The following is a 70,206-nucleotide window of genomic DNA, read 5'->3' as shown; positions in this document are numbered from 1 at the left end:
CGTCTGCCCAGGGCCTCCCCCACATTGGGCCTTTCCTGCCCTGGGCTCCTCCCGACAGGCTAGGGGGCATTCAGGGTCAGCAGGGAGGTCAGAGCAGCCGTGTGGTCCAGTCCTCCTCCGTGGGGCCCTCTCATGGCCCCAGGGGCAGTACGAGCCCCTGCAGTGGGTGGCCTGGCGCATCTGTGGTCGAGGGTCAAGGCCACAGAGAACAGGAACCAGGGAGTTCCTGGCCCCACAGCTCCCTCTCCAGGTTGATGAGGGTGCTGGGTCCCAGGGCATGACGGCCTTCTAAGAGGATGACCTTCCCCAAACACCCAGAAATGGCTTCAGTGACCTCGGTGCAGCTGTCCCCTCAGCCCCCCATCCCCCTCCTGCCCCCGCCACAGCCAGGATGGCAGTTAGGAGTGGATGGGTGGGGGGAGCTGCCCTCCCAGGGCAAGCCAGCCCCAGGCACCTGCGAGAAGCAAGCACAAAGTTAGGGGGACGCTACGGTGGTTTTGCCCTACCTGGGGAGAGGGAACGCAGAGTTGGGGCCACAGCTGCCCCTTTAGGCAGGTTCAGGGCCTGCACATGCCCCTACAGACCCCCAGCATCATGGTCGTCAGCGGCAGGGGGAGCCCTGGGCCAGAGCGAGGGAACCACTGTGTGCCAGGAGGCTCTGACCGCCATCGGTGGTCCCCCTGGAGCACCCGGCCTGGGAGCTGCCCCAGGCCACCTGCACAACGAAGCTCCCCTGGCTCCCCCCACCCCTGCTGGGAGCATCTCAGAGGCCCCTTCTTCCCACGGACTTCATCAGGGCCTAGAGTGGACTCACACTGGCATCCAGGCCCACCAGGTAGCTGTCCAGACGGGTCAGCCAGGGCCCTGGCTTTGCTGCTCGGGGGGGCAAGGAGAGCCAGCAGCTTTCTCCCAACCCTGAGCGGCCCGGTGCCTGTGATGACCCAGCCGCCGATCAGAGAGGTGCCCCCGGGAGGGCCCTCGATCCCAGTTTGCAGAGGTGCTGGTGAGGAGGTGGTGGCCCAAAGCTCGGGAGCCTTCCTGGTGTTGGCCCGGGTGGCCTGCACATGCATCTATCTTTGGAGGACTGCACTGGTCCCCTGCCTGGCTCCCTGATGCCCTTGGTGTTCCTGGGTAACCTCTGGTACTGGCAGGGTCCAGCCCCCTGCCCACCCGGAGTTAGGTCTGGAGGCCTGGGGGACACAGGGCTGGGGAAGCCAAGTGAAACCCCAGCTCACAGGGCCTTGTTATGACAGTGACCCCATTACTCCTAGGCTGGCTTTCCAGCAGGGTGCTGGCCGGCCGGGCTGGAGCCGGGAGGAGGGGGGTTCATTGTGGGGACACCCTCTAGTTCTGTGAGCTCCGGAGAACAGGATCACTCTGTGTCCAGAGAGCATGTGATGTGATCAGTGTCTCTGGGGAAGAGACAGGCATTGTCATTCTAGAACTTGCTGGGGACAGCTCTCTGCAGCAGGGCACTGGGGCCCCTGGGGAGAACTCCCTGCGGGGCAGCCACGGTGGGGACACTTGGGGACACCCAGCCCAGCCAGGTGGAGCGACAAGACAGCCGTAGGCCTGCAAGTCCACCAGCTCTGAATGTGGCCTCTGACGGGAACCTCCGCGAGCCATGCCCCCGCCCCCGGCCCCAGTGACTCACACTGGTGGCGCCTGGTGCCGCAGGGCCCAGAGAGGGCTGCGTGCTCCGGCGGCCAGGCCCCCACATGCGACCCGGGCAGGGCATGAATGGGAGACGGGAGTGCCTTGGATGGCCCAGGACAAACAAACAGGGCCTCAGCCAGGGCACGCGGGGTTCTCTGTGCGGGGCAGCAGCTCTGGGGACCGTGTGGCCTGGGCCGGTTTGCTCAGAGGCTGACTGCTCCGGGAGCAGAACCCACCGCCTGCTGCTGGACTTGAGGAAGCCCCGCGTCCACCAGGTCCCCAGACCCTACTGTGAGGTCACAGCCGGGGCTGTGCCCTTCCAGACTGTGGGTCACCAGTCAGCACATCCCGTGTCATGGGCCCGCGAGCCCCCATGCCTGCCGTCGGACCCCAGCTATGTAGTTCGCCTGGGTCTCCGGGTGGCTTCTCCCACATAGGGCCCAGGTGTGGGGCGTGGGGGCCGGGACTGCAGAACCCCAGCAGCGGTGTCCGGGCGCCTGGTGGCCCGCAGCCTCTCGCTGTCGCTGCTTTGGTCCTGGTGGCCGGCCGGCGGGCGTGCGGGGGGCCTCACGGCAGCTCTCCCCGGCGGCCGGCTCACAGTGGGGCTCGCCGCTGGCATCTTCCCGCACAAAGTGGCTCGGAATTCGCACTGGGTTTTCCTGCTGCTGAGCCTGAAGGGGTGTCTTTTTCTGGTGTGTGTGTACATGTTTCCCCCTGGTCTGTGGCTGGCCTTGGAACGAAGGACATGGTTTTCAAAAATTTTGACGAATTCCAATTCCTTTTTTCTTTTATGGACTGTTTTGGTGGTATTTCTCAGAAATCTCTGCCTCCCCCAAGGTCAGAGTTGTTCTCTGAGGTACTCAGGGAAGCGTAGTTTAGGATCTAGGATGAACCCGGGGCTAGTGGCTGCGAGGCACCGCTCAGAGCTGGGTGGCCAGCTGTCGTCCCCCACCGGACGGTCTTTGCTCCCCTTTGGTAACCCCGTGTGGCTGTGTCCTGGGGCTGCGGCTCTCAGTCCCTCAGCCTGCTCTTGGCTGTTCTGGGCCCTCTGCTTGTGGGCTTCTGCAGAGCCACCTGCCGGGTGCTATGGGGCCGTCCCATCCAGCACCCTGCTGACAGGGTGTTAGGGAGCACAGGGTGGACAGGGTGTCCGTGGGGAGCCGCCTGCACGGGACCTCTCTGAATGGGTCAGCACGGGAAAGCCAGTTGGAGTAGCAAAAATGGTTTTTAGCTAAAACTATCAAAACGCGGAGGTAGTTCAGAAGCCTTGTGTGATCTTGTGAATGGCCCACCGCGGGGGGACCAACATGGCTGCACCTGCCCCCAGCTCCCCTTTGTGTCCCTCAGGTGGGTGGTCCTGGCCTGGCCCCGAGCGGCTTCCAGGCAGGGGCCTTGGGGGTCCTGCGAGTCAGAGCCAGGCCCTGGGCCCACGTCGCTGGGTGTCCTGGGGAGGCGCCCCCCCCCCCACCGTCCCTGTGTGGTCATGGCCCCAGGCAGGACTTGGCCCCTGTTATGGTTCAGGTGCAAAGCACGTCGTGCCCTGACTGTCCCTCCTGCGTCGAGTGGACGCCACACACGCCCCGTTTGAGAACCAGACGACAGCTCTGTTTTGATGTCCAGTCGTTCATAAAGGATGTGGCTCCTTTAAGCTTTTTTCCAAGACAACTTATATTTGGTGCTGTTGCCCGTGGCGACTGACTGTCGGGCATAAACAGTGCACAACAGGGAGGGGGAGGGCAGATTCTGTATTTTTATGTTGCACACGATTTCCGCTGTGGGAGAGAGGCGGGGGCTCCCCGATGTCAGTGGGGCCCTGGATGGGGGAGGGGCCCCCTGACGTCACCGGGTCCCCAGGCAGGGCCGGGGTTCCCCGAAGTCAGCAGGTTCGCGGGGCGCTGCTGGGCAGGGCTGTGCACCGTGGAGGGGAGCGGTCCCGGCCGGCCCTGAGTGCTCTCTCCCTCAGAGGGAAGTCCTGCCGGACCATCACGTTCGAGCAGTTCAAGGAGGCGCTGGAAGAGCTCTCCAAGAAGAGATTCAAAGACAAGAGCAGCGAGGAGGCTGTCCGCGAGGTGCACAGGCTCATCGAGGGCAAGTCCCCTGTCATCTCCGGGGTGACGGTGAGCATGGCTGGCAGGGACTCCCGGGGGAGCACAGCCCTCAGGGTGTGGGGTCCGAGGGCGGAAGCATTCATCCCCGGGGGCGGGCCGATGCAGCGGCCCACGGCCTCGCCCCCGGGGCTCACTGGGCGTGCCCCACTCTCCCCCTTTGCAGAAAGCCATCTCGTCACCCACCGTATCTCGGCTCACAGACACGACCAAGTTCACGGGCTCCCACAAGGAGCGCTTCGACCCGTCGGGCCGGGGCAAGGGCAAGGCGGGCCGTGTGGACCTGGTGGACGAGTCAGGCTACGTGTCGGGCTACAAGCACGCGGGCACCTACGACCAGAAGGTGCAGGGGGGCAAGTAGCCAGCCCAGGAGCGGCCCCTCCCGCCGAGGCCTTCACCACCTGACACTTCATTACATTCCTGTGCTCCCCGGTCAGAACTCAGGAGTCTGGGGCCCGGGTGGCTGTGGGGTGACACCCAGGCCTCCCCCTGCCTGGGGGCCGGTGCGCTTCTGTCTGACCCCCAGGTGGGGCCCCTGAACTCACTGGTCTTTTGTAACTCGCTTGCCTCATCCAGTGCTGGCCACCAACACGTGGCCTTTTCCAGTGTCTCCCGGGAACAGACCACACTGGCCACCCGGCTTACAGGCCAAAGGGACACTGTCCGGGTGCCGGTGGGCCACGGGGTGAGTGGGACAGACCCTGTCCGAGGCGGTGCCGACGGCCGGGCCTGCAGAGCCCGCCCAGGAGCCTCAAGGGCGGCAAGAGCGAACTCCCTAACCGCACGGAGAGCGAAGTGAGCCCGAACAGGACCGTGCGGGCGTGGGGAGGCGGGACACGTGCTTGTTCGCGCGCACGCGCCCGCGAACGCACGCCCACGTGCTCGCACACGCGCCCGCGAACGCACGCCCACGTGCTCGCACACGCGCCCGCGAACGCACGCCCACGTGCTCGCACGCCACGTCGCGTAACCAGGGCTGGGGGGCGAGGGGGAGGGGAGCCGGCGGGAGGCTCCTCCGTGGACCGAAGGAGCGGTTTGAAGCGGCGCCCGGGCGTGTCACGACGCACACTGCGGCAGGGCGACTCGCTCGTGCTTTTCGGAGAAGAAACAAGAAACGTGTTGATTCTCAGCACAGCAGAGAGGACCGGGAGTGCCCTGTAGCTGCCCCCCTCCTGCCGTCCACGTCTCCGGGTCGGAGCCGCTGCGGGCTGAGGCTTCCCGCGCAGGCGCTCTGCTGGCAGGGGCAGGGGTCTTCGGGCCGGGGCCTGTCCCGCACGTGATGCCCCGGGGCTGCGGGTCCGCGTGGCTGCTCCCTCTTCCCTAGCACCCAGCACCAGCTTCGGGGACTCCGCGTCCACCGCGAGTTCTCCCTAGCCTCTCCCAACCCCTGCAAGGGCCGAAAACCACTCAACAGCCGGGCCGGGGGAGGGCCCGGAGGCCCACAGCGTTCGCTGGAATTTGGTTTCTCCGTGAGGCTGATTGAGGGCAGAGGACTGGGGCTCCTGTCACGGTGGCCCCACAGGGACGTGTCCCTTTGCGTAAGTGCAGCCAAGCCCGCGAGTGACTGGTGGGGCTGTGCGGTCCTGGCACTGGTCCTGGGAAAGGCCGCAGCAGACGGAGGGAGAGGCTTCCGGAGCCCACCTGCCCCACCGCTGTCACATGCCCGGGGCAGCCAGCTGAAAAGACCAGCACCGTGGCGCCACAGGCACGATGGTCACTGCTGGAGCCGGGGACGGTCCCCGCGCTCCCATCCAGCGCGGCCCCTTCACCAGGCTGTTCGCGTGTGGGCCTCCCTCAGACCCCTGGCAGGGCCTCCGCCCGGAGTTGGCAGTGGCCTCGCCAGCAGCTTCCCCCTGGGGATCAGGGACTTGCCGGTGCGTTAAAGCAGGCTCTGAGTCACTTGTAAAACCCATCGCACCGCTGTCCACTTTCTGCCCCGGGGATCCTGAGCTGCCGGGCAAGGCCTCCACGCCGCGGCGGGAAGGCAGGACTGTGTGCGTGCTGGGGGAGGGAGAAGAAGGCAGGACATGGGACCCCCACCCTGGGCCCGCCCCCCGTCCTCTCCCAGGCTGGACCCTTTTGAGGACCCAGAGGCGAGGAGAGCGTGGGAAATGCACCTGCAGGCAACTGTGAACGCAACACGGGTTTCTCCACAGCAAGCGTATCACAAACCGGAAAGCTCCGTGTTCAGAGCCGAAGGGGTTTTCCTTCGTGGTTGTGGAGCAGGCCTCCCCTCCGGGCCCCATGAGGCACTGAGCTGGGAGCACTGAGCACCAGGGGCATGGGGCTCCTCCTCCTGCCCCTCAGCAGCCGCGTCCCCACTGTCACAGTTGGTGACACGGGAATCCAGCAAGACCTTGGCCCCCACGGTGTGCAAACCCCGCGGTGATCCAAGGGAGGGGGGTCCCCGTGCTGCTGCCTGTAGAGGGAGTGGCTGTCCCCTTGGCCCCTCTCGGCCCCCCCTTGCCCCCAGGAGACTGTCTCCAGTCCTGGAGTCGGGTCTCCAGGCAGAGCACCCCGGGAGACTGCGGTCTAAACAAAAGAAGCCACAGAGCTGTCCCCGGGGACCCTGCCACGGTGCCCGCCCCCCAGCGGGAGACCCCATTTATACCACAAACCAGTGCCGCGGCCTAGCGGCACCCAGCAGCCTGATGGGAAACCAGTGGCTCCCTTCTGACGGACGTTCCCAGGTGCGTTCCTGACTGTTCCAACAGCACCTTCCCTTTGGGCTTGAGGGAGAACCAACTGCACACAGCGTCCCCCCACCCCCCGGCACCGTGGCCCAGCTGGCCACATAGGTGCTGGGGTCCCGCCAGCCCCCTGCCCGTCCCAATCCCGAGGCTCCTCAGACAGTGCCCTCCCCCAGCACGGCCCCCCACCCCGCACTAGGCAGGAGGGAGACGTGGGAAAGACTCTATCCCGAGGCTTCAGGAGTCACCGTTCCATCGGCTCGAAATCACCACGCTGTCCGTCCCTGCACTGCGTGGCCCTGGGGCACAGAACCTGTGCTGGGGCCACACTGCACACACGCGCACATGCACGCGCCCTCGTCGGGGTCTAAGTAGCGAGGACACGGGCAGGGTGTGTGTCTTTACTGCATGTTTTTATGCTTCTACTAACCATGGCTCCCTAAAAACCCCACGTCCCTCTGTGAAGAAAGGACAGCTCAGAGCAGGACACACAGCACGTTCTGTCCAGGGGCCTGGGTGGCGTCTCCGTGTCGGGAGGCTCACCACGCCGAGTACCAGCTCATCGCTATTGAACGTGCTGGGGCAGGCAACCAGGCGGCGGTCAGTAACACAGTTAGCTTGGCCAAAATGCACTTCAAATCATGCACGTTTGGAATGTCGTAGCAAAAGGTATATACTTATACTGGAGTATTTTGACACCTCTACCATCCTCAGTCCTGAGCTTGAGGCAGATGAGATGGTATCAGATGTGAGAAGCCAGGGGACAGGGACGCGGAGAAGGTGCGCTGCCCCGGCACCCGGTCTGTGCTGCTCTTCCTGCACGGCACATGGTCGGAGCTCAGCACAGGCCACGGGCGCCGCCCAGACTGCTCGGGGAACAGGGGCTGTGGCAATGGCAGAGGCTGGTGCCCCCTTCCCAGCCCGTGGAGTCCCCTGTGCTCAGGCACGGTGTGTGGCTGCTTCTGTGCCACCCCAGGCGGTGGGGAGGAAACCCAACATCTTCACCATCTGGCCCTTTGTGGGGAAAGCATGTGCTGGCCCTGCCCTGGGGACCCAGCCCAGCTCCCCTGTCCTGCAGCCCGCACCACACGGGACCCCCCATCGTCACCTGTCCCATGCAGGCCAGGGTGACAATTCAGCTGTACTGTGAAGTTACCGATAGAATAGAATGTTCTTAAAACACTGACCCTGATTAGCCCCCCACCTCTGATTTACTACTGAACACTTGGCGGAACTGGGCGGTTCAGGGTGTGGCCCTTGTCCACAGGCGTGTGAAGTGCATGGCCCCAGGCAGGGCCGGGCAGTGGTCACCCTGACCTTTGAGATGCTTTCTCTCTCCCTTTAGACCCTTGAAAAACCAAATCAAGCCAAAAACAAAGGAAACCCGCACAACTTAAAGGAAACTTGAAAGGGATCGTATACTACTAGTTTGTACGAAGTTTTTTTCAGGAAAGGGAAATGAATTTATATATATATGCACTATATTTTTACACTGTTTTGTTACCATTAGGGAGTTCTGAGTGTGTCACTTTATCAGCGCAATGGTAAGTAGTGTCCCTGTCGTGGGTGTCCTGACTCAGAAAGGCACGTCCGCGGGCATCTAAGAGCCGCACTCACCAGGAATGTCTATGGCATCAGGGTGGCCCTCCTCTCCCTCCCCAGAGCGAGGCAGGTGTCACCTGTCAGAGCTGCTGTCAACGCCTGGCTTGCAAACCTTTAGTGAAACAGCGCCTGTCTGCCTGCATATTTCTCCTCCTGTGTTCGCTGCTGTTAACATTGTGTGTCCAATCGGTAAAGTGATGAATAAAGGTGTTGAAATGTGGATCTCTGTTGCCCTCGAGCGTACTCTTTGCCGACAGTCACACCCGGGTACTGACACTTAACACAGAGGGCCCTGGGAGGGGCCCCAGGGCCGAGCGGGCGTGGTCTGACCCCGCACCGGTGGGGCGCGGACCCTGGGTGGGCGGGGCACAGGCACCACACACGACCACAGCAGCCCCGGGGCCAGGAATGAGGTCCTCAGATCAGTGAAGCAGTTTTCAAAAACATGAAGATAAAGGCATTCTAAGACCACAACACGGGGATTTCCACCAGCAGACATTAGCAGAAATCCTAGGTGCAGAAGGAACACGACCCCAGATGGAGTGTCTGGAGAATAAGCAGTAAATCCAGACGAACAGTGTAAGGAAGTGCTTGCCGTGGGAACAAAGATTTCACTCCAACACTGGACGAGCTTCCCACGCAGACCAGAGGGGGTGTCCAGGGAGGGCAGCGGTCCTGACCAGACGGGCGCCTCACGCCGTGATAAGGCACCAGAAAGAACGCGCGGCTTCCAGTCCCAGAGAGGCGAGCACGGTGAGGAAAATCACCGGCCAAGGCGACAGCAGAGAGGGTGCGGTCACAGAAGAAACAGAATGACACACGTCTGTGCATGACGGCAGCTGATCCCGCAGAACAGAAGGGATCAGGTGATGTTTTAAAGCCGAATGTGTCCATAACTTCGAAGATACGAAGGGACAGAAGCCGCAATACACGAAAGGAAGTGAGGAGAGCACGTGACCGAGCCGCAGGCACACAGGCTGCTGGGACGGGACGACGCACACCGAGCCTGGTCTGCGCCACGGGAACCCTGCAGCTGGCCCTCGTGTCCCACCTGCGCCATCCCCGGCTAGGGCCGCCCCGGTGTGCCCCGGCTCGGGAGCTGAGGCAGAGCCATCTCTCACCCGCGTCCCTTTCCCTGAACGGCGAGGTCTTGCTTAAGGGATGACCGCCCGGTGCCTCTGCCCCAGGGATAGGACCCCAAATGCTGAAGCCATTAAAATGCATGAAAAGACTGCTATACCAAAACATTTGAAAATCAGGCAATATGAACAAAATCTTGGCGATAGAGACCTCACGGAAACTCAAGAAGAAATGGAAAGCATGCACTGTCCTGTGACTTAGGTAGGTAACTACTAAGTAGAAACCCCCAAAACTTCAGCGGCTGACACCATGAGATTTATCTCTTACTCAGATGGAGTCTAGCCAAGGTCAAGGAGGGATCTCTTCCAAAAGAAGAGAAACAGGCCTGCTGGTTTGTGACACCAGCAGCAAGGCCGTCAAGGGGAGGGCAGCCCCCCCAGTGGCCCAGCAGCTCTCCTCTGTCCCACTCAGAACGAGTCACCAGCCTCAAACCAGCTGGGGGGGTTTGCTGGCCAACGGAGGGAGCAGATGGGTGCTCTGGGGGATCAGGCTCTGCCACACCTTTAACCATAAATCACATCGAACTGACGTCAAAGGTTTCCCACGAAGAAAACTCCAGGCACAACGGACTTCCTCAGCGAGTTCCACCAACCATTCAGAGAAGAGAGAATCACAACCTGTCCTAGGTTCTCCGAGAGCAGGGAAGGATGCACAGCCCAACTTTCTCCTGGGGACAGTGTAGTGGCACAGACCCAGAGGACGATGCCGCAGAAAGGAAAATCCCCAGGGAGACGGAAGTAGTCACCGCTCTTGAGGCCCACAACGCACAGTGCTCGCCGTGACAGCCCAGTCCTCGGACCCGACGGTAATTGTCCCGTCCTTCTCCCAGCACTCTGGTATTGTGTCCTCACCCTACACGTGAGCAAGTGGAGACCCAGAGAACGGAAATAATGAAAACTTAGACACGGAATGGTGTACCCACACCTAAAATTCTATAGAAAATACGAACCAAATCCAAAAGTAGGTTTGCAAGGGAAACTCACCATTAACTCCATTGTGCTTCACCCGTTCACGATGAAAACATGTCAGCAGACTAGCAACGGGAGGGGCTGCTTTAACCCGGTAAAGGCCATCTATAGAAGCACCAGAGGTCACACACCCCTGAGAACGAGCACAGCCAAGTGCTGAAGACACAGGCCCACAGACACTAACGCGCTTCCAACGGAGCGGAGCACCGGCGTGACCCGCGGCGGCGGGAGCCGTCCGGTCGCCCGCAGTGAAGGCAGGAGTTCGGCGACACATGAATGTAACAGGACATAGAAAGTTAATAGCAAAGAACCAAGTGACATTTTAGAACTAAAAACATGCGTAACTTCTGGAATCAGGAATCCGCTGTATTTACAGGTCTAGATGCAGATTAGGGCAGTAGAGACGACTAAACTGAAGCCAGGAACCAAAGAAGGGAAAAGAGACCTGCGTCTGGGCATGCATGAGGCCTCCACAAGCGGTCTGGCTGCGTGTCACTGGGGTCCTGGGAGGGAGGGAGGCTGGGCCAAATAACAATGTTAGAGAAATGGTGGCCAAAACTTCTCCATATTTGATGAAAATGAACTCACAGGTCTAAGAAGCTCAATGAAACTCAAACAAGAGAAACATAATTAACCTTAAAATAGATTAATACTAAAATCTTTTAAATAAATTTAAAAAAGATCTGATGATGAAAGAAAGCCCACCCCGCACAAAGCCACATCTGGTGTGCCGCATTTCCCTGCTGAGTTACAGAAACTGGCGCTGAAGGACACGGCCAGGACCAGACAGGGTGGGGGCTGAGGAGGTCCCCTCCCAAGGGACACGTGGGGCCCCCAAGCGCCAGCAGCAGAGCCTGATGCACGCGTGGCCACCACCGAGCACGAACTTCTAGGCCTGCCCACTCTCCTTCCTAAATCGGCTAAGCACTATTTTAAAACATTACTCTGTTTTACCAAAGAAAGCAAGTATTTATTTACACAAGACATGAAGCTTCCAAACTAAGAAGCTACTATTTTGCCCTGTTCCGCTCTAATTTTCAGAAATGCTCCGTAAGCGAGAGAGCAACACGGGGCGGGAGGGGGCCGACAGAGATACTTCCGTGCGGACGTTCGTGTCGGCCAACAGTGCTGCTCCTGTTGCCCCGGCCTCCAAGTGTCCCTTCTATTACGTCTTGGAACGGACTTGTTCCTGCTTACTTGGTGCATAGCTTATTTTAGGAAAGGATTCAGTGAGAAAAACTCAGTTATAATTTATAAAAAGCCACTTTTAAAAACAATCTATTCGTTTATTAAACAAAGACTGAGTGTCACGCAAAATCTCTTAGCGATCAGACGCCATTCTCTTCTACATCAGGGAGAAAAATACTGTTTTCTTTATCTCCAAGTATTTTATGAAAAATTAATAATGTTGATCTCAAAATGTATCAGTGTTTCTTGTCTCAAAACATGTGAAGGGTTAGATTATCTTTTTGGGTAAAATCTCAGCTGTGCTTCAGGAAACGTGAGCAGGTGCTGGAGTCCGGGCAGTGACACCCCCAGTCGCCGGCCTTCGCAGAGGCCACACCACGCACGGCCGCGGGCGGACTCCCCACAGACTGACCCGTCCTGACTTCGGACGTGTCAGAAACCTGAGCGATGGGCCCCGAATACATCTCAGTGCACAAGGTGACGACGAGCAGGAGAGCCGGCCCTCGCCAGCAAGCACACCGGGTGCACAAGCGGCGCCGCTGTACCGGGCGGGGCAGGGCGCGCGCAGCGCCGGGGCTAGCGGCCCACGCGGCTGTGTGGGAACAAGGCCAGCGTCTTCTTGAGCTCCTGGTAGCTCCAGTGCAGCTGCTCCACCTCAACCTCGTGCTGCGCCCGCACCCGGCTCAGCTCCTGCAGGAGGTGCTCATTGGTGCTGACCAGGGAGCTGGAGGAAAGCATGGGGGTGGGGATGACACTTGAGCCCCTCCCCAGGTCCAGCCCGCTGCCCCCCGGCCGGCAGCGTCCTCGCTCACCTGGCCGGGCACGGTCCATGCTGTGGACAACCCCCTGCCTCCTCCTATGGGCTTGTGCCCTCCGGCGAGGGCAGCGCCGGGTCTCACCCCCCACCCCCGCCCCCCGGCCCCCGTGCCGCGCGGAGGAACAGAGCCCACGATGGGGGACCACCCACGATGGGGGACCACCCCTCCACTGCGGCCACGCCTGTCCGGGAGCAAACTGCCCGAGTCTGTAACGTCCGCAAACAACGTTCTAACTCCAGAGACAGACCCTGGTCTGGCGTATCTGTAGCTCCTGGTCCAACGTAAAGGGGCCCCTACTCATTCAACGTGTCACAGTGTAACTCAGTCTTGGGCTTGTGGTGCTTTCGGCCATTTCTACCACGACAAGCACCTTAGGAAGGAAGCGGCACTGTATGTAACCCCTCGGCCGTCGGCAAACTGCCCTCGGCCCCGGTGAGCAGGGACAAGGGACCGTCTTCCCACAGACGCTCACCCCCACGAACAGAAGTCCTGTGAGGCACCAGGAAACAGTCCCTGGCCTGCTGGCTCCGTCCACGGGGAGCCCACCACAGCGCAGCTGGGGGCCGTCCGGTTCTAGGAGCGATTCTGCCTTGACTACCCCCTCCCTGCACCCGTGACGGCCACCTTTCCCTTCTCTCTGCTGCGGCTCTACTCTCGGAAGCCCCTTCCCCTCTGTAACCTGGGCTGACTCCTTGAGAGGTCACGGCCTGGCTCCACCAATGGCCACCCTGCACTCAAGCCTGGGGGAGGCATGGTGGCCTCATGGAGGCATGGAGGCGGGAGAGCAGGGGTGCGTCGGGCTCAGGCTCCGCACCTGTGCTGAGGGCAGAAGACCTGTCCTCACCTCACCCCACCCAGCGGCACACCTGCTCCCGGAGCCAACCTTCCCCCTGCACCCAGCCTCCACCCGCTTCCCAGCCCACGACTCTCTGGATAAAAGCTGGGCTTCTGCCTTGACCATGCCTACACCACCTTTCTCCTCCTTTCTCCTCCCCACGCAGCACATGACCGGGGCTAAAGAGGGAGACTCCAGGACCGACAGGAGCCACTCTGGGCAGACCAGGACATCCAGGTATCTCCCCAAGCCTCCTGTGCCCCTCACCTCTCCTGGCCACACCTACGGTCACACCCTCAGGTCACACCTCCCGGAATACTGCAGCAACAAGGGACTCGCTTTTCCTTAAGAAGGGGAAGCTCAGGAAGTTCCCAGGGAATGCAGAGACCCACGCGGCCCAGAACCCCTCCCGCGGTGACACCAGCCGGGCTCCTCAGAGCCCCACCGCGCCCAGGGCTGGCCCTGCCCCCACCCGCACCCCCCACGCGGGCACCTGTGGCTCTCCTGCAGCATCTGCGTGAGCTCCTGGACCTTGTCGTCGTGCTCCAGATGCTGCTTCAGCTCCACGATCTCACCGGCCAGCCTCTTCACGCTCGTCTGGAGTCCTGGAAGGAAGACGCCGGAACATCACTGAGCTTCAGCCGCAGGTTCTGAAACCGACGACAGCTCAAGAGTTGAAGCCGGATCAAGGGTGCGAGAAAAGGTGCCGTTTGGAAAAGGTCCGTTCCTGTGACAACCGTGGGCCTCTGCCCTCCGGATCCCTGAGGAACCAAGCATCCTATGGAGGGCACAGAGTAGGGACAGACGTGGGTCTGGTGCCAGCTGGAGACCCCCACTCCGGGACCCGCTCCCAGCAGGAAAGGGCCTCCAGCCCCTCTCTTCCACCAGGCAGAGGGCTCTGCCTGAGGGGAGGGCCTGCAGCTTTGGGGACAAGCAACAAGAGGCCCGCAGTGGCCACGTCTCTGATGTGTACTCTGGTCCCACGACCATCAGTGACACAGTGTGTCTGGATTCCATCCACATGACTCCTGTCTCTGAGTTTCCAGCTCGACAGGGAAAGAAATCTATTCTTTATTGGCTCTGAAACCCAAAACCAGGATCCAAATAAAGACGCAGGAAACTACACGAGAGTCCAGGAGAGCCGGAGCGGGAGGTGTGGGCGGAGGGACAGCAAGGACACTGGCAGCAGGCTCCAAGGGCAGAGGCCGGGGGCCCTAAAAGCACTAGGATGAGGCCACCGTCCTCGGCCTCTCTACCGCCGGTGCCCCTAGCACAGGGCCGTGGGATTCTGGGAAGATGGCAGTCATGCCGTGGTTTCGGCATCCCCCAGTGGCCCCCGCCCCCAGTCCAACACCAAGAGCGACTAGATGACAGAACCAGAGCCACGTAGGCCACATTCCTGCCCCCGGGGTGAGACAGCCTCAAGACCTAGGCACGAGAGGGCTGTCAGCCTGGCATGGCGGCCACATCTGTGGGAGGGAAGGGGCGGTCAGCAACGGGGCAGCCACGAAGTGTCCCCCATTTTTAGAAGAAGCCCCTGCTGGGCAACCACGGACCCGTGGCCGACACGAGAGGGGCTCGGCTTCCTCCAAGAAGTCACACCAGGGGCTCCCTGCCACCCAGACCCCTTGAGGCTGACCCGTCCAGTGCCCCCAGGAGAGGCTTGCGCTGCAGAGGAAAGGCTGGTGAGGGCCCCGCTCAGGCAGGTCGGGTCGCCAGAGAGAAGCGGGCGGCTGGACAGGGCCTGGGCGCGGGTCGCAGCCCCGCCTGAGCCGCTCCTGGAAGCGCAGAGGGCAAGTCGCAGGAGCAGGGCCAACCGCAGAGGGCAGACCCCGCACAGAGCGGCTGTCCTCGCAGCGCAGACGCCACCCCCGGACGCCGACACCAGGGACGGCCGCTTCAGAACCAGCTGAAGAGCAACTCTGCACCACGAGCGCCAGAGAGGAGCGGAGCTGCCCGCGAGGCCCGGGCTTGCCGCGGAGCGGAGCTGCCCGGAAACGAAGGCCGAGCGAGGCGGAGCCCGGGAGCCAGAGAGCAGGACGATGTGTCTCCAGACACGCGAGAAGGGACAAGTGTCTGCTTGGAAGTTAGAGCAAAGGCGACAAAGAACTCGGTGCCCAACTCCGCCCTGGAGAGCGAGCGTGACAGGAGCGCGGAGTCGGTGTCGCCAAGACGACCAGCCGGGGCGACAGTCCTGACCGCGGCTGTGCCCCTGTGACCGAGCCCAGCGGGACGCCTGGCGAGACCTGCCCTGAGGCCCTTCATGAGCAGTTTTCGGACCCCTGGGAGGGAAGAACCAGACAGCACTCAGCGGCCGGTCCTTAGGGAAGAGAAAGCCTCCGAGGGACCGTGCGGTTCACAGCCAGACGGGCTCGCAGAAGCCGCGCACCAGCAGCTCCTCGCTCGAAAGCCCGGAGTCGGAACCTCCGCGCGCTCCTTGGGAGAAACGTCGGAACAGAAGTGAAGACAGTGGAGGGGAAGCGGCGTGGGCCTGGCGGGAGCAGTGGCCGCAGACAACCACTGCCCCGCTCCGGAGGGCCAGGCAGCAGAGGTGTGGCCATCGGTACCCTGAGCGGCAGGCGGGGGCCCCCACGTCCGCCGCACCACCGCCCCCATGGCCCACCCCGGAGTCTCGGGGGAGCCCCTGCTCAGGGCCTGCGGGAGCGGCTCTCAGGAGCCAGAGGGTCTTGCCGCACTTCCAGCACCTGCTGGACCCGAGTTCTGAGTCCTGCAGCTGCGAATGGGGTCTATCAGCAAGGGTCTGGACACTCCCCTTCCACCGAATAACTTAGCGAGGAAACTACAGACTCACCGGTGATCTGCACGTTTAACGTAGTTGCGGTGTCTGTGTTTTTTGCTTCTTTTCTCATGCTGAACAAAAGAGCCTTTAAGCTGCTATTCTCCTCCAAAGATCTGTCTAAACGTTGTCTCAAGTCACCCTAAGGACACAGAACAGCACACGGAAACTGAGGAGTTGGACCCAGTGAAAGGCAAACACAAAATCACGGGAAACCTTTTGGACCCCAGACATCAGTTCGCCTTTACGCGTCATAACCGATAAATCGCGACGCAAACAACAGAACTCACAGTGGCCCCCGGCTGAGTAGCTCAGTGTCGCTCAGGGGGGACACAGGTCCCACGGGGACACACTGTGTGCCCAGCATCTCTGGTGAGGGAGACGAGCTGCTGGAGCCCTGGCTCCCCTAAGAAGGTCCTGTGGCCACAACAGCCCGGGTCCCTGTCCCTGCTCAAGGAGCAGGAGCAGGAGCTAGGCGGTACACCGGCCCTGCACGGTCCCTCTAGGCTCACCTCTTGGGCAAACGCACAGGCAGATCCCAGGGCTTTGTGCTCCCCAAGGCAGGCACCGCCCTGCAGGAGCCCCGTTCTGCTCTTGTCCTCAGCACGCAAGCACGTGCCATCCTACCTGCCACCCTCAGCACAGGTGGGAGCTGCCGGCCGTGGCCGCCTTTCCCGCCCTTGGAGATGGTGGCCATGCCCGGCACGCCGTGGAGACTGAAGGGAAGGGCAGGTCACGGAGACCACTGTGAGAGCTGGTGGGACACAGGCCATCCAAGCCGCCTGCTGCCCAGAGCAGAAACCAGCAGGCGTATCCCCACTAGGGGAGCGAGCATCTCAGTCTCAGGGTGACAGGGGCCCCCGTTTTCAGGAAACCAATGCTCTCTCTCCCTGCTGAGAGCCCACCCGGTGCACCGGCCCCTCTGTGTGCACACACACTCTTGGGCGTACAGGAACTCCTGCCTGGCCAGCTGAGTCTCACGGCCGGTCTCCCCAGAATGTGCTGAGTTTCTAGAGGGCAGGGGCTGGGGCCTGGGCCCGATGAAGGTCTCCGCGGAGGCTGGGCAGGAGCACGGACCGGTCACACTCCAGCATGCACCGCACCACTGCCAGGAGCCGCGCTGGGAAGGCTCAGGAGCAAGGCCTCCGCTAAGGCCAGTGCCCTGGACATCAGGACCTGAGGAGACGTGACCACAGAACCCGCATCTTCACAGCAGGGAGGAAAGCAAGATTGGCAACAGGCTCTTCAGAACCGTGAGGAGCAGCTCCTGATGGCGTCCCTGGGGCGGCTGTTAGACGGGCACGGAACAGGGCTCTGGGGCAGCTGGGGGGGTCAGGGTCAGTTAGCCCGCCGTCGGAGGCAAGGAGCCATGTCCTCCATGTCACACTGCACCACTCGGAGCAGACACCTGGGGCCTGTCTGCCCGGATTCCGCTGGTCCCAAACTCAGGGAAACGGGGGGTAACCCACACATCTGTGCCAAACCCCAAAGCCGTGGTCCTTTGTTCTCATGGTTAACAGGCCATGCTGTGTCCCATGGGTCAACACTGCCCACGAAAATGACGTTCTGCACAGCGATTAGGGGGAGCTCACGGGGCTCCGGTCCTTTCCACGTGCACTCACCACTCGGGTGCGTGCAAGCATGCCACGTGTCTACAGACCAGGCGAGGCCGCCCAGATCACTTCACTGTTTTTATTTTTCATCTTTTTCTGTAAAAGAAAAGCTTTGTGGGGGATCTCAGAGATGGCAGTTGTCATAAAATACAGACAACCTCAGATGCGCCGGAGGCAGGGACCGCAGCAACCCTGCGCTGTTCTCACTCCCGCCTTCCGCCAACAGGGCCGACACAAAGGCTGGGGCGGGTGGCTCCTGAGATGGCCCGAGGGTGCTCCGGCCGTCGCCTGGTGTCCTCCCCTCACGTGGGTGGGCCCACCAGAGCCTATCCCTCATAGCACGCACCAGCGATGACCCGTCCCTCTCGGGAGTGGGTGCTCTCGGGCTCTGACCGCCAGCTGGCGGCCTGAAGAGAGGCCCCGCGCCCAGAGCCACGGCTGCCTGCGTGTGAGCCTCGGGGGTCGCCTGCCTCCATCGGGCCTCCAAAGGGGCCCGCCGCCCCCTTGGCCCGGGATGGCCAGAGCCCGAGCCGCACGCACAGCCTGGCTGCGCTGGGACTCCTGACCACGTGAGCGGTGGGTAGTACGTGCGGCTGCCCAGGGGCCCCACTCCAGGGTCACGGGCCGGGCAGCGACCCCACACGCCCCGAGGCTCAGCGGACGCTCAGACCCACCTGGTGGCGACGTCCCAGCCCATAGGACACAACCGGCCAGGACCGACCTTTTAAAGGAGGAGCCCACCAAACAGATGGCACACACAAGACCTCAGCCAGGACGGTCGGCCAGGCAAACGGGGCTTCCTCTGGTGCGAGGCCAGACCGACCGCGAAACGAAAGCTGCCAGAGACGCACGGGCACTGGCTGCGTCCACACGGTCCAGCGGGTGAGCGTCCCTTTGCGTGCAGAGCCAGCAGTTCTCCCGTGAGGACAGCACCGTGAAGCTACTGTCACAGCAAACTCGCAGACCCGCTCCGGCTCTAGCAGCTACGGTCCTGGACCTAGTCAGTCCCCTGCGGCCACAGCGCAGCCCGTCCCAACACCTCCCAGCCCGCAGGCCGCCGTTTCAGGTGGGGGACACCGTCCTCTGCTGTGCACAAGCTCATCTAACGGAGCCTCACCTGTTAAGGCATCGTTGCTTTTGCTGCCTGTACTTTTGGTGTCAAATTCAAAAAATCATCGCCAAGACCCTATCAAGGAGCCTTTGTGGTTTTTTTTTTTTTTTCCCTAGAAATTCTATAGTTTCAAGTCTTACATTTAAATCTTTAATCCATTCTGAGTTGACGTCCGTGGATGGCGTTAAGGGCCCAGTCTCCCCAGCACCACTTATTGAAGAAGCTGTCCTCTCCCTGCTGTGTATTCTTGGTACCCAGTGGTCTATGGGGTGATTTCTGGGTCTCCACCCTGTCCCGCCGCCCACCGCCTGTGCTCACGCCAGCACCGTCCTGCTTCAGTCACCAGAGCTTCCCTCATAACAGAATTTGAAACAAGGGAGTGTGAGATCTCCAACTGTATTTGGTGTTTTTTTTGAGACAGCTTTGGCCACTGGAGACCTTTCACAAAAATAGAAAAAGGAGAATGCAAATTTTAAGAAAAGTAGTTATTTAAATTTTACCTTTCTTTTTAATTTCTGCAAAAAATGCCACTGGAATCTTTACGGGGATTGCACGGAATCTGTAGATTACCTACAGTAGTGTGGATCTTCGAACACTATGAATTTCTCAATCCATGAACATGGGATATTCTTCCATTTGTGTCCTTGACCTCTTTCATCCACGTCTTATAGTCCTCAGCGTTAGAATCTTTAACCTCCTTGGTTAAATATATTCCTAAGTACTTTATTCTTTTTGATGCTATTATCAATAGGGTTGTTTTCTTTTCAGATAAATTGTTGGCATTAAGAGACAATGATCTCTGTTATATTGTGTCCCGTAACGTCACTACGTTTATTAGTTCTAAGGCATTTTTGTGGTTGTTGTTGTGAGTCTTTAAGATTTTTTTATACATATTTTTTATATGAGCCTGCGTGGCTCAGCAAGTTAAGGCTCTGCCTTTGGCTCAGGTCATGATCTCAGGGTCCTGGGATCGAGCCCCACGTCAGGCTCCCTGCTCCCTCCCCCCCTCCCCGCCTGTCTCTCTGCCTACTTGTGATCTCTGTCAAATAAATAAAATCTTCAAAATTAAAAAGATATTTTTATACACACAATACTGTCCTCCGCTAACAGATGATCTTCCTTCTTCCTCTCCGCTCTCCCTCGTGCTCTTGCTACCACTGCCAGGGCTGTGCTGAGCAGGCCCCACAGGAGTGCTTGTGTGTGTCCAGTGGTGGCTCTCAGCTCAGAAAGCAAGGTTTGGTTTTCCCCCACCGATCACAGGATAGCTGTGGCCTTGTCTTAAGTGGCCTTTAGGGTGTTGAGGAAACCTTCTTATCTACCTATTTTCTTGAAACGTTTGATGATGGATGGAATGATGAGCTTTGTTGAATGCTTTTCCCCTTCTGTTGAGATGACTGTATAGTTCTGCTCTTTCCCTCTGTTTATGTGGTGCGTTAAAGAGCATTTTTGAACCAACCTTGCACTCCAGGAGGAAATCCCACTTGGTAATAGTATATACTTTTTTTGATGTGTTCTTGAATTTGATTTCCTAGTACTTTATTGTGGAACATATTAGATTATATTCATCGGAGATATTAGCCTCTAGATTTCTTTTTTTTGCTATCAGGGTGAAGCTGGCTTCGTAAACGGGTATGGAAGTGTTCCCTCTACTTCTGTTTTCTGGAAGCATTTATGAAAGAGTATTAATTTTTCCTGAAATATGCAGTAGCATTATGCCATGAAGCCATTTGGTTCTGGGCTCTTCTTTTTTGGGAGGTTTTATTATTGCTCAATTTCCTTTCTTGTTATTGGTCTGTTCAGACTTTCTTTCTTCTTTGGGGGGTGGGTGGTGGTACACACACAGGAGCAGTGGGAAGAGGCAGAGGGACAGAGAGAATCCCAAATGGAGCCCAACATGGGGCTTGACCTCATGACCCTGAGATCATGACCTGAGCCAGAATCAAGAGTCTGACACCTAACCAACTGAGCCACCCAGGTGCACCCTTTATTTTCTTGATGTGGTCTTGGCAGGATGTATGTCTCTAGGAATTTACCCATTTTTTCCTAGGTTGCCCAGTGTGCCCCCTTACAAGCACTTGTAACACTCCCTTATGACCCTTTCTATTTCTGAGGCATCCACTGTGATGTCTCCTCTTTCTTTTTTTTTTTTTTTTTAAAGATTTTTATTCATTTATTTGACAGACAGAGATCACAAGTAGGCAGAGAGGCAGGCAGAGAGAGAGGAGGAAGCAGGCTCCCTGCTGAGCAGAGAACCCGGTGCGGGACTCGATCCCAGGACCCTGAGACCATGACCTGAGCCGAAGGCAGAAGCTTTAACCCACTGAGCCACCCAGGCGCCCTGATGTCTCCTCTTTCATTTGTGATTTTAAGTCTTTTTTTTTCTTAGTCTAGCTAAGGGTTTGTGGATTTTGTGTATTTTTTTCAAAAACTCAACTTAGTTTTTTTCCCCCATTATTTTTCTAATTCTCTATTTGATTTATTTCTGCTCTGATGTTTACAATTTCCTTCCTACCTCCTGCTAACTTTGGGGTTTAGTTGGCTTTTCTTTTTCCAGTTCCTTGAGGTATAAAATTAGGTTGTTCGAGATCTTTCCATTTTTTTAACATAGGCATTTAGACGTAATGGTCTTATCATGAGGTTAGGAAGGACAAGGACGCCTGCCCAGCTAGGCTCTTGGCTGTGCTGGCTCTGGCAGCCCTTGGGCACCACCTGGTGGAGGAAGTCCCTCTGGGCCAACAGCACATCACGGGCCTGTGCTGGCCGGTGCAGGCAGGACAGCGGCAGGGACCCCAGGATCACCCAGCTAACTGGAACCTTTCTCACCAGTGGTCTAGGCAGCCTGGGCCAGTGAGCACCGGGGCCACAAAATCTCTACCTCAAGCCCAGCTTCATCTATGCGCTCACCCCACTCGGCCTCTCACACAGGACAGGTGGGGCTGGGACAAGCAGGGCTGCTGTGATCTTCAAACCCCTGTTGTGTAGGGTTTGGGAGGCAGCAGGAGGCAGTGCCCAGGGGCAGGGGGCGGGGAGCCCTGCTGCTATGGCCTGATGGCAGCTAAGGGGAAGCGTCCCCCCGACCTTTGAAAAAGATTTTATTTATTTGACAGACAGAGACCATAAGCAGGCAGAGAGAGGGGGAAGCAGGCTCCCCACTGAGCAGAGAGCCCGAGGTGGGGCTCGATCCCAGGACCCCAGGATCATGACCTGAGCTGAAGGCAGAGGCTCAACCCGCTGAGCCCCCCAGGCACCCCGGAAGTGTTCCTCTTACCCATGGAGTCGAAACGGTACCCCCACCCTACACACGCACGGACGGAAGTAGCACGAAGGCGCGTCCTTACCACCTGCTTCCGCGCCTCGCTGAGGTCCGACACCAGCTCGCCCATCTTCACGCGGTACCGTTGCGGCTCACCAAGGCGCTGCTGCAGAGGCTTATTCTCCAGCTTAAGGAAGCTCATTTCTTCACTCGCACTTGCTGAACTCTCCTGAGTTGTTGTAAATGTTTGCACCGAGGACAAAATATGTCTTGCCTGAGCTAGGAGTAGAAACCAAACGTTGGACGGCGTTTATGTGGAAAGGATGAAGTATGAATGAGATCCCCTCGTGCACCCTGAGCGACAGAAACGACATGCCTTGAAAACACTGACCAGCAAGAGCCTGGCAAAGGCACACGCGTACCTCCAACAGAACCTCACTCAGGCCTCTGTATGTCCACTCGTCCAATCACGGATGGGAGGTGGAGAGACAGGAAAACAGTTTTATTTGACAGCAAAGGTGTCCCTGAAGAGAAGGCCATGACCGGACAGTTCGGCTGGATGACCTAGTGGCCTGCCATGCTCTCCTCCACCGCACCGCCTGCTCCTGGCCTGGACCCCAAACCCAGTCTGGCAGCTGCACGACCGGGAGAAAGGGTGCAGTTTACGGGATGAGGAGCCGCGGACTCCGGCTCCTCGGGGAGTCCTGACTACAGGAGGAGAAGCTAAAGGGCCACGACAGCTCAGCTCCGAGCAGGGCCCACGGTCTGCGGACAGGAAGGACCTGTCGGCAAGCTCCTGCTCCCACTGGGACACTGAAGGCTGAACTCTGGGCTGCGGGAGAAAGAGACAGCTGCCACCCCGGGGTGCAGCATCTCACACTCCGGAAGAAGGGTGCGCAGTGCGCTCCTGCACCCGGCACAGGCAGAAGCAAAGCCAAGTCCTCCCTGGGAAGGGACCACCCCCTGTGCCTCATTCCCAGTGAAAACTCAGCAAACCAGGGCCCTGCACAGGATCACACGTTCAGAGGGTGCGAAGGAAATAGCGGTAGCTTTTCGATCTTTCTAAACCTTCCCATAAAACAGAACAACAAGGGTCAATCCTCTGGGAACAGCATCTCCAACAAAACCAGGTGACCAGGCATCTCCGTAAACCCCAGGGTGCCAGTAGGTGGGAAAACCAACAGCCAGAGGCTTGCACGACACCCCTCATGTCCCACACCCCACGGAAGCCACCGGATGCTTTTGTGGGAGGCTGTCCAGATGATCCATGCAGTGCAGTGGGGACAGTGACGGCCAGTGGGGAGGAGCGAACAAAGTGTGGGCCCCACACAGAACTCAGCAGGAGACCAGCACGTGCAAACGGAATGCTGCCCGGAGGGGCCCCAAGTGAGGGTCTGAGTGGACCATCCCTCACGACTCACCCCGGAACACCTCATTGCCATGCAGGGACTTGCAGCCGCTCCAGTACCTGTCCACCAGGTCAAGGAGCGCCTCCAGAAGTGCCACCTCCAGCGCAGCCTTCTTCCCGGGTGGCACAGCAGAGTACTGTTTGGGAACCACCTACAAGGGAGAGAGAGCCGTGACGCTGAGACCAGGAGCTACTGCCTGATGCAAAGCCCCGACACAGGCCTGCCTGGTACCCTCCATGCCTCATGCTGATACCCGCATCCCACAGACAGGTGGAGCACAGGGCCATCCAGAGGCCACAGGCTGCAGAGGTGGCACGAGGATGTGCGTCTCCGGTGACATCCTTGTTCCAGGAGGAACTAAAGGGTGCATGAGAAGGAGTCATACCGAGATGATGGTCATGAAATCCACATCACGGTTTAAGCTCTAAGGCTGTGACAGCTCTCACAATGGCCTGTTCTGGGCCCTCTCGAACCACTCCACAGGGACCCCTGGAGGCTGGAGACCCATCAGAGCCAGTCTTGGCCTCAACGGTCACGGGCACCCGGAAAGCCCTGAATGTAATGATGTCACACACTGGCCCAGATGGTGGTCAGGCCAGGACGATGTGGGCAGAAGGGCTGCCCGGAGAGACCATCACAACTCCATCCAGGGCCCATCCCACCAGGGCTATGTCAGCGTGCACATCATCTCTCTCTTCTCCTCCTTTTAGAAATTATTTAGATAAATTAGAAATTTAGATAAATTATTAAATTTGATAATATAGAAAAATTATCAAAGAAAGGGGGATGGCCTCTGTTCTCCTGCCCACTTCCTAAGAGTCTGGGGATTTGGCAAGGGAGGGCACAGAAGCTCACATCTGTCTCTGGGCCGACCACCAGAGCTGGGACACAGGTTAGTCCCAGGTCCCCAGGAAGCAGCTCCAAGCAGAAGGCTGGGGAGAGCCCCACTTAGGGCTCTGCAGTGAGCTAACCTCCAGAGGGCTTTTCCACTTAAGGAACTTCCGAAGGCAGAGGCCCAGCAAGGAGGCAGGTAAAGCCGCTCCAGTGGGGACAGCTCCTCAGCCCCTGCCACCACCGCCCACCCCAGGCCCCCCAGAAGCAGCCAAGCAAGCAAGCACCGCTCTGCCCAAGGTCCCACGGTGGGGTGGGGTAGCATGAAGACACGAAAGCCTGGCACTCGCCCCAACAAGCTAAGCCTGAGCTTCCCAGGGAGCGCTGGGAACTAACACCTCCATCGGAAGCCGCGTCTGGACACTTGTCCTCAGGCGCGGGTGACGGAGCCAGGGTCCTCAGTGCGCTCACTTAAGCTTCCGTCTGCCACCTGAGGAGCTAAGGGCAGTGCCGGCTGTGAGGATGGTCTCCACGAGGCCGCAAAGGCCTTGTGGGCTCCTCCTGCCAATGCAAAGTCCCGGCCCCCACAGCACCTGTACGAGTTCTCTGGGCGAAGCTCTGCGCTGGGCGGAGTGAGGCCAGACCTCTGGGGCACAGGAAGGGGCCAGGCATGTTCCTATCTCATAGAGAGCCTCATTTTTCTTCTTTTCCTCAGTCCAGACAGTGAGAGACTGACCGTACAGGACATGACCAGACCCTCTAGGAGAGCAGCCTTCTGACCCTCGACCTACAGCAACCAGCCAGGGGGCCAAACCATGACCCCCGTAACAACTGGCCAGTGGCCAGAACTCATCAGTTAAGCGATAGCTGTCCTGATTTTTCTCCCTGTTCGCAACTCAGGACCAACCACAGGAAGCAAAATCGCCCCCTAACCAACCCCGTCTGCCAAAGCGGCGACGGGCCAGGCCGCCTTGCCACAGTCTGCTCTGCCTGTGCTGCCCGCGGCCGGCCCCAATTCCCACCACTTCGTGCCTCCATCTCCCACAAACCCAGGGACAACGGCAACCGAGTCATCGCCCATGGCTCTGGGTCACTGAGAGGCCGGGAGGACTCTCCGTCCTTACCCAGGATGAGGCCTTTGGGAAACCACAGGATGCACGTGCAGGACACGGCCACACCAGGACCCTCGATGGCTCCCTGGCCAAGAGGACGGACTCCGCCTCCGAGACAAGCACAGAACAATCGCCCCTTGCCTGTGCCTACACTCTCGCCTCAAAGCGCCGAGCGGCGGGAGGGGGCGTGGAGCCGAGGCACACACCGACAGACCACGACGTCGCCATGCTGCGGGGAAACCGTACACAAGCTTCTCCCGCTGGGGGCCGGCGAGGGCGGGGGTGGGAGAGGGAGCACGGAAGGCTCAGCAGCCCCCCTCACCACCTAGTCCCGCTCGGCTCTCGCACTCACCTCTCTGGTGCCACTCCTGCCGCAGGGCTCCTCGGCCTCAGGCTCCCGCAGGTCTGAGCGAGACCAGGTCCTTTCGCTCCGGCCCTCCGAGCCACTCTGCCTGCTCAGAGTCTCCCCGGGGCTTGACGACACGGTGGGTCTCTCCAGGCGTCTCAGACCCTCCTGGTCTGCAGGAGCCTGGGATCTGCTGCCAGGCGTTCTTCGCGTTCTGTACCTTCCAGGAGCGGGCGATGGATTCCACACCTCTTGTGCTGACAAACTTGACTTCTGAGAGAGGGTCGAGTCCTCAATGTCTGCGGAATCTGTAAGGGGGGGCGGAACGCAGCCCTCAGCAGACGGAGTCCTCTGGCTGCAGCGCCCAGTGCCTGCAGGGAAAAAGGCGATCGTGCGTGCGTGTGCACCAGGGTGCACGCGTGCGTACGTGCACACACGCGCGGACGACCCACCCGAAAGTACCTTAACCCGCACAACAAAAAAGTGAGGAAAAATCTAGCATTTGGGAATTACAAAGGACTGCAGGAGAAGGAACGGGACAGTGGCTGCTCACCCGGGCGTGCGGTGAAGTGCACGTGCTGTCCACACTGCGGGGGCGGCTCCCCCCAGTACTGGTCCTGAAGCCTCTTTTCTGGACCACAGCCTCGAGAGCTGCCCTTCCTCTTCTCATGGCCCGTCTCGATGGAGTCCCCACACTGAGGCTGTGCTGACCGAGGGCTCAACAGATGTCTGGATTCTATTTTATTAAAAAACATTTGAAAAGTTTTATGTCACCAGAAATTCCATCTTTATCTTCTGACAGCGTGTGACAGCTATCTGGGACACAACTACACAAGGAAAAGGGGACAGTGCAGGTGGACTCGCCCCGCCTGGCCTTAGCACGGACGGCGCGGCTGCCGGGGGAGGACGGCACCACGCCAGCACGCAGACGCGACAAGCGACCCAACGCCGGCTGAACGCAGAGAGAGGCTCGTCAGCTGAGTCAACAGATGTGCCACAGTCACCGACTGAGAAGGCAGCCTCTTCACAGGCGTGGGGCAGACGGAGATTTCCTGTAAACCCAGCGCACCGGAAAGCACAAACCACGGAGAGAACAGAACTCACAAGCTGGACGGCGAGAGCCTCTCCTCGTCGAGCGCGTCGGGCACACGCAAGGTGAGCCGGAGAAGGGGAGGCTGCGGCACTTACAGCTGAGAAAGGCCTTGCGCGAGAGAACCACAGAGAAAGAACTCTTCTGACCCAAGACTAAGAAGAGAAGCCCGGGAGGGGAACAGACGGGAGAGAAGCGTCCCACCAGCGGTCTTCAGGGATGTGTGCGTGAGAACCACGAGGAAGCCCGACCACGCGCCCAAAGGAGCCACACCTGAAAAGACTGACCGCGACAAGCTGGCAAGGACACCCACCGGGCAGATGTCCTCGTGCCAGCCGGCGCGTCCTGGGATTCTAGCCCAAGTGAATGCCTTAACCTGTTGTCTTCAGGAAAATTTCTCAGAAACTCAAAACGGAAGGAATGGAGCTGGCGCACATACACAAGTCCTGCTGGAAAACGGAGGCCCCGAGCAAGGCCTGTGGAGAAGCCCGCACGCCACAAAGAATTCCGACGTCCGTGTCCGGTCTAAAGCTCTGAACCTGGCCGGCTGAGCACCACGCGTCTCTTAAGCCAAGTGAATACCCCTCGTGGTGGGGACGGACACCAGTGTCACCAACCACAGGACACTTCACCCATCTACTCCGAACTTCTGGGTCTCCCTGTAAGTAAAATCGTGGTCTAACTGAGGAAGGACAGTTTGGACAGCCACGCATGCAGAACTATATACTCAATTACGGTGACATCATCTGTCACAATTCTAGAGTCCAAACCACTAGTATTTTCAAGTTCACAGAGACGTCACGGGGACTCGCCAGGTAAAGGTCCGTTTTCTGGAAAGCACAGCTGTGTATCAGGAGGCCAGAGACGACCAGCTCCCAGCACAGGCTGGGCCCACTGGACCTTCGCAGTGAAGTAGCAGCCTACCTTGAGAACTACGGAGGTCGGCCTCTCGCTCCCTCTGGCTGGAACTTGTGCTCCCAGGAGGGTTGCTCAAGTCCCACTCGCACTCAGCAATGAGGTTCAGGACTGCCTCGTCATCTGCGTCCATGACCAAGCACTTCTTGGCCGAGGGGTCAGCGCACAGGGCCCTAGAGTGGCACGGTCTGCAAGGAAAAGCAAACTCAGTGCTGTGGCTCAAGCCAGAGTCCCGTACCAGAGCACACAGACCCTGTGAAGGAAGACAAGGGCCCCAGCACGGCCACGGGGTCTCCAGGAAGGAGCTGGTGTGCGGCAGAAAATGGCTCCCAGTGCTCTATTAAAGAAGTCAGTGCTAGACATCCACAGGACAAGCGCTCATGAAAAGAAGGTCATGTGACATCACCATGCCATCTGAACAGGGCACGGAACCCCAGGAGGGTCCACTCAAGAACGAAAGGTCCAGAAAGCTCCTGTTCTGACATCCGCTAGTGTGTGCTCTTCCTAGCATATCCACAACGTGCCAGGTGTCAAGAAAGTTAAAGGGTATGGTGTTCTGAAGTTCTATCTTCACATTAAGTGAAAATCTCTCCACACTGAGCATGAGGTGCTCTACCACACGACATCCCTACCAATGGCGGCCCTCAGCACGGAGACGGACATACGCCAAGGGCAGTCCACTTCCAACATAGGCAGCTTACAAAATCTCTCAAACGATAATACTCAGTCACATACTATGAGTGCTGGTGTTATGATATCTGATCGGACTTTAAGAAATCGATACTATTTACTATTTTCTACCTTTGAGAGCTTTCCGGCCCACCGCAAAGGGAAGGGGACTTGGGTTCTCTTTCTAGGTCTGCCCACAGAAACCTGACACGCTCCTGTCTCACGGGTCTCCCAGTCACCTCTGGATCACGAGGCTGCGCCCGGTCATGATGAGGCTCTCTGAGTTCCGAACTCTGTGACAGTTCAGTCTTGAGACTGTTAAGGACAAGTGAACTACAAAATACTGCTGGAAGAAATTAAAGAAGACCTAAATAAATAGAAACATGTCCCATCTTCATGGACGGGAAGACTTTACACTGTTAAAGTGTCAGTACTTCCCAAAGCAACCTACAGAATCAGCGCAGTACATGTCACAATCCCGATGGCGTCTTTGGCAGGAGCAGAGAAACACACCCTAAAATGCATCTGGAGTCTCAAGGGACTCCAAGCGGCCGAACAATTGTGAACAGGAAGAGCAAGTGTCAGAACTCAGGTACGGCAGGAACGCCAGCGTTGGCAGACGAGGGTTTAAGACAATGGTAAGTGATGATGTCGAGAGGTCTAATGGAAAAAGCAGAGAGTACACAAGACGACAGGGGAAACTGAAGCAGAGAGATGAAATTCTAACAAAGACTGAAAAAGGAATGCCAGGGATCACACGCACCATAAGAGAAATGAAGAAAGTGTCCGATGGGCTCGTCAGTGGCCTGGACACAGCCGAGGGCGAATGTCTGGGCCTCAGGACAGCTCAATACGATCGTCCAAAACCGAAAAACAGGGAGAGAAGAAGACTGGAAAAACCCACAAGAGAACATGCAAGAGTTGAAGGACAGTGGACAACCACAAGGCATAACACACGCTTAATGAGAACGTCAGAAAGAGAAAAAGAAACACGAAAAATATTTAAAGTCTAAAAATTTCCTTAGTGTCAGACACCAAATCACAGACCCAGGAAGCTCAGAGAGCCCTGCCAGAACAAACACCTAAAATCTGCATCAAAGAAGATCATAACCAAACTGAAGAAAATGAAAAAAAAAATGCTGAAATCAGCCAAAGGGAAAAAACACTTTATGTGTAGAGGAACAAATACAAGAATTACATCAGACTCCCCCTCAGAAATCACGCAAGCAACTCAAGAGCCAAGTACTGAAACTGCTGAGAGAAAAACTACCACCCTAGAACTTGGTATCCTGCAAGATTATCCTTCAGAAGTCGAGAGGGCGCCTGGGGGGCTCAGTTGCTGAAGCGTCTGCCTTCGGCTCAGGTCATGATCCCAGGGTCCTGGGATCCAGCCCCACATCAGGCTCCCTGCTCGCCAAGAAGTGTGCTTCTCCCTCTCCACTCCCCCGCTTACGCTTGCTCTCCTATTCTGTCAAATAAGTAAGTAAAATCTTAAAAAAAATGCGAAGGAGAAAAGAAGACGTTCTCAGATAAACAGATAGTAGAATGTGTTGCCAGTAAGTAACGTTAAAAGAAGTTCTTTAGAGAGAAGAATGATACAGGCTAGAAACAGATCTACATAGAAAGGAAGAGCACGGAGAAGGAATAAAATAAAAATTTTTATTTTATTTTATTCTTAACTGATCTAACAGATGACAGCACAACAATATATTTGATTACGGGTACCCACACATTACCTATACGATTATAGCTTATGCATCGATGAAACGAATGACGACGCCTGCAATACGAGGGACAGGAGGGTGGAATTAGGGATGTTTTGTGAGTATGAGGTATTGCCACTACCGGGGAAGCAGTGCAATGGTATTTGAAAGTGGACTTGGATTAGTTGTAAAAGTCTACTTCCTACTCTAGGGTAAGCACTAAAAAAAGTAAAAATCTAAGTGTCACTGATATACTAACCAAGGAGAGAAAATGGGATGGTATAACACACTCATTCAGAACCACAAAAGGAAGAAACAGAGCAGAAGACAAGAATAGGAACAAAGAAAACAGAAATGAATGTGGTAGATATAAATCCAACCCTATCAATAACCCTTTAAACATCAATGGTCTAAACGTTCCAACGCAAAGAGATTCAACATGGATCAAAATCAAGATCCACCTACAAGTCACCCACGAGAAACCCATTTTAAATATAAAGACATATATGGATAAAAAATAAAGGGTTGGGGCGCCTGGGTGGCTCACTCGGTTAAGCAGCTGCCCTCGGCTCAGGCCATGATCTTGGGGTCCTGACATCGAGCCCCACATCGGGTTCCCGGGTTAGTGGGAAGTCTGCTTTTCCCTCTCCCTCCGCTGGTTCTCTGCTTGTGCTCTCTCATTCGTGTTCTCTCGCTCTCTCTCCCCCAAATAAATAAAATCTTAAAAAAAAAGAGGAAAGTATTAAAAACAAATATATCGCACTGACACTATTCAAAAGAAAGCAAGAGTATCTACAGTAATTTCAGACGGAGCAGACTTTAAACAAGGAATGTTTTCAGGAATAAAAGAGGCGTTACATAAAGACGGGGCTCAGTTCTCCAAGAAGACTGTAACATCCGGGACCTGTATGGACCCGGCTGGCAGCACGCCCGTAAGGACACAGCTGAACTCAACAGCACATCAGTCCGCCCGAGGTCCTGACATCTTCAGACCACAGCACCCAACACCACACATTACACGTTCTCCTCGAGCTTACAAGTCACACCGGGAGCCGTCAGACACACACTAACAAACTGAAAAGAGGAAAATTCACAGAGTGTCTGCTCTGCAACCCCAGTGGAATTAACCTACTAATCAGGAACAGAAAGAGAACTGGAAAATCCCAGACACTCGGGAGATTAAAGAGCAAATTCCTGGATAACACACGGCATGAGTCAATGAAGAAATCTACCGAGAAATTTACAAATATTTTGAATTAAATGAAAATGAAAACACACTTGCGGGATACAGTGAAATCACTATTTAGAATGTAATTCATAGCATTGAATTCATACATTAAGAAAATAGTAAAATCTATAATCAATAATCCAAGCTCCAAGCTTCCATCTTAGGAATTTAGAAAAGGAAGACCAAATTAAATCCAAAGTAAGCAGAAGAAAAGAAATAAAATTAGCGCAGCAATCAGTGAAACTGAAAACAGGAAATCAACAGAGAAAAATAAAAAAAAAACAAAAGCTAGTTCATTAAAAATAAAATTGAAAAACTTCCATGCCAGGTTAATTAGAACAAAAAGACACAAATTACTAGCATCAGAAATGAAAGAGGAATTGTGATGACAGCTCCCATGAACATGAAAAGGATAATAAAACTATGAACAACACTATGCCCACAATTTGATAATCTAATCAAATAGACCAGTTCCTAGAAACATTCTATCGAAATTCACACAAAGAGAAATGGATAATCTGATTAGATTTATATATGTTAAAGACATTGAGTCAATAATTAATAACCTTCTAAAATACCAGGTTCAGATGGCTCACTGGTAAATTCTATGAAATATTTAAAGAAAAAATTTATACCAATTCTCTATAATCTCTTCTAGAAAACAGAAGCAGAGAGGATAGCTCCTAACTCGTTCTGTGTGGACAGCCTTATTTCAACATGCAAGAAAACTATAAACCAATAGCTCCCATGAGCATAGATGCAAAAATCCTCAATAAAATACCAGCAAACGGTATCCAACGACGTACAAAAAGAATTATACACCACAACCAAGTGGGATTTATTCCAGATATGCAAGGCTGGTTCCACATTTGAAAATCAATCAATGCAATCATCACATCAAAAGACTAAAGAAGAAAACTCATGCTCATACCATGACAGAAAAAGCATTTGACAAAATCCAACATCCCTTCGTGATAACAATGATCAGCAAACTAAGAACAGAGGGGAACTCCTCAACTAGATAAAGAACATCTATGAAAACCTGTAGCTAACATCCCACTTGGTGGTGAGAAACAGACACGTCCCTGTAAGTAGGGCAAGGCAAGGGCGGCCCCTCTCATTCCTTCTTTTAAGCATCATACTGGAAGTCTCAGCTAATGCAGTAAGACAAGAACAGGAAATAAAAGGTATATAGATTGGGAAGGAAGAAATCAAGTTGTCTTTGTCACAGATACATGATTGTCTATGCAGAAAATCCTCAAGAATGAACCAAAAACAAGGGGAAAAAAACCTCCTGTAAAATAAGGCTGCAAGGGGCGCCTGGGTGGCTCAGTGGGTTAAAGCCTCTGCCTTCGGCTCAGGTCATGGTCTCAGGGTCCTGGGATCGAGCCCCGCATCGGGCTCTCTGCTCAGCAGGGAGCCTGCTTCCCCCTCTCTCTCTGCCTGCCTCTCTGCCTGCTTGTGATTTCTGTCTGTCAAATAAATAAATTAAAAAAAATAATAAGGCTGCAAAACACAAGGAGTTATGATTCGTGTTGTGTCCCTCTCAAAAGATAGAAGTCCCAACACCCTGTACCTCAGAACGTGACCTTATTTGGAAATGGGGTCTTCACATAGGTAATCAAGTTAATATGAGATTAGGCTCGGCTCCTAATCCAACCTGAGTGGCACCTTTTGGAGAAACTGGGATACAGAAACAAGCATGTAAAAGGAGAGATTCTGTGAAGAAACAGGGAGAAGGAGGACAGCCACGTGAAGACATAGCACTGGTAAGAGACACCTGCCAGCCAAGAACACCAAAAATTTCCAGCACAGCACGAGAAGAGTAAGGGAACGGGCTCTCCCTCACAGCCTCCACGGAGAATCAACGCCCCAACATCTTGATTCCCGACTTTCTACCTTGACAACGGTGACACAACAGATTTCTGTTACTTGAAGCCACCTAGCCTGTGGCACTTTGCGACATCAGCTCTAGGAAACACACACGCAAGGTGAACATACAAAAGCCAGGCTTTTCCTACACACCAATAAGGTATGGCGTGTAAAATGAATCAGGAGAGCGCCATGTACGGAGGCCTCCCAAGACGACAGGTTAGGTGTAACCGAACAACACGTGTGCAAGGTCTGTTTGAGGAAAAGCACACACCTCTGCTAAGTGAGATCAAGAACTAACACACGCACAGACACCCTGTGCTCGCATGGACGAAGACAGGACTGTCACGGTTTCAGATCCTCCCAATTCGATCTGAAAGAGTCACTGCGGTCGCAGTGAGTCCCAGCAAGGTCTTTCACGGACACCAACAAACTGACACGTACACAGAGTGGCGAAGGCCCCGGAAGACCCAAGAAAATACCGAAGAAAAGCAAAGTCAGAAGTCGACACCACCTGACTCAGAATCTCACGTGGAGGAGGGGGCTGGGGCATTCAGGGGGTTGTCTCTCTACAGGCCGCCACGCCCATCCATGAGGCTCTGCCTTTAGGACTTCATCGCCTCCCGGAGGCCCCACCTCCTGACACCATCACCTAGCGGGTTAGGGTTCGACATAGGAATTTGGGGGCCATAAACATCCAGACCATTGCACACAGTACTGAGAACAGCTGTCTACACAGTGATTAGTCTGGTTTGAAATGGGGAAATAAGGGGGGTGGGAGAGACAAAGGGGACCTGACGAACAAGAGACCCCAAGGATTTGGAATCGATCCTGAGACATCTGAAGAGAAACGGGCTAGGCGAGGCCACAGCGCAAACCCAGCACCCTGCCTATGCCCGTAAAGGAAGCTGTACTGGAACGCGGCAGCCTTTGCCGAAGCATTACTGACGGGTGCCTTCACGCCACAGAGGCGGAGTTCCAAAGCCGAGAAAGAGACCGTACGGTCCGCAGAGCCAAAAGTATTCGCTCCCCAGCCCTCTTCGGGAAAGAGCAGGTCAATCTGTGCGCTGAGGGGCCGAAAGGCCAGCTAAGGCATACGGCGCAAGGACACCGCTGAAGGCCTTAGACAGAGTGACACGGAGTACGCTCTATGACCCTGGCACAAGCAAGGCGGACGCTGCCCTTTGAAATCCACCTGTACGGACGCCCAGGGGCTCAGTCAAGCGTCTGCCTTCGGCTCAGGTCATGATCCCAGGGTCCTGGGCTGGAGCCCCACATCGGGCTCCCTGCTCAGGGGGAGCCTGCTTCTCCCTCCGCCTGTTGCCCCTTTGCTTGTGCGCTCATTCTCTCTCTCTCTCTCTGACAAATAAATAAAACCTTAGAAACTAACTAACTAAAATCAACCTGCAAACCATGAAGACGCTTTATGGTTTCAGAACACACTGAAGTACTGTCAACCTTCACAGAGCAGTTAAACGAAACGACGCAGCTGACCGGAGCCGGGGGAGCATGAGGCGGGGCACAGGCAGGCCGGAGATGCCCCCCACAGCCCGGCTGCACGCGGCAGAGCCGGCACCGCGGCCGCCGCCGAGCAGGGCCGGAAGGACCACGGCGCACGGCCGGACGCCCGAGCGAGGGCCCGTGTGGCAGTCCCGTCCGCGCAAAGCGCCCGCACGCACGACCCGCGGCGCGCCGGCCGGTCCTGAGAGGAGACAGACGGGGGCGCAAACAACGCGCCCGCAGACAGGCTGCAGAAGGGGCGGGGGCTGCGTCCGAGGCTGAGGAGGGAACCCGGGCCGTGCTTTGTCATCGCCAGCCGCTCGCGCTGTGTGATTTTACACGTGTTACTTCAGTAAACATTCTAGTATTGAAAAGTAACTCCGGAGAACACGGACAACAGGGGCAGAGCCGCTCTCCTCTCCGGCACGGCTGCCTCCAAGCGGCGGCGGCACACACAAGTCTCTCTCTTTCCGGTAAACGTTCTAGCCACAGGCGAGTCTGAACAGCGCCCCCCGCGTTAGATGCCACTTCTGCGCTTACCCTCCGGCTCTGAAACCAGCGGGGAAGCTCTGCTCCGAGCTGAGTGGCTCCTCTGACGCAAAATGCAGCCGGGATGCCTTCCGCTCGCTCTCTCTCACAGGACGGTCATCTAGGGAGAAAACGCCAGAGAAAGGAGCAAATCACGAAGCAGGTGACAGGCCCCGGTGACCAAGCCCCACAGGGGTACCTCCTGGCACCCCCGAAGCACATCCACTTCCCTGTGGAAATGAAGGCGCCCCGTCGCCCACCCTGCAGCCAACCGCACACAACCAGGACTGCCACCACTTTTCAGGGACCTTCCATGCCCCCAGGGCCGGCACTGCCCCAGGAGTCCCCCTTAAGCACTGCGCAGCCCCAGGAAGGGAATTCTGGGCCGTGGTAGCTACACTAGGCTTCCCAGAGAGGCCGAGTGTGGACTCCAGGAGGGCTGGCGGCCTCCCATAGGGCGCAGCCTCAGGTACCACGCGCCGGCAGCCTGTCGCGCGGGAAGAGACACACGCGGCACACGCGCGCGCTTCCTTCTCAGCACGGTCTTCTCCTAATGCATGTCCTGGGCGCCCCGTGACGTTCTCGAACCTCACTGAGCACGTCGGAGACGTCTCTGTGGATAAGAACCCTGAACTGGCTAAAGAGAGGAGGACGTCACGGCCTTGTGTTTGGGCCTAGGATTTGCACCGTCAGATCCGCAGGATCAACCGCCCCCGCCTGAGTGCCCGGGGCCCCAGAAGGCCTCGAATCAGTTCTCCTGGGTCTTCCTCAGCATATCTGAGGGTTAAGATGGTCCCCAACATCAAAAGTCAATGCTCTGGGGGCACCTGGGTGGTTCAGTCGTCGTCTGCCCTCAGCTCGGGTCATGATCCCGGGTTCCTGGGATAGAGCCCCGCATGGGGTTCCCTGCCAGTGGGGAGCCTGCTTCTCCCCCTCCCTCTGCCCCTCTTCATTATGTCCCTTCTGCACACTATAAGATGCTGAATCTAAAACCTTTATAATGAAGAGAAAAGTAAAGATTTCAGACTGAAGACGGCAAATTTTCCAATAATGTGGACCATAATGCTTGGGAAAGCGCCAACTTCAACTGCTGGTAAACAGTCAAGTAAGCGAGAGCACCAGCGCTTACTCCCCCCAAACACCTGAAAATCCAAACTAAACATGTACCGATGGGTGTTGGTCACTGATGCCCACAGCCCACCCCTACCCCCAGGCAGGCGCGGCCCGACAGAGCGGCAGGCTCCCAGAGCTGACGGCCCACCAGCACGGGGGACGGGGCACCGGGAGGCGAGCCGGCGCGCTGGCGCAGAAAGCGTTCGCGAGAGAACCTGCTACAGCTGAGAGACGCAAAACACGGGGGTCTCCACCGATACCACCTGGGCGCTGCCAGGCCAGTAGCCACAGTACGGCCCCAGCTCAGTACCTACCACGTGGAAGGACAGTGGACCATCTTCCCTGACAAGCGCTGCTGTGATCCGGCTTGACTTTGGTTTCGTTAGGTCAGCTCCCAGAAGACGGAGACGCCAGAACGCCCCCAGCCTCACCAAGCATGAACTGGCCCTCAGGCTTGAGGACACACTGTGATCACTGAGGACACGGAGCAACACTGCCCTTCACGGGGACGTGCCCACTCCGCCCCTGCTCGGCACTTAATACCCCCGTTCACACGGCGGACTGAGGGGCCAAGGCTCTAAGCCAGCCCCTTCTCCGCGCTCAGCGTGCCCTTGGGCTCACACTCCGCGCGCTCACAGGTGCGGCAACACAAGGTGGGCACTGGCAGTGCCAACAGCCACAATGCTCATGACAAAAATAACTCCCGGTAACCAGGAAGGGCTTGGGGAGGCACCACGATGGCTTCTGTAAGCATGACCCTCCCCTCGGGCGTGGCCGGCAGGCACCCTGGAAGCTTGTCCTGCGGCCTGACACAAAGACCCGTTTCTTTGAGGGACACAGGTGACTAAGCCAGTGGGCAGCTACACCTGCCAACAGAACCTCACTCTCCCGTCCCTACCATCTGGGGACGGTGTGACACATGAACTTCTCTTCCTGCATCTGCCCTTCCAAGTGGACGTGAAACCAGGAAGAATCCAACAGCCTAAGATGAAGCCCGGGCAGCCCGGCCAGGAAACGCCACCGGATTCCAGAGAGTATGTCCAGGCCAGTCAGCTACAATGTGGAGGGCCAGAAAGTGACAGAGCAGCCAGCCCGCCTGTCCCCCCCAACCGCGCTCCTGGCCACCCCGGGCAGGTGTCTGTGGCCAGAGCTCCCCGCCCTCCTCCCAGGCAGTGCCCCCACAACACCCAGCCGGTGAGACACAGGGGCGCAACCAGGGAGCAGAGAGCACAGGTCGCCGCTCAGCGCTGCCGTGAGCGAGGCCGCGGCACCTACCCAGCTGCCTGAGCTTCGGAAGCATGTGCACGACGAAGAGGCGGTAGTCGGCCTCGTTTCTCACCACGGGGTTCAGCCGGAAGTCCACGGCGGCGAGCTCCGGCAGGGAGTGGAGTCGCAGCACCTCGGCTAGCGAGGAGATGCTGTTGTAGTAGAGGTTCAGGCTCTCCAGCGCGGTCAGGTACTGGACGCCCTGCCAACGGGACGAAGGCACAGTGAGCTCACGCTCGGCCGGCAGTGAGCCAGGCGTGGTGCGCACCGGCACCGGCCACGGCCACGGCCACGGGCGGCTGGAAGGAAGAGCACAGAGACGGGCGTGCTCCAGGGAGGCGGCCTGCGGCTCCCACGCAGGGAGCGGCCAGTGGCTGTGGAAGGTCACGTGCGCAGAGCCCTGACAGCGCCGGGGACGGCCCGTTTCCACCAGCTTGTCACCGTCTCCTGCAGTCAGCGCTCACACCGCACAGACCGGGACAGCCGGCGCCCGGAGGGGGGCACTCTGGGCAGGTTCCCAGCCCCGTGCCGGGGAGGCTCTCTCTACCAAGGACGGCAGGAGCCTCTTCTCCGTGAAGTCACGGGCAGCGTTCACACAACGTCCCGCGCTGCCATCAGCCGGCGGCTTCTTCCTTGCTCAGCAGACCAAGCGCCCACCCCGTCAGGAGCGCTGCGGGAAGCCCTGCGCCCGTGGCTCTGCCACTCCAGGGTTTGAGGCCACCAGCAGGCAGACGATAAACAGATGTGAGCGTAGAATGTGGATGAAGAAAAACGCAGCGCAGACAGGGACAGACTGACTGACACACACAATAGTCTTTTGGGCCTTATTTTAGTTCCCCTAAAGATACAATCGTCTTCATCAGAGACAGGACTTCTGGTTGTCCAAGTAGTTTAAAGACGTCGTGAGATGCAAGAGAAAAACACCAACCGTAATGAGGGCCAAGTATACAGCCTACATGTAAGCGCAGGTATAAGACAGATTGTTGTGCTTTTCTTTAAGATTTTATTTATTTGACAGACAGAGATCACAAGCAGGCAGAGAGGCAGGCAGAGAGAGGGGGAAGCAGGCTCCCTGCTGAGCAGAGCCCGATGCGGGGCTCGATCCCAGGACCCTGAGACCACGACCTGAGCCGAAGGCAGAGGCTTCACGCACTGAGCCCCGCAGGCGCCCTACAGATGGTATTTTTTACTATAAACCTACTTTGCACTGCTCCTGACAGCAGTAAGTCGTCTTTGAAGAAACAAACTTAAAACTTACCTCTAGACTCACCAAGGAGTTGCGTGAGAGGTCTAGAGACTTCAGACCCGTTAGGTTCACCAGAGAAGTTCCCAGGTGAGTAATCTTCTCTTGGTAAGTTCCAGGAATAGACAATGACTGGAGCTCAGCTAAGAACAGAAAATTACTTTTAACTGGACAGTGATATTAAAGAATCGCACTCAAGGTTTCAGCTTGTTTATGCCCAAATTGTCTCCGTGCCCTTGCCCTGCCCCCCACGCCCCTGCTTCCCCTGTCAGACCCCACCCCCCACCAGCAAGGCCCTCCTAGCCGGGCTCTTACTTTGACTCCTGGCTGCTCAGCCCAGCGCCTGCGTAGCCTCCACTCAGGGGTCACAATCAGAAGCCCACTGGTTAGCTAGCCTGCCTAGTCCGTGCCACTTACACACGAGGGCACAGTCCTCCTCTGCGTACCACGTGCCTCTGCGTGGCACACCCAATGAGCAGCCAGTAAGTAAATGTTGCTACAGTGATAAGTTTCTGTAATCAGAAAGACAGTTTGGGTCTAGGCACACCAATGCTTCCCCAGGAATATTTATGTTTTAGAACACATCTCAGTCAAATTTAAAATTGGTTTGTGGGCCTCCAGTTCCACACAAGACAGAATAGACCCGTTTCACCCTACTTCTACTCACGTACTATGCCTAACTCCCTGGAAAACAAGGTACGAAACAAGCACCGGACCCCTCGGGAGGGTGGGGAACGGGATGCCCACTGTCTAGGGACCTCAAGAAAACCATCGAGCAGTGAGGGCCCTGTGTTGGTCCACTTTGTCTTCCACACACCCCAGTCTGAGGGCCAACGAAGCTGGCAACCCAGAATGACCAATGGACTCTGACTAGCACAGGAGGGTAAGCCTTTGGGCCATGGGAGAAGGACGGGGATGGGTGCCTTGCAGCAAAGGATCCTGACATGAACCCCACACTAGCTCAACACCCAGTAAAAAAATGCACCATACATCGGCCTCACACTGTGGATGGCACCGAGAAAGCATGAGTGGACCCCGACGCCTGCCCCAGGTGGCCCACAGGCGTGCACGGACTGTGTATGTGACAGGAAGCTGGCCGCCACCTCAGCAGTGAGGCAGCACCCTCTCAGTGCCAACACTGTGCAATGAGGTTTACATAAGAAACAGCTTCTTAATAACCCAGATGTCCACGACTCAACACAAAATGACCAAAAACTGAAAAAAAACTCAATTTGAATGAGGAAAAGCAATCAACAGACACCAACACAGAAATGACAAGAGTCAGAACTTTTTAACAAGAATTTTAAAGGGATGCCTGGTGGGCTCAGTGGGTTAAGCCTTGCCTTTGGCTCAGGTCATGATCCCAGGATTTTGGGATCAAGTCCCGCATTGGGCTCTCTGCTCAGGGGGAGCCTGTTTCTCTCTCTGCCTCTGCCTGCCACTCTGCCTGCTTGTGCTCTCTCTCTCTCTCTGACAAATAAATAAATAAATACTTAAAAAAAAAAAAGAATTTTAAAGCAGGAACACCTGGGTGGCTCAGGGGGTTAAGCCTCTGCCTTCGGCTCAGGTCATGATCCCAGGGTCCTGGGATCGAGCCCCACATCGGGCTCTCTGCTCGGCGGGGAGTCTGCTTCCCCCTCTCTCTGCCTCTCTGCCTACTTGTGATCTCTGTCTCTTTGTGTCAAATAAATAAATAAGATCTTAAAAAAAAAGAATTTTAAAGCAATAGTTCAATGAACAATTATCAACACTCTTGAAACAAATGATAAATAGGAAGTCTTGGCTAAAAACCACAAGACATAAAGAAGAAACAAACAGCAATTTCAGAAACGTGAAATACAATAACTGAATCAAAAACACTGTGCAGAAGCAGCTTGGTAACAGGAGGGAGATGACAGAAGCCAAAATCCAGAGTAAATGCAGCAACATATTGATCGAAATTGTCTTATTTGACCAGCAGAGAGAAAACAGACTTAAAAAAAAAAAAAAAAAAGCAGAGCCTCAAGGGTCCATTGAAAACGATCTAACTTTCCTGTCACAACAGGTCCCAGTGCAGTTCCAATTAGAGTTCCAAGAAGAAGAGAAAGTATGACAAAGAAGAAAAAATTTTAACAATTAAATAAAACTTGTCAAATTTGGCAAAGGACATACAGGTACATATTCAAGTATCTGAGAAAACCCCAAACAGAATAAAGACCAAAAAAAAAAAAATGCCCAGATACATCAGAAATAAACTTCTAAAAACTAAGAACAGTGGAAGAATCTCGAAAGCAACCAGAAAAGTCATTACTGGTCGAGAAAACTACTCACAGGACAGGGGACTATGCTTCAGAACCAAGGAGGCCTGAAGGAAGGGGCACCACATTTCCCAAGAGCTGAAAGGAAAGAACTTACAACCCAGAACTCTGTATCCACCAAAAACAGTCTTAGGGACTGAGGTGAAATAAGGTGTTTTCAAATGAAGAAACACAGAGAGACTGTTCCACCAGCACAGCCGTCCTAAGGCAACTGCTACAGAAAACTCTTCCAACATACAGGAAGGATAAAAGAAGAAAACTGGAAGCATCAGAAATGAAGAAAGAATAATGAAACAGGTAAACATGTAGGAAAAACGTTTCCTCTAGAGTTATTTAAAATGTTGGATGACTGTAAAAGAAAAGGAAAAACAAGTAATGTGGTTTTCAAGGTATACAGAGAAAATACTTAAGACAACTAAATTATAACAGGTAAAAAAAAGGAAACATTGCTTATAAAGTTTCTACATTTTGCTTAAAAGGGTAAAATGTCCACACAAGCAGACTGTTAAATTATACAAACACACTGTAATTTGTAAAACAACCATTACAAACACCATACAAAGAGATAAGCTCAAAAATATAATAGATAACTCAAAACGGAAAACTAAGAAAATAGTCAAAGCACAGGAAGGCGGGAAACAGGAAACAGAAGAGAAAGACAGTAGGAAACAAATAATGCAATGGCGAGCTTCCGCTCTCCCGTATTAACAATTACACTTGATGTAAAAGGTTTAAATACACCGTATAAAACAGATTGGCAGAGTAAGTAAAAATGAGCCCACTACCCACTGCCTACAAGAACCTCATTTCAAGTACAATGATACGGGTCAAGTTGAGATTAAAGAGCCACAGATGGGAAAAGAGGTGCCCTGAAAACAGGAATCAAAAGAACGTCACAGCAGCCACACGAGCAGACGCCGCAACCAAGAAAATCACCCGCGGGAAAGAGGAACACCACACGCCTTGCGGGGCTCTCTCCAAACCCCAAATGTGTACCCCCGGCTTCAGACAACACAGCTCCGAAGCCCGAGCCCTAGTGAAAGAGAAACGGACAAAGTCGCTTGGGTTAGGGGCTGCCACCGTCCCCTGCCGTCAATCAGTACCACTGCCAGCGGGAAATCAACACGGACAGAGGAATCCAGGTCGTTATCAGCCAACAGGATCCCGTGGAAATCCGCAGGAAAGGCCAGGCGCCCCAGAGCACACATTCTCCCAAGTGCCCTGGAGCACTGACCAACACAGACCGACGGTGAACCAAAAACACACCCCGACAAATTTAAAAGAACTAAAACCGTACGGAATCACACTAGAATCAGGAACAAGAAGAAAAAGAAAAAAGAAAATCTCCAAACACACAATGGGAAAACGCACTCCCAAAGAGGGCACGGGTCAGAGAGGACGTGTCAAGGAAAGCGCTAAACATACACTGAACTTAATGGAAAGGCCACAAAACGTGAGTGCGGCTGACGTCACGGCACCCCGTGTTCGTGTAGGACACCGCAGGGTCCTGCGTCGCTGTCCCAACTCTCAGCGCCCGACCCTACAAAGCAGGAGCGCCGCGCGGGTGGGCGGGCGCAGCCTCGGACCCCAGCTTCGCCCGGGGCGCGACCTCAGGTTGGCGGGTCGAGCCCCTCCGGCTCTGCGCCGGGCGCTCCCCACCTCTCCCGCGTCCGCCTCTCTGCAAAGAGGCGCATCTACAGAGCAAGAGTCAAATCCGTGCGGGGTGTGCGGGAGAAGGAAACAAGTCGCAGAACCCGCGGCATTTCCACCTACGGACACGGGGCCACGAGCGCTGCCACCGGGCCGGTCACAGGCGTCTCCAGGCCTCCACAGACCGCGCGACCGGCCTCCGACTCGGACCGGCGAACCCCGCGAACCGCCAGCTCGACGCCTTCTCCCGAGGGTCGTCCCAACCCCCGCCACAACCCGCCCAGCCTAGAAGGAAGCGCTACGAGCGCGTCTCCCGACGGACAAGCGACACGGGCCGTCGGGGCGCCGCAGGGACAGGCCTCTCCAGGCCACGCGGCTTCCGGGGAGAGTCCGCCAGGGCAGTCTCACCGCTTCCCGCGCGCGCCGAGCCGGCAGGAAACCGGGGCACACCGCACGCCCGCGGCCCGCGTCCGCCGCGCACACACCTGGGTCCCGGTCCCCCGAGCCCCGCGACCGCGGGCGGCCGCACCGCTGGAGGCGCCGACCGAAACCGCCTCTCGGGGGTGGAGCGCGTGCGGGTCCTGCGGGAGGCTCCGCATTTCGGGTCCCGACCTCAGGGTCCGGGGTGGAGTCCCGCGTGGGCACGCCCCGGGGGCTCGGAGGACTCCGCTCGTCTCCGCTCCCCTTCTGTCTCCCCCATCAAAGCGAATCAAACAAATCAGTGTATCTTGAAAACACTTTTTAAATAAAAGAAAACCCACTGACTCTCTCGGCCCGCCCCGGCGCCCCGCCCCCGCGAGGACCCCCTGTCCCCGCGGGGACCCCCTGTCCCCGCCCCCACCGCGACCCCGGCCCCACTCCGGGCCCCGCCCCCCGCGTTCCCAGCTACACACCGGCCCCGGCCTCCGGAGACCTCCTGCCCCCCAGCCCCCCGCCCCCCCGCCGGGCCCCCAGCCCCCCGACTTCCCCGGCCCCACTCGGGCCCCCGGTGCCCCGCGGACCCCCTTCTTCCCCGCCCCCCGCCTTCGACGGTTCGGGAAGAGCGCGGTCAGGACGGCGCGCTCTGGCCCGACCCCGTCTGCGGACGCCACGGCGGGAAGCTCGCACCCTCCGCCGGCCCGTCACCGCCGCGCACCCAGATCGTGGTGAGGCGCCAGGCCGCTCTTCTCCCGGATCTTCTCCTCACACAGCACCAGCCGCGGACCCGCGGGCGCCATACTTTCAAACGACAAGCACCTGCGCTGGCGCCTGCTCAGTGGGGCCGCGGCTGAGCCGCGAGGGGCGGGGTCCGGGGCCGAGGGGCGGGGTCTGGAGGCCTGGTGGGCGGGGTCCGGGGCCTGGTGGGCGGGGTCCGGGCCGGAGGGCGGTCCGGGCCGGTGGGCGGGGCGAGTCGAAGCCGGCGTCGGCCTTCGAGGGGGCCTGCTGGATTCAAGCGGTCCTCTGCCCTCAGTGGGAGGGGTGCTGTCACCCGGGAAAGCCCGGCAGCCCGTGGGTTCCCTGCCTCACCCGGGACCCCACACGTGGGGTCACTCGGAGGCGGCCAGTGAAGTCTGGGGCCCGAGCTTGGCGCTCGTCCGCTGACCGACAGTTTGGTGGCAGGCGCGTCCCTCTAGGACCTTTACGGAGCATTGTGAGCAGCACTTGAGGTCTGCAGGGTTCAGGGAAGACCCCGTCCGTGTCCGAATGTGCCTCAACCAGCCAGAACGGTGAGGTCACCCCTGCCTCCCCATCTCCTGCTGTCTGGGGACACCCCTGCTACCCATCACCCCGGATGTGACCAGCCTATCAGCGAAGTCACCTGGCATGTCCCTGCCTGGGTGGTAGCATAGGGGGTGGAGGGTGGAGGTAAGAGGGGTGTGTGGGCACTGAAGGCTTACAGCGGGGTTAGAGGCAGGAGGTATAGGGGAGGGGTGGGGGGTGCACACAGCACGAAGGGGTGCAGGGTACCACAACTCTGCTAGGCGGTGCAGGGCTTCAAGCCTGGCCTCCCTGGGCCCTTGTGCTGCTCAGCGTTTATGGGGACTGGCAAGCCTGCTTTGGGAGTGTCCCACACTTTGGGAGTGACCAAGATGGCACTCCAGTGCTGCCCGTGCTTCCCTTTCCACGGACTTGGGCATGTCCCAGGCCCCGCGGGGGCCCCCGCACCAGGTCTGCTGAGTGGAAGTTTGTGCAGGCAAGAAACTTAGAAATTGACCCGAAAGCCTGGCTTCAGAAGCCTAGAGAGGCAAGCAAAAGGCTTCCGTTGGCCCCCAGCAGAGGGAAGTAGCTGGTCAGGGCACAGCAAAGACACCCAGCACCTCCTGTTCCCCCAGCGGTCAGTTCAGGTGGGCGGGGACCTCTGCACTTGTCCCGTGGGACAGCACCACACAGTCAGTGTTTCTGTTACGATAGACGTGCCAATAAAACTTCAAAAATCATGTTTTCTGCTTCTTAAGGTATTGCATATTCATTGCAGAAAAGATGCAAAATACCGGAGAACAAAGACAGACTTCACCACATCGAAACCGCCAAGGTTAACACTTTAACATGGATCCCCCAAGTGTGTTTCCCAGCCTGTATATATTCAGTGAGGTGCGATCGTGCTGACGGCTCTCTTACGCAGATACGTGTCTATTTTTTACTCTGTATGAACTCTTCATGTGACTAAATATTCCTCACCGTCATTTATCAAACATCATTTTAATGGTCATATAGATACTGAACTAAACCCAGGCTTATCTGACCCGTCTTCTGTTGTGGACCTTCCACCTGCCTCCGTTTGTTTGCGGGGATAAGTCTAGTGGGCCATTATTTGGGAGTTCCTTTTAAACTGCTTTGATGCAAGCCAGGAATGCTGGCGCTGGGAGCAGGAAGAATGCCCTGAAGGGGAGTGGGGATCCGGGAAGGGTCTCAGCCCCTGGCTCAGACAGCCCCACCCTACCCCGAGGGGACAGCCCAAAGCCCCATGGCATCCTCTCCTGGGTCCTGTCACAACTGATTGATTGGACTGGGTCTTCGACTGGCATGTGAGACCCACCGAGGGAGCACACCCCTGCCCGGCTCAGTACCTGCCCACCCAGATGACCCCCAGGTACTGCCTTTCAACCCTGCGGGTGCCTTTATCCAGCTCCTCCTGTGGTCCCAAGCGCCCTGGGAGCTTAAAATTTGGAGATGGTGCAGGGGGCTTCATGGAGAAGCTTTGGGGGCGCCTGGGAGGCCATGCACTGGACATAGCAGTGGAGAGCCCCCCTGCAGACCAAGCTCCCCACTGCATGCAGCCTTCCACAGCTTTCTAGAACATTCCAGGAAGGCTTCCAGACCTCTTAGCCTCAATCTCCAAACTACACGCAGCATCTGAAGTGTCATTCATCCCTAGGGAGGAGGCCAGAGAAGGAGACAGAGTAACTGGAGGGTGGGCCCATGTCCGGGGGCTGGGCAGCTTGAGGATTCCCACGGGGTGTTGGTAGCCCGAGACCTAAACTATGGCAGTCCTTGCCTGGGCAGGGGTGGGGGCTGAAGCAGGCCCGCAAGGTTCTCCAGGAGAAAACGGGGCAGTTTCCCATTTTACCCCGAGAGGGGAACTCAGCTCAGCCCTGGGAGCCAGAGGGTCTGGGAGATGCTCCCTGTGTGCTCTTGGGGCGTTCTGTCAGCTGCTGTGGGGTGTGTCCTCTCCGTTCAGCTGGCACCCCGTTACTTCCACTGTTGTTAGGTCAACAGTCATGGTTTTCAGGGGTGGATTGGGGGCTCATGAGAGCTTCAGGGGTGGATTGGGGGCTCATGAGAGCACCCTGACCTCATACCTGGCAAATCTTAACGCAGAGAATGGGCTGGTGCCACCCCTTCTCTGTCTGGTGCAGCTTCACCAGCGGTGTGGACGAGGAGTGGGGGGGTCTCCGGGCGGGCTAGGGGGACAGGCTGGGGCGGTGTTGGCCCCGGGCCAGGAGCAAGTCCAGCTGTGCAGACTCTGCGTGTCTTTGGTAAGTGATTCTGCCCCTCATTTCTGGGAAGGTGAGAGTTCAGAATGGGTAGTGCCAGGCCCCTGCTGGCAGGACCTGCAGCTCTAGGGTACCTTTCCTGGGACCGTGGGGTTCTGGTCCTATGGCAGGAGTTCCCGACGGCACTCAGCTAGAGACCGCCCCTCCTGGGCTGTAAGGACCCTGGGTGTCTCCAGACCCCGGGGCCAGGACACCAGCGTCTGTACGGAACGTAAAGGAAGCCGGAAGGGGCAGGCGGGTCCACGCTGGGGTGGTCGAGGCAGGGCTCTGTCTCACCTGGGAGCATGTGAACGTCGGTAAAGAGTTGATCTGATCAGGGTCAGGTAAGATGCAAGGCCTGCAGGACACACGACAGGACACATGATGGGAATCCTGAGGCAGGTGAGCTCAGCACGGCTGGTCAGCACCCAGACCTCTGTCCCGACACTCAGCTGTGGCTCAGGTCCCATGAGACGGGGCGGGATTGGTTCCTGTCTGTGTCCTGCCCGAGACCCCTGCTTCCACGCTCCACCCCCGGAGCCCAGCAAGTGTCCCCCAACCCCCATCTCCATCCATGGGGTGGGTACCCCATGTCCCCGAGCCACCCCTGCACCGGTCGGGGAGAGAGAGGAAGAGGAGCCACCATTCACTACAGTTGCCAACACCTAAAAACCAAGATTTCTCAGAAAGACGGGCCTTCCAGTTCATTCTGGAAGTGGGGACCCGAGACAACAGGGCCTATGTGCACTGGCACAGTGTGGGGCAAAGCAGCAGTCATTCCATAGAGAAGGCCCGTGAGCCCCTCAGGCCTCTGAGCCATGACCCTCACCTGGAGGCCAGGGGCCCTGCCCACCTTCTGGGACAGCCATGTCCGCTCCCGGGACACTGCACCCCACAACCACCGCACCTTTATCTTGCTGTGCACCTAGTGTGTTCCAAGTGGGAGCTGCCCCCGAGCCCACCCCTGTCTCCCCCCGACTTCCTGCTCTCCTGCTTAACCGCCAGGAAGAGGCGCGGGGCCGAGTGAGGGACAGACCTCAGGTATAACCCCCTGCATCAGGTCTGGGGACCTGCAGCCTGCTGCCTGCCGCTGAGGCTCTAGCGAGCACACGGTTCAGGGTCCCTCTGGACCAGGCGGGTGTTGGCCACACAGAGCGCCCCGGCCATCCTCGTCCTTCCCCCAGGAGCCGAGGCCAGCCAGCCCTTTCTGCTCCAGGCATCGGCCACCCCGGCCTGCAGGGGCAGGCAGATCCCTGCACCACGCTGCCCGAGGCAGGACACGGGTCCCTGTTGGGTTCAGAGCCATCATACGGCAGAGCTTAGCAGACCCAAGGAGCAAAGTCAGGTAGGTGCTGCCCCTTTTGTGGCCCGTGAGTCACATGTGCCGGGACATGGGCAGCGCAGAGAGCAGGAGCGCTGCTGTGAGAGAAAGGCGTTCCTGCTGCGCAACGCAGCTGGTGGCGAGCTGTGGGGACCGTCCCCCTTGCTGAGCAGCGGGTCGGCCAGCCTGTGTACCAGCAAGGTGCCGTGGCAGGCCCACGAGCTTGTGTGGCCAGGGCATGCTGCCAGCTGAACCCCAGATTTCCCGGCTCTAAAATATTCAGCGGGGTTTTGAGGGAATCGGTGGTCCCTGCGTCTTCAGTTCGCCTCTCTCCATCGCCAACGGCAAAGAAGCTCTCTCCATGTCTTACAGCTATGACAGGACACTTCCGGCGGCCGAGAAGTCAGCAGGAGACTGACTTTCCGGGGCATTTGGGGGTAAAGTTTTGATTTTCTGGAAAAAAGAGTAAATGTGGGTGGCAGACGCCATGCCCCCCTTCTCCTGCCTGGAACACAGTTGTGGTGCCTGGAGTTGGGACAATGAGGAGAGCAAATGACATGGCGGAGGTGTCCGACCTAGGCTCCAGCCTCCTGGCTACTGGGGAGAACGGGTGCTTGGTGACTTGCCGCCGCCCCGGGCATCCCCACCTGCCGTCGCAAAGGGCCCGCGTTCAGCCCAGGCTGTGCCTCCGTGTGCTCCTGAGACGGCGCCACATGGTGGAGGTGCTCCCTTCCTGCCTGGGGGGGACACACTCCCAGCAGTGGGGGCGCAGAGGTGGGCACCCCCAGCAGAGGGGTGGGGAGTGAGAGGACCTCCTGTGTCCCAAGGCTCAGTAAGAGGGAGGGTCCGATGGGGTGGACAGTCCCTCCCGCTGCAGGCGTGTCAAGTGTGGGTCCAGCCTGGCCGCAATCCGTAGGCTTGTGTAGACAATGGAGCAGATGAGGGCAAAGCACAAACAGAAGCTTGGAACTGGATTGACTGGTTTCCCAGCTGCTGAGTGGGGACATTCCAACAGCCAGGCCTCCTGCCCTTCCTGGTGCGCCACTACCAGTTACAGCAAACGCCGAGGACCGACCGGGCCTATGCTCACCGCCGCACGGACTGTACAGAAAATACGACAGAAGTGCAAGGTCTTACCATGTACCTCAGAGTGCGCACCTGAAAGGGCCTTTAGGGAACACTTTTATGGAACTAGACGCCCTCTCCCCCGTCCCCCTGACAGAACCCCTGCTCCCTGGAGCCCCCGGCCGTCTACAGCGAACAGAGTCTAAGGCTCCTGAGAGGAATTTCTCCGGGTTCTCCAGGGGCCCAAATGCAATTACACAGAAGCAGAAAAGAAGACACACAGAGAGACACCCCCCGCACCCCACATGATGAGGGAACCCTGGGACCCCAGCAGCTGGAGGAGGCAGGAGGGACCCTCCCACCCCTCCAGAGGGGGCTCAGTCCTGCCGGAGACTTGAGCTCAGACCTCAGGCCCGGAGCGTGAGAGGAGACGTGTGTTGTGTTGAGGCCCTCGGCGCGTGCTGACCCGTCACAGCAGCCACGGGGACCTCACGGACACACACGGCAAACTCAGCAGCAAGTTCAAACACAAAACAGCCTTAGCAATCACCTTGATCAGGCCTCTCATATGCAGAAAATTGATGTTCACAGATGTGAAATATTTTACCTAAGCTCCCAGGGTGGCCAGTCGTCTTTGTTTTCAAGGACACTGCTCTGCAGGGCTCTTGTCCAGGTGAGCTGCTCAGACGCTGTCCCAGGGCGCTGCACCCTCCCACGGGTCAGGAGAGCCGGGGTAGGATGGGGACACCACACACCCAGGCGGTGTCCCAGGACACGGGGTGGCGGGACCAACCTTGGGATGGAGTCCTCAGAGGAAAGCTTCACCCACATGGCCGAGAAGAGGCCCTGACAGGGCCAGACTCCCCGGGGCTGTGCGACAGCCGGCAGGGGCACACATTGTCTGGTCAGTAGCCGTGAGGATCCCACCAGGAGCCCATGGGGCAGAAGCCCCCACTCTCCCACGCCCATTTTACAGGGGAGTGAACCGAGTCTCAAACAGGCAGCGAAACTTGCCAAGATCCACACCCATTTCTGCCTCCAGACCTCAGCTCTTTGCCGTGAATGGAGACACTTCCCAAAGGGACCCAGCTCTGCGATGGACAGAGAGACCCCTGGAGGGCAGTGAGCGTCCCGCTGGAGCCCCCGGGAGCCCCCTCGCTCCAGGGGGCCACCTGCCTCAGGACCCCAAGGAAAAGGCTGCATTGTCTCCTGCGGCTTATACGCTGTTCTCTATCCTCACTGAACCTCCGACAACCAGTTTCAGAACTCAAAGGTCCCTTTTCAGTCTCTAGGAGCGAAAAGCAACACACTTTTAAAAATCAAGTAGGAGCACGCTTTTGCTCATTAAATAAATATTTTGACTCTGGACCCAATCGATTTTTCAGACACAGAACAGTGAGTCACCTGTGTGTAGCCCCGTGGCCCCTTTCGCCCCTGGAACTTGGAAGTCCCCACAAGGCGGCTGCACCTGGCCCGTGGGTGGGGCCTGGCCCTGTCCGGCAGACGTACACATGAATTCTCACCCATTTCCTGGGTGTCTAGAAATTGGCTGTGGATCTGCTAGCCCACCTCTCTTCTCGGAACCAGGGAGAGCTGTGCAGCACGACATGCCGTGCAGACGTGAGATGAGGGACAGAAGCCCCAGGAAAGGGACACTTCCTGGTAGTTCCAGCCGGCCCTGACTCACCTTGCTTGCCAACGTCTCTCCATTTCACAGCTGCTGGTACCCACGGATGGCAGGTGAGAGAGGCCAAGCCTTCCTTCTGTGGAAGACGCCTTCGTTCACCCATTCCACAGATGTTTATTGAGGCCTGCTCACTCCAGGGCCTGTCCTAGGTGCTGGGTGCGCAGTGGCCCTTTGTTTCCAGGAACGGGAAGGAATGCTGCAGTATGCCACAGGGTGAACTGTGCTATGGAAACAAGAGAGTGGAACAGGATGGGAACATGGGTGCGGGGCACAGAGCGGTTTTCAGTATGCCCAGACCAGACCTGACCCAGAAGCTGGTGTTTGTGCAAAGACCTGTCCACACCGGGGTTAGCTGCACAGGACAGGGTCCAAGCACAGGGATGAGTCAGGTGAGGGCCTGCTCAGGTGCTCTGGGGTCAGGTGGGCTGGCCGGGCCCGTGCGTGTGGTCTCTCCCTCACCAACCCGGCGCCCGGCGACCAGCACAACCACCTCCTGAAACCAAAGTGCCAGACGAGAACTCACCCTCACCCTGCCTACCCCCGACTTCTTACCTGGAAGCATTCCTCCACCGACCCCCAGGAAATCCACTTCCCCGCCCGATCTTCTGGCACATTTGGTCTTTCTTCATGTCTGCAGGCGCGTGCAGGATACCAAACCGATGGTGGGTTTTGCACAAAAAGGTATTCAATTTCGTTTTCTTAAGTGCATGTCCGTCAGTCATTCAGGTAGCCGACTGGTGATGGGTGTCAAGGAGGGCGCGTGTTGGAACGAGCATGGGCGAGCTCCAGGAGCAAGCGATGCGGCAGGGAACCTCCAGACCGCGATGGGCTGGGTGGTGACTGACACCAACAAGACATAGAGTCACCCGGTGAGTTTAGTACCCTTGTGTAGAAGTGACCGTAGGTATCGGCAGAGTAAGTGCAGGTTTGGGTGAAGCAGGAGCAGACAAGGAACTGAAACGTGTGCGGGCACAGCCAGCTCCAGCTTTCGTGGCTCTCCGCGCAGTCGCTCGCCCTTTCGTCGCTGGATCTGTGGTCTTTGCTGGTATCACATGGATTCAACTGGTTCATCTTCTGATTCTTGAGGTCAGCTTGGAACTGGTTCGTGGGATAATTCCCAACCCACACGGACGGGTGTGGGTCATTAAATGCAGTCAGCACGGCAAAAACTGTGCTAGAAAACACCTGGAAACCACTGTCTGCTACTTCCGAAGGAGCCAAGGAGTGAAGAAACGGTGGCAGCTGCAAAAGAAGAGTTTAGAACCAGTTTAGAACCAGAACAGCCGAGGAGGGAAGGCCTGCGGAAGACTCCTATCTGGGAGGTGGGACCGCTGAACTCAGGAAAGAATGGGAACTACTCCTCATCCTCAGAGAAGCTGCTGTAGAGGCGGGATGATGGAAGGTCACAGCAGACGCCACCTCGGGAGGCCCGATGACGCGGGAAGACGAGGTGGTGGGACAGCGGGGCCAGCAGGACCACCCGCCCACCCGCCCGCGTGCACGCCTGCCCCCGGTGCAGCCACCGAAGCCCGCCAGCGAGCCGAAGCACGACGGGCACTTCCAGAAGACTCTGCTGGAGGAGAAACAGCCCTCGAAGGTGCGCAGTGAGAGAGGACATCAAACAGTGGGCGCACGACCCAGAGTGTCCAGCACTGAGGCTTTTAACAAAATGGGTTAACTTTACAGAAAAAGAGACATGATTTGGTCATAAGACAAAACCAAGTCACTTCCAAAGGAAAGAAAACCAGAGCATCCTCTTTCTTTTTGCCAGAAAATAATGGACTGACATATTAAGATACTCAAGGAAAGAGCACATAGGCCAGGGAATTTCTATCCCGCCAGACCGACCTCAGGTGTCAGCAGAAGGGCTGCAGGCCCATGCGGAACCCCTGCGACCTCGGGGACTCCCTGCCGGCGTCAGCCAAGGTCGCTTTAAGGGCTAAGGTGAGCTGTCTTCAGCCCCGTGGGCGAGAGGCACGTTGAAGATGTTATAAAGACGCTTATGTCACCATTTAAATGATAAAAACTGGGGGCGCCTGGGTGGCTCAGGCTGTGAAGCATCCGCCTTCAGCTCAGGTCATGACCTCAGGGTCCTGGGATCGAGCCCCGCATCGGGCTCCCTGCTCAGTGGGGGGCCTGTTCCTCCCTCTGCTGCCCCCCCGCTTGAGTGCTCTCTGTCTCTGACAAATAAATAAAATCTTTAAAAAGATAAAATAAAGTAAAAAAACTGTTCTTCTTGGGGACTCGGAAAGCCAGGCGCCGGGCTTGGTTTTGCTGTGAGTCACGGTTCGTGGGGCTCTGCACTGAAGAGCTCGCGGCAGATGATCAAAATGGCGGGGCCGGCGTCCACTGCAGAATCTGGACTCTGGTTTTGGACTCGAGATTCTAAACATAGGGCGTGGGATTCAGAATCTGAACCCAGAACCTAAACTGACAGCTGAGAAGCTGGATCCAGACTGAAAGTGCAGGTGGGGCGCCGGGGCGCCTGGGGGGCTCAGTCACTGGGTGTCTGCCTTCTGCTTGGGTCGTGATCCCAAGGTCCCGGGATCGAGTCCTGCATTGGGTGCCCTCTTGGCCGGGAGTCTGCTTCTCCTTCTGCCCCTCCCCACACTTGTGTTCTCTTTCTCTCCCTCTCTCAAAAAGAAATAAATAAAATCTTAAAAAAAGAGAAAGTAGAGGCTGAGCTGTTAGTTGCCAACAGTAGCAACATTTCTGAAACTCTAAGAAGTTATAGTCTTTCCTTTTCCTTTTATTTTGGTTAACTAATTTACATACACCCTATAAAGTTTACTTTTTTCCTAATAAAAAGAAACGATCAGTTTAATCACTCCAGAAACTTCCCTTGTGGGGTCAAACGTCTCTGCGCCCCAAACTCCTGGGAACTCTCATCGGTTTCTCCATCTCTGTCTTTCGTGAAATGCCACATACAACGAACCTTTCCGGACCGGCCCCTTTGCTCAGCGCGCGCCCGTGTCTTCGGCTCCGTCCCAGCCTTTGCGCTTGGGGTCGGCTACTTCCCGCGCTTCTCCTAGTGCCCGAGGTGTGGCGCGCAGCTCGCCCTGCTCACGGGCTGGAGAGTCAGCTGTGTCCGTCTGGGGTGACTATGAATAAAGCTGCTATAAATGGTTGCAAACGGAATTTTCTGAGCTGAGTTCTCACTTCTCTAGCGTACGTGTGTAGGGACAGGACTGCTGAATCACAAAGCACGTGCGGGTTTAACTTTCAAGGAAACTGCGGCTCTTCGCGAGCCGCGGCGCCGGCTTTCCGCTCCCGAGACCGTGGAAGACGGCTCCGGAGGCAGCACGGCCCGCCCGAGCTGGGCGCCGGCGGCGTTTCTACTTCTCCCTTCCCGTCTGGTCTTCCCCCGTGTGCCATCCTGACGCACGCAGAGCGAAACCACGCTGTGCTGATCGTGCGGTGCCGACGTGCGAGTGTCTGCCGTCCAGAACCCTCCGGGGAAGTGCCGGCTCACATCTCTCGCCTGTTTACTGGTGTCGGGGTGCTTTGGGTGTTCCCGATACAAAGGCCGTGCCGACGCCCGGCTCCCGGAGAGTTCCCTTTAGCGTCTTCCTTGTCTTTTCAGCTCCGGACGGTGTATTTGCAAAGCTTCGCTCTGACTCTCGTGGGGTCCGGTCCGGCTCCCCCATCTTCTCTTTGATGTCGTGAGCTCTCAGTGCCATGTCCAAGACTTCGATTTCTAACCCAAAGTAAAAAAGTATTCTCCTTTGTTTTCCTCTAAACTGTTGTAGTTTTACATTCTGCATCTACATTTAGGACCCGTTCTGAGTTCATTGTTCCTGATCAGGGCAGACGCGGTCATCACTGTGGACCTTCGCGCATGAGGAGCTCCGGCACTTTCTGCACTGTTTGGTGGGAAGACTATCCTTCCTCCACTGGGTTCCCTTGCACTCACTGTAAAAGTCACTGGGCCGTATTGGTGTGGGTCTATTTCTAGAACCTCTCCTTCTTCCCGGTGATTTATACGTCTGTCCGCTTGCCAACACCACTCTGTCTTTATTACCTTCCCGGTAAGTCCTGAAATCAGGTAATGGGAGCCCTCTAAACTTGCTCACCTTTTCCAAAACTGATTTAGCTGATCTAGTCCTTTGTCTTGCCACATAAGTTTTAGAACATGCTCCTTTTTATCTATTAAAAAAAAACCTTCCTGTGATTTGTATTGGAATTGCATTATGCCTAGACACCCACTGGGGGCATTATTCACCTTTTGCCCGTGTTAAGTCTTCCGGGCAATGAGCACGTTATAGCTCTTTACTTGTTCCATTTGTTCATGCGTCCATCAGCGTATTGTGTTTTCAGCATAAAGATCCTGTTCATGTTTTCTTTTTTAATACATATTTTTTCTTTTTAAATTATTTTTATTAACATGTAATGTATTATTTGCCCCAGGGGTACAGGTCTGTGAACCATCAGGCTTACACACTTCACAGCACTCCCTGTAGCACATACCTCTCCAACGTCCATCATCCAACCACCCTCTCCCTACCTGCCTCCCCCAGCAACCCTCAGCTTGTTTCCTGAGATTAAGGGTCTCTTATGGTTTGTCTCCCTCCTGATCCTATCTTGTTTCATTTATTCCTTTCCTACCCCCCAAACCCCTCACATTGCCTCTCAACTTCCTCATATCAGGGAGATTATATGATAATTGTCTTTCTCTGATTGACTTATTTCACTCAGCATAATACCCTCTAGTTCCATCCACATCATTGCAAATGGCAAGATTTCATTCATTCATTCATTCATTCATTCATTCATTCAAATGGCAAGTATTCCATTGTGTATATACACCACATCTTCATTATCCATTCATCTGCTGATGGACATCTAGGTTCTTTCCATAGTTTGGCTATTGTGGACATTGCTGCTATAAACATTCGGGTGCACGTGCCCCTTCAGATCACTACATTTGTATCTTTAGGGTAAATACCCAGTAGTGCGATTGCTGGGTCATAGGGAAGCTCTAGTTTCAACTTTATGAGGAACCTCCATGCTGTTTTCCACAGTGGCTGCACCAGCTTGCATTCCCACCAACAGTGTAGGAGGGTTCCCCTTTTCTCCGCATCCTCGCCAGCATCCGTCATTTCCTGACTTGTTAATTTTAGCCATTCTGACTGGTGTGAGGTGGTATCTCATTGTGATTTTGATTTGTATTTCCCTGATGCTGAGTGACGTGGAGCACTTTTTCATGTGTCTGTTGGCCATCTGGATGTCTTCTTTGCAGAAATGTCTGTTCATGTCCTCTGCCCATTTCTGGATTGGATTATTTGTTCTTTGGGTGTTGAGTTTGCTAAGCTCTTTATAGATTTTGGATACTAGCCCTTTATCTGATATGTCATTTGCAAGTATCTTCTCCCATTCTGTCAGTTGTCTCTTGGTGTTGTTGACTGTTTCCTTTGCTGTGCAAAAGCTTTTGACCTTGATGAAGTCCCAATACTTCATTTTTGCCCTTGCTTCCCTTGCCTTTGGCGATGTTTCTAGGAGGATGTTGCTGCAGCTGAGGTCGAAGAGGTTGCTGCTTGTGTTCTCTTCAAGGATTTTGATGGATTCCTGTCTCACATTGAGGTCCTTCATCCATTTTGAGTCTATTTTCGTGTGTGGTGTAAGGAAATGGTCCAATTTCATTTTTCTGCATGTGGCTATCCAATTTTCCCAACACCACTTATTGAAGAGGCTGTCTTTTTTCCATTGGACATTCTTTCCTGCTTTGTCAAAGATTAGTTGACCATAGAGTTGAGGATCCATTTCTGGGCTCTCTATTCTGTTCCATTGATCTACATGCCTGTTTTTGTGCCAGGACCACACTGTCTTGATGATGACAGCTTTGTAATAGAGCTTGAAGTCTGGAATTGTGACACCACCAACTTAACTTTTCTTTTTTAACATTCCTCTGGGTATTCAGGTTCTTTTCTGGTTCCATATAAATTTTAGGATTATTAGTTCCATTTCTGTGACAAAAGTTGATGGTATTTTGATAGGGATTGCATTAAATGTGTAGATCACTCTAGGTAGCACAGACATTTCCCCAATATTTGTTCTTCCAATCCATGAGCATGGAATGTTTTTCCACTTCTTTTGTGTCTTCCTCAATTTCTTTCATGAGTACTTTATGACTTCTGAGTATAGATTCTTTGCCTTGTTGGTTAGATTTATTCCTAGGTATCTTATGGTTTGGGGTACAACTGTGAATGGCATTAACTCTTTAATTTCTCTTTCTTCTGTCTTGTTGTTGGTGTATAGATATGCAGCCGATTTCTGTGCATTAATTTTATATCCTGACACTCTACTGAATTCCAGTATGAGTTCTAGCAGTTTTGGAGTGGAGTCTTTTGGGTTTTCCACAGAAAGTATCATATCACCTGCAAAGAGTGAGAGTTTGACTTCTTCTTTGCCGATTTGGATGCCTATTATTTCTTTTTGTTGTCTGATTGCTGAGGCTAGCACTTCTAGTACTATGTTGAATAGCAGTGGTGATAGTGGACATCCCTGCCGTGTTCCTGACCTTAGGGGAAAAGCTCTGTTTTTCCCCATTGAGAATGATATTCATGGTGGGTTTTTCATAGATGGCTTTGATAATATTGAGGTATGTACCCTCTATGCCTACACTTTGAAGAGTTTTGATTAAGAAAGGAGGCTGTACTTTCTCAGGTGGTTTTTCAGCATCTCTTGAGAATATCATATGGTTCTTGTTCTTTCCTTTGTTAATGTATTGTATCACATTGATTGCTTTGCAGATGTTGAACCCACCTTGCAGCCCAGGAATAAATCCCACTTGGTCATGGTGAATAATCCTTTGAATGTACCGTTGGATGCCTAGTATTTTGGTGAGAATTTTTGTATTTGTGTTCATCAAGGATATTGGTCTGTAATTCTCCTTTTTGGTGGGGTCTTTATCTGGCTTTGGGATCAAGGTGATGGTGGCCTCATCAAATGAGTTTGGAAATTTTCCTTCCATTTCTATTTTTTGGAACAGTTTCAGGAGATTAGGAATTAATTCTTCTTTAAATGTTTGGTAGAATTCCCCTGGGAGGCCATCTGGCCCTGGGCTCTTGTTTGTTGGGAGATTTTTGATGACTGCTTCAATCTCCTTACTGGTTATGGGTCTGTTTGGGTTTTCTATTTCTTCCTGGTTCAGTTGTGGTAGTTTATATGTCTCCAGGAATGTATGTATTTCTTCTAGATTGTCAAATTTGCTGGTGTATAGTTGCTTATAATATGTTCTTATAATTGTATATCTTTGGTGTTGGTTGTGATCTCTCCTCTTTCATTCATGATTTTATTAATTTGGGTCCTTTCTCTTTTCTTTTGGATAAGTCTGGCCAGGGGTTTATCAACCTTATTAATTCTTTCAAAGAACCAGCTCTTAGTTTCGTTGATCTGTTCTACTGTTCTTTTGGTTTCTATTTCATTGATTTCTGCTCTGGTCTTTATGATTTCTCTTCTCCTGCAGGGTTTAGGCTTTCTTTGCTGTTCTTTCTCCAGCTCCTTTAGGTGTAGGGTTAGGTTGTGTACTTGAGACCTTTCTTGTTTCTTGAGAAAGTCTTGTATTGCTATGTACTTTCCTCTAAGGACCACCTGTCCCAAAGATTTTGAAGAGTTATGTTTTCATTTTCATTTGTTTCCAAGAATTTTTTCAATCCTTTAATTTCCTGGTTGGCCCATTCATTCTTTAGTAGGATGCTCTTTAGCATCCATGTATTTGAGTTCTTTTCAACTTTCCTCTTGTGATTGAGTTTTAGCTTCAGAGCATTGTGGTCTGAAAATGTGCAGGGAATGATCCCAATCTTTTGGTACTGGTTGAGACCTGATTTGTGACCCAGGATGTGATCTATTCTGGAGAATGTTCCATGTGCACTAGAGAAGAATGTGTATTCTGTTGCTTTGGTGTGGAATATTTTGAATATATCTGTGATGTCCATCTGCTCCAGTGTGTCGTTTAAGGCCTTTATTTCCTTGTTGATATTTTGCTTGGATGATCTGTCCATTTCAGTGGGGCGGGGTTGTTAAAGTCCCCTACTATTATTGTATTATTGTCAATGTATTTCTTTGATTGTGTTATTAATTGGTTTATATAATTGGCTGCTCCTATGTTAGGGGCATAGATATTTAAAATTGTTAGATCTTCTTGTTGGACAGACCCTTTAATTATGATATAGTGTCTGTCCTCATCTCTTATTATAATCTTTGGCTTGAAATCTAATTTATCTGAAATAAGGATTGCCACCCCAGCTTTCTTTTGATGTCCATTAGCATGCTAAATTGTTTTCCAGCCCCTCACTTTCAATCTGTAGGTGTCTTTGGGTCTAAAATGAGTTTCTTGCAGAAGGCATATTGACGGGTCTTGTTTATTTAATGCATTCTGATACCCTGTGTCTTTTGATTGGGGCATTTAGCCCATTTACATTCAGGGTAACTCTTGAGAGATATGAATTTAGTGCCATTGTATTGCCTGTAAGGTGACTATTACTGTATATTGTCTCTGTTCCTTTCTGATCCACTACTTTTAGGCTCTCTCTTTGCTTAGAGGACCCCTTTCAATATTTCCTATAGGGCTGGTTTTGTGTTTACAAATTCTCTTAGCTTTTGTTTGTCCTGGAAGCTTTTTATCTCTCCTTCTATTTTCAATGACAGCCTAGCTGGATAAACTATTCTTGGCTGCATATTTTTCTCATTTAGTGCTCTGAATATATCATGCCAGTTCTTTCTGGCCTGCCAGGTCTCTGTGGAAAAGTCTGCTGCCAGTCTAATATTTCTAACATTGTATGTTACAGACTTCTTGTTCCAAGCTGCTCTCAGGATTTTCTCTTTGTCACTAAGACTTGTAAGTTTTATTATCAGATGATGGGCTGTGGATCTATTTTTATTGATTTTGAGGGGGGTTCTCTGTGCCTCTTGGATTTTTATGTTCCCTTTGCCGTATTAGGGAAATTCTCTATTATAATTTGCTCCAATATACCTTCTGCCCCTCTCTCTCTTTCTTCTTCTTCTGGAATCCCAATTATTCTAATATTGTTTCGTCTTATGATATCACTTATCTCTCGAATTCTCCCCTCGTGGTCCAGTAGTTGTTTGTCTCTCTTTTGGTCAGCTTCTTTATTCCCCATCATTTGGTCTTCTATATCACTAATTCTCTCTTCTGCCTCATTTATCCTAGCAGTAAGAGCCTCCATTTTTTATTGTAGCTCATTAATAGCTTTTTAAAATTTCAGTTCGGTTAGATTTTAGTTCTTTTACTTCTCCAGAAAAGGTTTCTCTAGTATCTTCTATGCCTTTTTAGAGCCCAGCCAGCACTTTGTGAATCATCATTCTGAACTCTAGTTCTGAAATCTTGCTAATATCCCTATTGATTAGGTCCCTAGCCTTCAGTACTGCCTCTTGTTCTTTTCTTTGTGGTGAGTTTTCCCACCTTGTCCTTTTATCCAGATAAGAATATATGAATGAGAGAATAAAATACTAAAAGGATGGCAAAGAACCCAGAAAAATATACACTAACCAAATCAGAAGAGACCCAAAACTGGGGGGAGGGGGAGAAAGGGGGAAAAATAAAAAATAAAAATTAAAAATTAAAAAATATATATATACATATATATATATTAGACTGGTGACTAGAGCAGAGCCATCCACTTGACTTTGGGTGTATTCTGGTCTCCTAGAAGAAACTACCTTCTAAAATTTTAAAGAAAGAAAAAGTTATATGGGCACCTGGGTGGCTCAGTTGGTTAAGTGACTGCCTTTGGCTCAGATCAGGATCCTGAAGTCCTGGGATTGAGTCCCACATTGGGCTCCTTGCTTGACAGGGATTCTGCTTCTCCCACTGACCTCTGTCTTCTCTTGCTCTCTCTCTCTCATTCTCTCTTTCTCTTAAATAATAGATAAATAAAAATCTTTAAAAAAAAAAGAAAAGAAAAACATATATATATATATATATATATATATACTCAAAAATAAGGGTAAACATGATGAAGGGATGGAATATGACTGTAAATATGAAAATTTTAAAAAGATTCTAAAAAAGAAATTGATAATATAAGTTGGTTGGAAAAAGGAAAAAAAAAGAGGAGAGAATGTGATCAGGCTAGAGACTAGAATGAAGCCATGTGCTAGATTTAGGGAATCTTTTGATCTATTAGAGGAACTTGTATCCCAAAATTTTAGGGAAAAAATCCTACATGTATACCAAAAATAAGGTTAGATACAATGAAGGGATAAAATATGACTATAACAATGAAAATTTAAAAAGATTTTTTAAAGGTATTGATAAGATAAAATAGTTAAAAATGTTAAAAGAGGAGAAGTTAAAAAATAGAATAAGAAAAAAATAAAATTAAAAAAATTTTCACTTTGCAAGACTAAAGGATCACGGGAAAAAAGCCATGAATTCTATGCATCGCTTTCCCCTAGCTCTGGAGTTCCGTAGTTCTCTTTGTTCAGTGAACTTGGTCTTGGCTGGATGTTCTTGCTGATCTTCTGGGGGAGGGACCTGTTGCAGAGATTCTCAAATGTCTTTGTCCGAGGTGGAATTGCACTTCCCTTGCCAGGGCCCGGGCTAAGTCATCTGTTTGGGTTCTCTCTGGGGAGCTTTTGTTCCCTGAAGCTTACGTACTGCTTTGGAGGATGGGAATGAAAATGGTGGCCTCCCAGTTTCTCACCCAGAGGAGCCAAGACCTCCAGTCCCCACTCCTCAGTGTGCCCTTGGAGATAAGCAGTCAATCCCTCCCATCTCCCTGGTCTCTGGCCACACTCCGTGTTCACCCGGCCTGTGACCGAGCATTTCTATCTCTAGTGCACAGCCCTGTTTGGAGTCTCCAAACCCAGCAGATTCCTGCTTACACATTCCTGCGCTGCTCCTCCAGGAGGAGGAAGGAGGGGGTCTCTCCAGTTCTACCACTTGTGAGGTCCCTGCTTGAAGAGCAGTGGTCTGTCTGTGCCGCAGATCATGGTTTAAGGTAACCACAAGATGAGAGCCCCCTCCTTGGCTCCATCCCTACAGCCGGCTTCCCTGCTCTAATACCTGGGGGCTCTGCCACACTCAGACACCCCTGGTCTTTCTCTGACTCCACAGGACCTGAGACCACACTGTCCCCGTGAGGGCTCCATGCCCCCTTAGCCTTTGGAGTAACGTCCCTCAGTGGAGCAGACTTCTAAAACTTCCGATTTTGTGCTCCACTGCTCTGCCACTGCTGGGAGCCAGCCCCTCCCACCATGGTCTACCTTCCCGTTGTCTTGGATTCACTTCTCTGCACGTCCTACCTTCCAGAAAGTGGTTGATTTTCTGTTCCTAGAATTGATGCTCTTCTTCTCTTCAATCTCCTGTTGAGTTTGTAGGTGTTTGGACTGATTTGATAACTACATAGCTGAACTTCTGGGACCTGACGCTGTTTCAGTCTGCTATTCCTCCGCCATCTTGCTTCCTCCCCCCATTCGTATTTTCTTCAGTGCGTGTGTCTCATGTTCTGTGGAGCGGTTGTGAATGGCACTGAGTTGTAAATCTTGGTCTCCTCATGCCCACTGTTAGTGTAGAAAAGTGTGATTTCTGAGTGTCGATCTTGTATTCTGTGACCTTGCTGATCTTGTTTATTAGTTCTGAGTGTCTTGTTTTGTCTTCTAAATTCCTTGGGTTTTCTACCCAAACAGTTATAACACCCACAAATAGGTCTTAGGCCTCCCTTCCCCATCTGTAAGACTTTATGTCTTATCTTGCCCTCGCACACCAGCTAGGACTTGCAGTGTGATGTTAGAAAGGGGTGGGAAAAGCAGGAGTCCTCTTCTTATTCCAGATCTTAGAGATAAAGTGTTCAGTTCTTTGCCACTAAGTATGATATTAGCTATAGGTCTTTAAGAGACATCCTCTATCTAACTACGGAAGTTCCCGTCTTCTAGTTTGCTGAGAGTTCTTGTCTCAAATGAGTCTGGAATTTTGTCACTTTTTTGTGTTTTTTGAAATGACCATGGATTGTTTCCTCTTTTGTATATTAATGTGGTGGATCGTGCCGACCGAATTGCGAAAGTTCAGCTGCACACCCCACGTCGTCACGACGCGTTATTGCTTGCAGGCACCGTTTGCTCGACTTGCTGAGTGTTTCTGCGTGTGGGTTTCTGAGGGATGTTTGCATATTGTTTTATTTCTTATGTTGTCAGTGCCTGGTTTTGCTGTCAGGGTAAAGCTGGCATCGTGATGTCCTTTGGAAAGCATTTCTCCTCCTCTATTTTCTGTAAGAGATGTGTAGAATTGTCAGTATTCTTTAAATATTTGCAAAAAGTACCAAGGAAACTGTCTTATCTGGAATTCTCATTCTTGGGTTTTTCACCACGAAGCCAATTACTTTAAGACAACAAGGATTTTCTGGGTCCTCTGTTTCTTCTTGGATGAATTTTGGTAGCTTGGGCTTTCAAATAATTGGTCTGTTTTGTCTAAGCTGTCGAATGCGTGAGCACAGAGTAATTTGCAATGCCCCCTCCTGCCTCTGTGGCGTCTGTGGGGACAGGGATGATGTCTCCTTCCTCTTACCAGAACTGGTCATTTCAACGTCTCTCTCTCTCTCTCATCAGTCTGGTTAAAGGTCTATCAACCTTATTGGTCTTTAAGAAAACAGTTTTTACTGTCACAGACACTTTCCGTCATGGTCTTTCTGGTCTTAACTCCAGGGATTTCTCTCCTATTTGTTACCTCCTTCCTTCTGCTTGCTCTCAGTTATGTGGCTCCTCTTTTCCCACGTTTTTAAGGCTGATGCTTGGATTATTGATTTCTAACTGTCTCTGGTTCAGATACAAGCATTTATTTCTTCTTTCTAATTAAATGTTAATATAATATACATTTTCCTCTGAACACTACGAGGGTTTGATATGTTGTGTTTCTGTTTTCATTCAGTTTAAACAGTCTCTCGTTTTTCCAAGAGATCATCCAGAGAGTGTGGGTTATCTAGTTGTGTTCTGCTTCATTTCCACGTATTTGGGAAAATTTCCAGTATTTTTATTATTGTTTCCTAGTTTAATTCCCCCATGAGCTCTTTATTTTTGTTTTAAGTTCATTAAGGCGTGTTTTATGGCCCACGATCTGGTCTGTCTGGGTGAGTGTCCGCCAGCGCTCAAAAGGGTGTGCGCATTGGTCTTGTTCAGTATGGTGTGCGGGAAATATCAGCTGGGCCCCGTGGGTTTCTGCGTTCTCAGCCCTTCCCTATCCTTGCTCACTTTCTGTCAACTTTCCTCTCTGCTGCTGAGAGAAGTCTTGTTAGGACTGAATTGTGTCTCCCTCCCCCAATTTATATGTTGAAATCTGAGCCTCCAGTGTGGTTGTGTTAAGAAATGGGCCTCTAAGGAGGTAATTAAGGTTAAAATAGGTCAGGAGGCAGGGCCCTAACCTGATGGACTGATGTGTTTATAATCGAAGGAACAGACACCAGATACCTTTCTGCATCCCCATATCTCCACGCAAGCCCAGAGGAAAGGCCCTGTGAGGACAGAGTGGGAGGGCGGCCAACTACACGCCAAGGACAGGCCTCTTACCTTGACCTCAGACTTCCAGCCTCCAGGACGAGAGAGAGAAAACATCGTGCGAGCCGCGGGCCTGTGGGCTCTGGTGCCACGGCCTGAGTGGGCAAGATGGGCCAGGGGCTTGACTGCTCCCCCTCTCGAGGCTGCTGTCGGGACCCAGCAGTTTGGGGCGACTGTGTCTTCTTGGTGAGCTCACTGTGTCATCACTGTGTGGTGTTTCTCCTTATTGCTCTAGAGTCTGCTGCGAAACTTCCAGTTTTTAAATTGCTGCTTACTTGGCATATCTTTTTCTATCCTTTTATTTTTCATCTATCTGTATTTTTATATCTTTTGTAGATGCACGTAGGCAGGTCGTGTTGCTTTTACACGCTCTCACAATTTCTGGTCTGGTTGGTAGGCCGAGATGATTTACACCTCTCTCCATTACTGATGCATTTGAATTCGGATCTGCCACTTATGTGTTCCATTGTCTGTTCCCTATTTATAGCCTTTGTTTCCCCCTTTTCCTCCCTTTCTTGCCTTCTTTTGCTTTACTAGAATAGTTTTTAGTATTTTGGTTTGATTAACATATTTTTTTGTTTTACTCTATCTCTTTCCATAGTTTCTTTGTGGTTACTCTAGAAACTACAACAGATGTCACTTCTCACTGCACTATTCAGTCTACTTAGACTTAATATTTTACCACCTCAAGGGAGATGTTAGACCTCGTCACCACAGGAAGAGACAGAAAATCTGAACAGACTGGTAACCAGCAGAGACATTGAATCGGTGAGAGAAAATCTCCTGACAAACAAAAGCCCAGGACCAGATGACCTCTGAGGTGAATTGTACCAGATAATTGAAGAAGACTTCATACTTATTTTTCTCAAACTATTCCCAAAAATAGAAGAGGAAGGAAAGCTTCAAAATCCATTCTAGGAGGCCAGTATGACGCTGGTTCCAAAACCAGATAAAGAAGCCACTAAAAAAGAGAACTACAGGCCGATATCCCTGATGCACATAGACGCAGTAGTTCTCAACAACATACCAGCAAAGCGAATCCACAATACATCCAAAAACTAACTCACCAGGACCAAGTGGGATTTGTCTGTGGGAAGCAAGGGTGGTTCAATATTGGCAAATCAATCGATGGGGGTACATGACATCGACAAGAGAAAGGATAAAAAAAACCCATGACCCTTTCAGCAGGTGCAGAGGAAGCATTGGAGAAAGTACAACATCGATTCATGATAAAACCCGCCAAAAGTAGGTGTAGAGGGAACACACCTCAGTCCAATGAAGGCCAACTATGAACACCCACAGCAGACATCATCCTCAATGGGGAAAACCCAAGAGATTTCCCCTAAAGTCAGGAACAAGACAGGGATGTCCCGTCCTACCACGGCTGTTCATTATAATCTGGCAGTCCTGGCCACAGCGGTCCGACAACAGAAAGTAATAAAAGGCATCCAAATTGGTGAGGAAGCAGTAACACTGTCCCTCTTTGCCGATGGTACGAAGCCTCATCACCACGTGGGTCGCTCTCTGTGTGCTGCACCCACACACACTGGCAACCGCGAGGCGGCCCCACCGATGTCACACAGAGCAGCAACACAACGGGGGACATCAGCAGGAGTGCAGGGGAGGAAGAGCCGAGCACTCGCTCTGGGGTCTACTGCTTCTCTCCTTCCTTCTGGAAGTCTGAGTTCCCCTCCGGAGCCTCTCTTCCTGCCCGAGCGGCCCTGGCACGGCTTTCAAGGCAAGCGTGTCATGGGAAGTGTAAGGCTGCTTCCCTCCTGAGAGTGCCGTGTTTCCCTGTCGCTGAAGGACGCTTCTGCGGACGCACACCTCCGACGTGGCGGCTCTTCTGTATTCTAAACGTGTTCTTCCTTATATTCTAGTCTCCATGGTGTCTAATGAGAAACCCACCCTGTTTGAATTATCATTCCCCACGGGGATGTGTCATTTAATTAATTACATTAATTAAGTTAAATAAGCTCTACAAACATTCTGTTGGACACCTGCCACCGGCCACCTCCTGGACGCAGTGGGAAGCAGGGCTCCATCACGTAACAGATGCTTGGAAACCTCCCTGCATGCAAACAGGAGTCCACAGGTGGCCACGAGCGTCCTGCTCCCGGGCTGAGGTCGCGTTGCTCCTCCCTGGCCTCCACCACAGAGCAGAAACCTCCTCTAGGCTTTATGGGAAAGACCGATGCTCTGACCCTTCAGGCACTCGTTGGGACGGCACTTATCTTCCCAAGAAAGTTTCTGGTTTCTCCTTGGAGACACAGGTTGTGCGGTTCTCCCGGGAGCTGTGAGGGATGAAAAGGGCGTGAGCGAGAGACGCGCTCTGATTGCAGTCCTGCCACCGCTCCCTGTGTCTTCACGTCTGGGCAAGCGTCTGCCGCTCTCCGGAAGGCCAGGTCCTGTGCGACAAAATCCGGAGATTTGACAGGGCAATTATTAAGGTCTTGCTTAGAGACACGACTTGCCAGATGTGTGACTTCCTGCTCCAGCATCAGAAACACAGCAGACCGCCAGCACGGAGAGAAGGAGAGGCTCCGACTGTGCCTGCTTCTCCGGCAGCAGCAGCTGACGGCCCCCGTGGGCCACTCCCGGTCCCTGGTCCTTGGACGGGGTGATGACTGCGCAGCCAGCAGGGGTGGCAGCTGTGAGGGGATGTCGCCCCTGAGCGTGACTGACAAGACCCTCCTTGCACCCCGGGGCCCTCTCTCGACTGTGGCTCCGGGAGGCGCTCCCGAGGCATCTGGAAGGAGCTGGCGCCTCCGGCCAAAGTCAGGCTAGCGGGCTTGGAAGGACCTCCCGGGCCCCGACTGAGATGAGGTCACTGCTGCAGCCGGGAGAGGGATGGCCACCCCACCTCGGGAGCCCCAAGCACCCAGACTGCCCGGCCACACGGCCCCCTGCCCAGCCACAGACACGGCGAAGCAGCGGCCTGACTGCCAGACAGGGACGTGGACCCCGGTGTCTCCAGGAGGGGCGCAGAGAGCGACTTCCTGCCTTGCTGGACATTCTGAAGATGCTTCCCAAAGGCTAGGACCGGCGCCACAGGATCACACTCTCTTCCCGAAGGTGGAAACCCTCCACGCTGGGGAAGCACGAGATAATCCTGGCACGTTCTGCCATTGGGAGGTGGGCACCACGACCAGCGCCTTCCCTGGCGTCCCAGCCGGGAGGGACATGGGTCCCTGCCACTCCCGTGGGTGCTGGTTGCACACTGAGTCCCAGACGGTTCAGCCCGGCTCCTCCCAGGCGATCTGCCTGGATGTTCTGGGCGCCGGGGTGGGAGTGGGGGCCTGGAATGGGTGTAGTGTCTCAGTCTGTCACCGTAGGTGTGGCTGAGAGCATCATCATCATTTTCAAATCCACTCTCCACAAACAGTCCGCAGCGCTTCTAAAGTAAGTAGGTCCTGGAGCAGCCGTCCCGTGGTCAGGATGGCGGCGGGGACCCTGCGGGACAGGGGGCAGGTGGGCCGGGCTCTGTGGTCAGGGGAGCTTGGGAAGCTCCTCTGGAAAGACACAGGAGCTTGGCGGCAGACAGACGGGCCTCACTTTGCTGAGTCCACACAGAGCTGACGCCCAAGACCACTCGTTCCAGAGAGGACACACCCCGGAGGCATTACTGGGGGGAATGGTTGCCGTGGAAAAGATTCCGTGCCCACGTTTTTCCCGACGTCCACTTAACTCAGATAGAGAAAGGAGCTTGATGTGGTTCCCCTTGGTGGGGAACAATCACGGCAGAGATGGGAAGGTCTTCTCCCCGACAGGAAGAAGAGAGTCTGGGTTCCAGGCACCTCAACCTTGTCCTTTTCTTTTAACTTTTCCTCTTGGAGAGCAGGGGACACCAAGGCTTGTTGGCATCTCAGGTTACAGCTCCCGGCCGCCATCCAGGCTGTTATAGGGTCCGAGGCTTTGGGGCAGGGGTGGACCCACCAGTCAGCTCCGGGGCACCCGCAGGGAGAATGGCCTCCTGTCCCGCACCACAGCCAGACTGTCGGCCTAGCGGTGGCCCGTCTCGTGGGAGCTTTTGTACTTTGTGCAGTTTCGTGTGGAGTCAATGAGCTAATCCGTGTCCAGCCCTAGAAACAGCGCCTAGCAATATGCTGACTGTCGCGTGTGTTTCCTTAAACTTTGCTCCAATTTACGTCCTTCCCAAAAGCAACATGTGAGCACAGGCCCCCGAGGACGGGGCCGACCGGCGGCCAGGACAGCCTCGCGCCTGCGGCTGGCGTGGCTATGTGTGGCCCCTCTGCGCCACTCCCACAGGGTGACGTTCACCTCCGGGAGCTAGAGCAAGGGGTGCCCTCGGCTCCCCGCGGAGATGGCGCCTGCCCTCCTCACCCGTTCTCTGTGTAGTTGACCGAGCAGCCGGTGGTCACCACACGCCGACAGCGGCACCATGAACCGAGGACGGCCTCCAGAGAGCATGCTAACGAAGGAAAGGACAAAGTGTCAGAGCAGGGCTGGCCCGGCCGGGAACAGACTTGCAAGCAGGACGTGGCCCCGCTCCCCTTACGTACGTCTGTGTTTGCAGGCGCCCGTGCAATCGTGCTTTGAGAATAGAGAACGGCCGTCATGGAAGAGAACGGCCACGTATCAACTCCGAAACGGCCGTGCGGACGCTGCCCCCCACGCCTGCTATGTGGACGCTGCCCCCCACGCCTGCTGCTCCCACCCCCCGGGGCGGGGGTCCCGGGAGAAAACCCCTCCCTGCGGCATAGGCAGCCGGCCAGCTCTCCGTCGCGGCCAGGATCCCTGAGCACCTGTATTTGGGAGCCCGGATGGACGTGGACGCTCGTGTCTGCAGCCGTGTGCGGGGCTGAAAGGCGCTCGGTGCCTGGGAGGTGGAGGGTCCCCTGCCGTGTCACGCGCTGACACCTGGCAGGCTGTGTTCCGTGAGATGGTGTGCCCGGACACTTGTGCGAGTCACTGGTCCCACGACAAGGTGGTCATTTTAGGGGCTGACACAACAGTGAGTCCATGTTAGGCACCTTCTAGAAGGCCACAGGGGAGCCCTAACACTGGGACTTGAGCCTGGATGCTCCCCAGCTCTGATCTTGGGCAAATTACCCAAATATAACGTCCTCACGCTCTTTCAGCCCTCTCTCCGAAGACGTGTGGCTCAGTGAGACCGTCCCGGGCCGGCTGGCTCGTAGGTAGTGCTTCCTGCCCTGCCGCGAGCGGGCGTCCCTCCCCGGCACGACAGGCAGAGCCCAGCCCGGGATCTCACATCTTGTCTGGGTGACACCCACGCCCGGGCCTCTGTGGAAACAGGGACAGCAAACGCTCCCCACGGGGTGTCAGGGAAGCCCTGCGGGGCTCACGGCACAGACCCAAGAAAACAAGGTGCGTCCAGCATGTGAGTCAACAGAGAATTACAAGATTGAACGAGAAATCTGAGAGGAGATGAAGGTGAAAGGAAACACCGGAAAGAACCAGGGGATAAGCCTGAGTGGGACGAGTGGTCAGGAAGTGGTCAGGAATCTTCTCCCGCAAGGGGTTTCCCCCACCTTCACCCCCGGAGGGGAAACTGGGAACTGTGAGATTGAGTCCAACGGTGGGACAGATGTCACTTCCTGGGATGAGGCCCTTCCAAGATGGCCTGGAAAGTGGACAGGGTTCTGCACAATCCTGCCAGGGCCTCGCCACCACCAAGCGGGGAACGACCTTTCTGTCCGGGTGGCACCCCTGAACACTGGGAGGGGCAGTGTGTTTGGAACTCTTTCTAAAATAAAGGTTAATTATGAATGTTTTTAACATACACAAAGGTAGAGAGAAGAGTATTACAATTCAACAATTTAACATTTTGTTATATTTGCTTTGTCTACTGTTCTGGTTGAAGGATTTTGGTCAACTCACGGAGATCTTGGAGTTTTACCCCACATTACTTCAACAGCTGTTTCTAGAGAATTAAGCCAGTTTCCTGTGGAACCCAGCACCGTGGTCACCCTCAACCACAGAGCTCCCCGTGGAACCCAGTGCCGTGGTCACCCTCGACCAAATTAATACAATGCCCCAGGTCATCCAGTGTCCAGTCCACGTCCACATCTGCCACTTGTCCCAAGAACTGTGTCATGTGCCCGTGGCTTCCACTCTCCAGTCACGGCGTGTAGTGCATTTGCC

General features: G+C 54.6%; 2 protein-coding genes across 2 annotated transcripts in view; one reads left to right on the top strand and one right to left on the bottom strand.

Annotated features, from left to right (window-relative positions):
- The window catches only part of TPPP (tubulin polymerization promoting protein), a 20,206-nt gene extending 15,750 nt beyond the window's left edge, over positions 1-4,456 (top strand). Inside the window, exons 3-4 of the mRNA XM_032861821.1 lie at positions 3,620-3,773; positions 3,928-4,456. Coding sequence (XP_032717712.1) covers positions 3,620-3,773; positions 3,928-4,122 — 349 coding nt within the window. The 3' untranslated portion in view covers positions 4,123-4,456. The remainder of the gene's footprint in view (positions 1-3,619; positions 3,774-3,927) is intronic.
- Positions 4,457-11,925: 7,469 nt separating this feature from the next.
- On the bottom strand, positions 11,926-43,794 carry CEP72 (centrosomal protein 72). The gene is made up of 12 exons (XM_032861820.1): positions 43,684-43,794; positions 38,617-38,744; positions 37,368-37,560; positions 34,992-35,100; positions 27,489-27,667; positions 26,028-26,210; positions 25,481-25,782; positions 23,198-23,336; positions 21,862-22,055; positions 15,815-15,941; positions 13,496-13,607; positions 11,926-12,073 (listed from the first exon to the last, which is right to left on the bottom strand). Exons 1-12 carry the CDS (start codon positions 43,763-43,765, stop codon positions 11,926-11,928), a joined length of 1,896 nt encoding a protein of 631 aa, XP_032717711.1. The 5' UTR covers positions 43,766-43,794.
- Positions 43,795-70,206: the final 26,412 nt, after the last annotated feature.

Source organism: Lontra canadensis, unplaced genomic scaffold, assembly GCF_010015895.1.
Source record: "Lontra canadensis isolate GAN:19392208 unplaced genomic scaffold, GSC_riverotter_1.0 scaffold22, whole genome shotgun sequence".
Taxonomy (NCBI): domain Eukaryota; kingdom Metazoa; phylum Chordata; class Mammalia; order Carnivora; family Mustelidae; genus Lontra; species Lontra canadensis.
The sequence above is the reverse complement of the archived record's forward strand: the minus strand, read 5'-3'. Positions and strand labels throughout refer to the sequence as shown.

Bases quoted from the DNA above. Each gene is read 5' to 3' on its own strand.
- CEP72 (XM_032861820.1), bottom strand. From the start codon at position 43,765: ATGGCGCCCGCGGGTCCGCGGCTGGTGCTGTGTGAGGAGAAGATCCGG. The intron at 13,608-15,814 runs GTGAGTCTGTAG...TCTTCCTTCCAG, and splicing joins GTTAAACGTGCAGATCACCG to GACTCCAGACGAGCGTGAAG. The intron at 12,074-13,495 runs GTGCCCGCGTGG...GCTTTCCTCCAG, and splicing joins ATGCTGCAGGAGAGCCACAG to CTCCCTGGTCAGCACCAATG.